The 72,089-nt window shown below is 38.4% G+C and overlaps 1 protein-coding gene across 7 annotated transcripts; it reads right to left on the bottom strand.

Annotated features, from left to right (window-relative positions):
* Nucleotides 1-21,914: 21,914 nt before the first annotated feature.
* Nucleotides 21,915-44,001, bottom strand: PNPLA4 (patatin like phospholipase domain containing 4). Of its 7 annotated transcripts, none has more exons than XM_044432509.1 (10): nt 43,749-43,998; nt 42,594-42,732; nt 40,142-40,452; nt 39,025-39,151; nt 33,070-33,254; nt 30,801-30,895; nt 30,462-30,597; nt 27,969-28,034; nt 24,550-24,702; nt 21,915-23,078 (listed from the first exon to the last, which is right to left on the bottom strand). In XM_044432509.1, exons 3-10 carry the CDS (start codon nt 40,298-40,300, stop codon nt 22,947-22,949), a joined length of 1,053 nt encoding a protein of 350 aa, XP_044288444.1. In that variant the 5' UTR covers nt 40,301-40,452; nt 42,594-42,732; nt 43,749-43,998; the 3' UTR covers nt 21,915-22,946. The 7 variants fall into 7 exon arrangements, with proteins under 7 accessions (XP_044288444.1, XP_044288453.1, XP_044288462.1 ...); XM_044432518.1 differs by having other exon boundaries at nt 42,606-42,732; XM_044432527.1 differs by having other exon boundaries at nt 43,799-43,998.
* Nucleotides 44,002-72,089: the final 28,088 nt, after the last annotated feature.

Below are 72,089 nucleotides of genomic sequence, written 5' to 3'. Positions count from 1 at the left end.
GGTCGTCCTAAACTTTCAGACAAAGTATTTTGCATGAAAATTTGTATATAGTCTTGCCTAACTTTAATATTTTTGCAACAAGTTTCTGATAATATAATGCTTTTATTACCATTATTTCCCCAAATACACCCCAACATTAATGGAATATCATCATGTAATCCCTCAAGGTTCTTCTCAGAAGTCATATTAACCCTTTGGAAAATTCTCCTCTATATTGGGAATCAAAAAATGTTATTTTCAATGCCTCCTGAAAAGCTTATTTGTCCAAGATTCTCCTGGCTTGTAAAACATGCCGAAATCACTGCAGAAGAGCCTAATGAACAATTGATGGCAAAAGAAGGGGACGGCAGAGAATGAAGTGGCTAGATGGGGTCACTGAAGCAGTCGGCATGAACTTAAGTGGACTCCGGGGGATGGTAGAGGACAGGAAGGCCTGGAGGAATGTCGTCCATGGGGTCGTGATGGGTCAGACACAACTTCGCGACTAGCAACAAGCAACGAAGCATGCCAATCAGTTTCACTGCTCCTGCTTAGCTCAGAGCTGTTATTGTAGCAAATGGAATTGTTTTTAAAACTGTCCTTTGAATTTGATTTTAATAATAATATCGATATGTAAACACAGTGAACATTTTATTATACTTAGGAGGATATAAACATAAAACAAATGCAATTTTAATTGTACAGCTGCGTTGCAATATTGAAATAAGTATAAATTTCTGAGTTTTGGGTGACATAATGTTTCAAAGTATATTTAAAAGTTATTCTCAGTTTCTGTTTATGAACATTGCATGTTCCTATTGCTATAACATTGTTTTCACATTTTAGTATTAACTGAATTAATTCTTATAAAGAATTAAGACCTCGTAGCTTTTAATGGAACTTTCATCTGAGTAAATGCAGATTGGATTAGACTCCTGCTCAGTTATGAAGGAATCTTGATTGTGTGTGGTGTGATGCAAAGTTAAGCAATTTCAAGTTCCATTGGTTCTAGTGGAAAGACTTGAGGAAAGCACTTAAAAGTTTTCAATTAAAAGCAATGTGACTTCAAAGTAAGTGTCTTTTCCTGGAAAAGTCCACTATTAGCTTTCTACTGCTCTTCTGTGTTGGAAAATCACCTTGTTTTTTCATATTTATTTCAAAATTCAGCATAGCATTCATGAACTGTGTTGAATTCACATCTATTCAATTTCTATTGTAAATAGAATGCCAACTTGTACAAAAAAAGATGATGACAAAAAGGTCGCCAAGGTGCAGATTGGTACATCAAAGCAGGGAACGTCAGCCATCAAAGAAGAAAAGAACCAATCAATGAGGCAACAGCCTGTCTTCTTTGACAATGTATCATCCAGCTGAACATGTTTATCTGTGTATATGCCATATAAATTAGTTTCACATACCGAGCTGTCAGTTCCTGGTTTTGTAGAAAAGCAAGCTTTTGCTTTCATATAACAATTCTTTGGTAGAAATTGTATCGGCTATTTTGTAGTTAGACAAACAGCATACAAACAGCATACCATGCTTTTGGGGTTTTGTTAGTTTTCTGCAGTGTACAGCATAACATAAGAAAACCCAGGCTAGATCAGACCAATGGTTTATCTATTCTAGCATTCTGTCCACACAGTGGAAAACCAGCTGCCCACAGGCAGGATACAACAGACTCATTCTGCTGAAGTTCCCCAGCAACTGGTGTGCATAGGCATACAACCTGTGATACTGGAATTAGCATATAGTCATCAAGATTACCGGCCATGAATAGTCTTCTCATCCATGGATTTGTGCAATGCCATTTTCAAGTCATCCAAATTGGTTACTACATCTCATGGAAGTGAATTCCACAGTTTAACTACACACAGTGTGAAGACGTACATCCATTTATCAGTCCTGAATCTCCCACCAATAAGCTTCATGGAATGACCCAGCATTCTAATAGTATGGGAAAGCAAGAAAAATGTCTCCTTCTGCATTTTAGCTACACCAAGCATAATTCTGAACACCTCTGTTATATCTCCTCTTATTTGTCTTTTTTCTAAGCTAAGCTTTAATACCCTTTCCTCATAGAAGAGGCGGTTTGAACTCTTGATCATTTTAGTTGCTCTTCTCTGCACTTTTCCAAGTCTACATTGCCCTTTTTCAGGTGTGGTGACCAGAACTGTGCACAATATTCTCAGCTGCATCATAGTTTTTCATAAGGGAAGAATGATTCTAGCAATTTTATTTTCAATGTCTTTCCTATGCATGTTTAATGTGGACTTTGGCTTTTTCACTGCAACAGTGCAATGGATATTTTCATTGAACTAACCCAAACTAAAAATCCATTTCTTGACCCATCACCGCTAGTTCAGAGACTTTTACTTGGAGTCCACTTTTTAGCCCCAGTGTGCATTATTTTACAACTAGCTTACACTGAACTGCTTTTGCAATTGTTGGTGCTTATTAGCCCAGCTTGAAGAATAGTTTGGAGTCAGAGCAACTTGGCTACTTCACTGCTCACTCATAATTTCAGAAATTTATGAATAGCTTAAAAGGTATTTGTCCTAATACAGAACCCTGTGCAACCCTACATCTTCCATTGGGAAAATGCTATTTATTCCTACTTTCTGCTTTCTTTTCTTTATACTGATCCATAAGAGGACCTCACCTCTTATTCCATGTTTGCTCAGCAGCCTTTGGTGAAGAACTTTCTCAAAGGCCTTTGGAAAACAATGGTTAATGAATCACCCTAGTTCAAATGTTTACTGGCACCATTGATAAACTCTAAAAGTTAGTGATATAGAACTTACCTCTTGGAAGCCACATTAATTCTTTTTCAGCAGGGCTTGTTCTTCTGTATGGTTACTGATTTTAACTTTAATAATGCTTTCAACCAGAACTGAAGGACTAATCGTAGGGACAGGTTATGTATTTTTGTAAGAACGCCAGCAATTTCATATCTGAGCTCTTTAAGAATTATAGGATGGATACTATATTGGTCTGGTTATTTATTTGTCAGTAAGGATAAAAACATCATCATTTTCACCATTTTTTGTCTTAATTCCTCAGACTACTGTAGAACTACTTCTTTTCCTAACTAGTATAGACTAAATTTCAAACTTTCAATGGCCATTTCCCAGCTGTTTCCAGCTTGTATTTTCTATCAAGCAAGAATCCCCAGGTAAAAAGAGTCAAGTTCACCAAATCCAGGCAGGCCCCATCTAACAGTATTCAAACTTAATGTTTTTCCATATCCTCCTTCAGAGCATCACTAAGCAACTATTGCACAAGCCTTTGAAAAAACAAGGCCTCAGGCATACTTGGATCCATTGTGACTTTGCAGAAGCCACACAGAGTAATTACAGTATAACAACAACTACATACAGGATATTCTTCACACCCACACTTTCATATTGCAACATAATATTCTTGGTTATGGCAAGCATATTTTTAAAAATATTTCTACTCATAAAACCAGGAAAAAAAATCAAAAGCTTTTGTAAATACCCTCTAGAATTAGACCTTTCATTGCTCCAGTCAAATAAATAACAGAACCAGAGGCATGCCATTAAACATATTGATAAAGTACCAAATGCAACAGTAATGAAAATCTGGAGCTTATGATAAAGAGAAATTCATCGAGCAATTTTGGGATTAGAAAGAGAATCTCTTTCAAAATGAAAATATTACCGTACTGCATGCATTTGTTCCTGTTTGTTTTTAAGATAATGTTATAATTATTTGTCAGTTAATTTGTGTTTTATACTCTTTATGTTTCCTTGAATGCCTGCTTATGGATCTGAATAAGATTATAGCCATAAATCTTGTAAGTGCATCACCATGACAATGGACTACAAAGGAAGCAAGGTTCAGGGAAAGCATCTCTGGAAAGAATGGACATATTAACCTGTCTTTAGCTAAGAAGAAACAAAGTTGTTCTGTGCATTCCATGTACGGATACTAGCAGAGTGCAATATATTTGTACTCTCTGTTCTGCATTTATTTTTTCCTCCCCATAGGCTTTTCTGCATTCTGTACATTTCCCTGGGGTGGCCTTAGGTCATAATATTCAGTTAGGGAAGCTACTGCTGCATAGTTTAGGTTTTTATTGAGACTGTAATATTAGTCCTACTTTGACAAGTAATGCCAGATGCTTTACTTACCATTATCTCTCTGGTACAGAAATAGAAAAATGAAAACTAATAGACTGCCAAGCATGACCTGAGGTAGCCTTTTAACATAAAAGTTCCAAATCTTTAAAGCTAACGGGTTCCTTCTCTCCTTAGAAATCAGAGACGTGTCATACCTTACAATGGAAGCTGAAAATAATCTACCCCTTTATAATAAAACATATATTTATAGTCTTATAACACTGTTCAGATTTTAAATCTGTGGAGGTTTATGTACAAAAAGTTATTACTGGCTGAAGATTATTCATCAGTTTGGACAGACAGAATGTTACCAATAAAGAACGTAAAGGTAAAAGACCAGGACAAATATGCAGATTTTACACTGAAATAACTACAATGATAAAACAGCAAGATTAATTATGAATTAAGCAATTAATCTTGTGAATTGTTTTATAAAATACAACTTAACATTGCACCATCAAGAGTAGTATTGCAACCTTTACAATGCTATACAGCATTTATAAGAGATTTTGAAAATATTGCTACAGTTGTACAACTAGGAAAAATAATAATAAAAAAATCAACTCTTAAAAGTATAAACCATTGCCTGAGCTTTTAAAACAGGAGTGATTATCTAGGGGAGCATGAGTTTTTTCTGTACTGATAGAGCTTCTGTGTTCTCCAGTGCAGATCGTAATATATATGGTCATTCCCACATAAAACAAAGGGCATGGTAATTTAATAATATATATGGTCCTTTCAATGTTACATGTAAAATAAATTAATATATAAATACTAAGGATCAATACTAAATCCTTGATTTAGTATTAAGTAGCTTTTATTTGATTGTGGTGGTGGAGTTTCTATATAGATTTCTCTTGTGTGGTATCAATGATTGCTCAAACAGGTTCATGAAAAGGGTTTCCAGTTGGGGAGTAATTCTGCCGCCTGTAGCTGCTTCTAATATTTGCAAGAAATACTTATTTATGAGTAGGGATGAGGGCAGGACTGGGGGAAGGGAAGAACTAATTCTGAGAAAGAGCAGAAAAAACTGGGGAGGTAAGATTAGGTATTGCTAATTCATTTAGATTCTCTTCAATAATTGCTGGTGCTTCATATTGTGTGATATTGGTAAACAGGGTTTTCAAATACAGAGTTACTAGCCATATTGATATAAAGGATAGTTTTACAGTACTTTATTTTAAAGGAAATCTTTGGAATCCTTTGTATGGGAAACTATCTTTAGGATACTGGTTTTCTTGTTTGTTTTTGTTTTTAACGAGTCACTATATGGCCAGAGGTTTGATGAAGATTCACCTCCTGAGAATACAATAAACTTTCTCATAAAGTTTTGCCAGAAGGTAGAACAAAACAAGCCAGAACTTGTCCTTACAGCAAAAATAACAAAACTGAGGCTGTTCTACTTTGGGTCCATCATGGGAAGGCAAGACTCACTGGAGAAGACAAACACTTTGTCTTCTTCTCCTGTCTTTGACTTTCCCTAGCATGAGATAGATTGAGTCTATCAAGGAAGCCACAGCCTTGACTTTACAAGAGCTGACCAGGGCTGTCAAAGACAGGACATTTTAGGTGGCATTCATGCATAGGATTGTCATTAATTAGAAATGGCATATCACAAAACCAAAATTCTTTCATCTCTCATCCATTTGGGAAGAGAATATATAGATTTTGAAACACATCCTTGCATGTATGGTCCTTCAGTGATATATATTTATTCATAGATAACCTAAAATCAGAAGCAGATGGTTTATAGTTTTACGGCCTATAATTCCTGAATTGAGTTGCACGTGGTTTGCACAAATAAACATTGCTTAAAGCTCCATGCAGTCAGGAACTCTGCCTTCTTATAAAAGAATTCCTGATTCTATGGAGGTTTATAACAATGTTCTTCTGAATGTGTTACATCTCCACTGCAAGCTTTGCCTATCAGCATGAAGAGGATGTAGGTGAAAGAAATGGAGCTGGAACATGCATTCCCACTGCCTCCATGCTCATATAGGGTCATAGCATTCATGAAAATCCCATGGCAGTGCAAAAGCTCTGCTCATTAGAAAGGGAAGCTCAGAAAAAGGCTCCAGGTAGAATAAAGCTTTGTTCTTGCTGTTGCCTCATCTCTTCTAAAAATGATTGCATCTTTTGCACAGAGGCAGCATTTTCCCCAGAAACAGTTTATTATTTCAGCCATTCATTGATATTCATCAAACCAGGATATTGTGGAAGTGGGAGAAACCAAATAATTATCTAAAGTTAATTCTGCTGTTTAAAAATATAGAAAAAGAAGGAGGACACGGTGAGTTTGCAACTGAGTCTTTTGTTGTGCTAAGGGTCAAAGCAGAAATGTCAGAGTAGCCATATTAGTTTATTCATGTTTCTCACATATAAAGTAGGGATGGGTGGATCAAATCTGGGTTAGCCTTAATAGTCTTCAAAATTAGTCATAATTGCATGATAGACTACCTATGTTGCAAATAAAGCTAATGACTGACAGACCAGACAAATGCATTCATAACACAACAGCCAAGTATGAACAGAGATACTGTTCTTTCCAAAGAGATTTTCAAAGTTTTCTTAAGCCCTGAGAAAAGTTAAATGCACCCGATATACTTCTTGAACCTAAGACCTTTACACCAGTGGCCAACTAACTGCTTGCCAAAGTCTCATTAACCATAAAACGTTATCTTTCACCTCCGATATGCCATGAACACAGAAGATGTGATTATTTTCTTTTATACAATTAAAAATAAACAGTTACAATTAAATAATTACCCTTTCCCAGTGAAGCACTGCTGTACTGCTTTAAATAATTCTGGCCAAAACTGTTATACCATGCCAGTATATATTTATAGGAGTGTGCCAATGACTTTCTCCTCCTCACTACAAGCCTGATTCATTAATTTATTGGATGAGAAATAAATATTTGATGTGCAATTAACTGGAGATTAGTATGGAACTTTCCCATAGAAACAGATGCTCAGTGCTTTCCATGGCTGAAAAGCATTTTACAATGCAGGAAAATATAATGATATTGTGTCACTTTGGGCAGGGAAAATTGTTCAAAACATTCAATTAGTGAATAAAATGGCTGCTCATTTAATACTTTGGGCATTGATTAATTGCTGCTATAGAGAAAAAACACCAGTTACCATGTGTTCACATAAAAAGCTGCCAAGTGCCAATCTACTGGAAATTACATTGCACTGGCAGGCAGCTTAGACCACTCAGTGGTTTACCCAGCTACTTTAAGGCCTAGTTCTTACAAAGCTTGAGTGTATGGTAGCTGCCAGAAGAATGAGTACAAGTACTGCATGAAGCACAATGATTCAGTGGGCACTAAATAATGGTGGTTGACAATGGTGGCAAGGTGTCATAGGGCAGAGCTGTATGGCCTACAGGACTTGCCCTGAATTCCCCAGTGCTGTAGTTTCAGTTCATAGCTCAGCTTGTTTACATGGAATGCATGGAGGAAGTCAACTTGTCCTTTGCTTCAGGCAGCAAAATATCTTGGGATAGCCCTGTCAAGTCATGGTGTTGTTTAGTCACAAAGCCATGCCTGTCCCATCACAGACCCATCACGGACAACATTCCTCCAGGCTCTCCTGTCCTCCACCATCCCTCAGAGTCTACTCAAGCCCACACCCATTGCCCCAGTCACTGCATCTAGGCATCTCATCCTCTGTTGTTCCCTTCTCCTTTTGCCGTCAATCATTCCTAGTATCAAGGTTACCTCTGGTGAGCTGTTCCTTCTCATTAGGTGACCAAAGTATTTGAGTTTCATCTTCAGTAACTGGCCTTCCAAAAAGCAGTCAGGGCTGATTTAATATCGATTGGTTTGATCTCTTTGCAGTCCAAAGGACTCTCAGGAGTCTTCCTCAGCACCACAATTCAAAGGCCTCAGTTCTTCGGTGCTCAACCTTCTTTACGGTCCAACTGTCAGGCCTACCTGATTACAATTTGGAGAATGACTGCAGCTTAGGGCTAGGGAATACGCATTAAATCCAAATTGTCCTTTGTTTTATCCCCAGCAACTACAGGCAGAACTAGAAAAGACTCCTGTTAGAAGCTCTGCAGAAAAGCCATCAGTTGGTGTGGACAATACTGGGCTAGGAGCTGGGCTAGGAGCTCAGTATTAGACCAATAGTCTGACTCAAGATAAGGTAGTCTTCAAAGTTTCTGTATCATTTGTATCCCTGCTGTGTGCAATACCAAAGATATAACATTTAGCAGAAGCTTTGTCTTGCTGCCATATTTGCTTAATATCTTGGTAATTCTATATCAATTACATTTAACTAACAGTCATTGATAATGCTCCAGGAATTTCCTTTACACTCCTAAGGGAAACTAACAGAGAGACCCTGAATTATGTTTTGAACAAGCAAAATTCTAACATCCTTCACTACTTTATCTTTTAAAACACATAGTCTTGATGACAAGTACCATTTGTCTGCTGATCCATATCACAGGACAGCAACGTATAGCATTTATAAACAATGTAAACGATTTCAGTGTGTATTTGCAAGAGCATAGTAGCCAAGACAGATGTTACGTTGACCACTATTTACTGGAGTCTGACAGTTAGTTTAGGCACCATCTGCCACCCGTTTGGGATGCTCACCGGAGAGTATTAAACTGCTGATGTATCATTATGCCAGGTGTCACAGTGGATCAGAGACCTCATTCTGGGTGTAATAAATGGAAATCTCCTTTTCATTCATGATTGCAGAAGACCTTGCTTTTAACCTGGTTAAACCTCATTAAATTGAGAAACCCAAGATTCTTTAAGATGAAACAATGGCAGAAGTTAAAGAACAGGTAATGTCTTGAATTATTATGTTTAAATTATCCATTATTATTCCAAGACTTTTGAGCTACAGAGACTTATTAAAACCAGACCAAACAAACCAAAAACTTATACCTATGTAGAAGTCTAAGGAGACACATTGGATTAGACAATGAAAACAGATTTAAAAATCCAAATTCTAACATCAATCACTACTTTATCTTTTACAACACATATACTTGATGAGAAGCACCATTTGTCTGCTGATCCAAAATCCAAACAGGTCACATAAGAAAAAGTTCTTTATACCTCAAACATGCCCTATTTCATCTAAGCAGCTCACTAAGTGAGAAGAGGACTTTTGGATCACTGCTGAAACAGGAAACTTCTTTCTGTCATGGAACAGTTATGGTAACACAACTGTGTAAGAGTTTCTTTTTTCTCTTATTTCCAAGAGAGCTACTTGTCTTTGTGGTACAGAATAAAGGCCACATTTCCATGTCAGTAGAGATAATTCCCTTTGGGTGAGGCAAAGTAGCAAATATGCCAGCACAGTATTCTTACATTCCCCATCTCTTGATGATGGAATGGGGACCCTTGAGGAATATCAGTTCAAAGTACTCCTAGCCACACATCGGTAATGCAGTAAATATAGGAGGCTGTGAAAAGAAATAGCTCAAATGTATGTGAGAGGCATATGAAGACACTCCTGCCCACATACCCACACCAGCAAGCTACAATAGATGCAAAATTCAAACACTGAACCATATACTCAGTGATATAGATTTACCAATTAAGTAAACAGCATTTTATCTCACTTATTTAGTGTTCCATTTTGTTGCGTAGTCTTATTCTGGATAGTGTTGTCACTCTCCTTCTGGAGAGACTGTTGGGGGAACAATGTCACTGGAAGGATAATGCATAATTACATAGTGGCTTTTCACAGAAGTGTTATGGGGAAACAGTTCCTGAGCATGTTAGGAACACTGCCGCTGTTTCTGCCCACTTCATAAAGTGTGATGAGAAGTGTGAGAGAAAAAATGCCTCTAATAGTCCAAATAATAAAATATGTTACCTATTAAAATTGAATTCAATTTTTGTTCTCCATGCTCAATAGAGAAAAAAATTCTTCTGTATGTATAGTCAGAAAATAGTTCTACAACTCACAGCGCAGGGAATGCTGGCAGTTATCACACTTCTTTTCCTTTTTAAACATGCATAGTATTGTGTCCTTTATTTAGTTTAAGTCAAAGAAGCAGTATACTGCTCTGATGTCTAATAATTGTATCAAGTTAGCTGTTTGTATGAGCATATACGTAGCCAAGAAAATAAGAGAAGCACTATTTGTAGTTGACTTTTTCTCAACATGTGGTGTAGAATCTGAATTATATTTCCCTCTGGCCAGTCTGTTTTTCCTATTCCATACTGACTTTCTTACAAAGACAGAAACTAGATATTCAGTTGGTACTCCTGAACAACTGAGAACCTATTTAGGGAACTGAATGTAAGAAAGAGTGATACTAATTTTCAAGACCTACAAAATGCAGTGGTTTAGAAAGGTCACAGATCAATACCAGCAGAACTAAATGATTTGGCTCTTTATAAGAGGTATGGCAGGAACAGGGTAAGAATCTCTATAGCATACCAAGTTCCTTCTTTCCTTCCCACTTTCTAATCAATGAATCTGATTTTCAATTTATGGACTGGTCACATGTTAGAGTCCTGAATTCCAGATTTTGGATATCAGATGAAATTTTATGGACCTTAGGGACCAACATAATGGTTTTGTTTTTTAAAACTCATGTAGACTGCTATCTTGCATATCCACATGGGAGTAACTCCCATTGATCTCAAGAGGCATGTTACCTGAGCAACAATGCACAATTTATTATATATGCTTAAAACTGTAGACTTGAGTTTTCCAAAGATAGAACATCTGTCCTCTAACTGCCATTTTAAATAAAATAATGGATATATTTTTCACCAGCTAGCTAACAGTGCAAAGAGAACTGATTTGCATGCAACCCTAATACAAATAAAAATAAATAATGTATAAACCATACAATATGAAAAATGTTTATCTGCAAATGTTAAAAATATATCCCTGCTCACAGCCTAGAACAAACACCACAAAAGCATCCCACAATAACTGGAATATACCTAATGCCAAAATTCCTGGAAACATTTGCCTGGTCATTTGAAAAGATTATGGCATCAGTGCCAGATGAGCATCCTTGGGGAGAGTATTCCATAAACTCAGGGTTATCACCAAAAAGGTCCTTTCCCAAACTGGTACTCCCTGAATTTCTTGCAGAGGAGGCACACCAAAAAGTGAAATAAAATACAAGTACTATGCAAACACTGAATTAATTCACAGAATACAGGTGCTAATAGAACCAAATATGAGATAGATTGAATTCATAAAGGAAGCCGTGCCTTGCACTCAGAAAAACCAAACTGAGGCAGGCATTTTAGAGGACTTTCATTCATAGGGTCACCATAAGTCAGAGTTGACTTGATGGCACATCACACACACATGATGTAGCCAAAACAGTCCCAGATGGGCACAGGTAGGAAGAACCTGGATGCTTGGGGATAAAGAAAATAAACAAACAAAAACATTAGGGAAAATGTACAAAGTAAAACAAATAAAAACAGTGTAGGAAAGAAATCGTAATAGGCATGTGGAAAATACAAATCAGCCAGCATGCTCAGTAGGCATGGAATACTGACTGCATGGTGGTGTGGAAAATAGCAGAAAACTGGGATAGGTGGAGGAATGTGTTGAATTATCCTGAAAAACAGCCTGTCTGCTGGCTTGCTGGAATCTTTAACACCAGCAGTGGTCCACACTGAAGGATGCCATTGTAGGTTTTACTTGCATTTTCATCTTATTGAGACATATTTTACAGCATGTAAAACATCACTATACTAAAAAAAAGGAAGACAAGGGCAATGTTGGACTATATATATATAGCATACAGCTAGACTACTAGTTTTAAGATGTTGGTTTCAAGAAAACCTTCATGATGTTATCATCCTATTTGCAGTCTCACAAATAACATTAACATATCTCTCATGAAATACAAGAACATAACATCTCTGTTTCCAAATTTTCACTGGAGTAACTCGGTTGTTCCCTATCCGAGGTGTTTGTGTTTTTCCTTTTCTGTCTAAGCAAATATTGAGATTGAGCCAGGACTAATTTCAATGGTCTTTCAAACATATTCTTGAACATTCAATGGACCATAACTCTCTAGCCAGTTTCTAAGCTGAGGGTCTTTTATGCCTGGCTTCAGTTGACTGACAATAGCTTAAGTACATCTGGCATGGAGGAGCATTATTTGCCAATTTTACTTTGGAGTTATATAGCCACAAACTGAGGAAGGTTAATTTTCTTCTTCAAAGCACTCATTAATATTCCAAAGGGCTCTTCCACAGATTTGACAAGACAAACATGACTGGTCACCTAAAAGGCTATATTAAATGGGCCTTCTAAAAGCTTGGTAAAGACATACCAAAATCCAGCAACATAAAATGGTGAGAGAAATTATCATTTGCACCAAAAACCTAGAAGGCTTAACTTGTCTTGGAATAGTATTTGTGTTTGAAATTAGGCTAGAAAGCTTTTGATTTGTCTTGTTCTTCTCATGCGTTTGTAGAATTAGACAAGTTGTTACTGATTTTGCCCAAAAGGAAGGGAGGGAGGGGGTGGGAGTTGTTTGTTTTTATGTTGAATGAGATTTAAATATGTTTGTACACAGGACTAGCACAATGACTCCCCTAGAGAAAGAAATTATGATGACAAGTGGAAATTGGACAACACAAAAGGCAAACACTTCACCTTCTAATTATTATTATAATTTCTGGTAAGAAGCAACAGAAATGCCTGACAAAAGTGGGCTCTATGAGATTGAAAATTAAGTACCAGTTCTGTGTAATTAACATCAAAAGCATACATGTTTCATTTTAAAAAATCCTGACCAACCTGTGTGTGACTCACAAGTTGTACAAGACTCAAAAAACATTTTGACTTCAGCTCACAGGCAACAGTATCACCCAACTCATGTCTTTGTTAGAAACATCGGAAGTTGCTTTATGTGAGACAGAGCTTGGTCCAACTAACCAGCATTGCTGAAAGACTGGGAGCTGTTCTCCAAGGTTCCAGGCAGGACTTCTTATACTGGCAACTAAAGTGAGGAACATCTGTGTGCAAAGCCCCTTCTCATTTGTCCTTCCCATTCACATTCAGAAAAGAAATCAAGGAAGAAGGAAGTTCTATATAGAGGATCAGCTTCTGTACTCATAGTATTAGGGATTTGGACAAATCCTGAAAGGAAGGAGGAGGCTGAGGTGCCGTAGATCCTTCTAATTTTCTCCAGACCTAAAGTGGGCCCTCTCACAGTGTTGTGACTGAATTGGGGGCAAAAGGAAAGGCAGTGTGTCTGCAGAAAGTATTTTCCTCTAAGCTCTCCATATAAGAAATACGCCAGGGAAGGAAAGGGAGAAGGGACTAGTCATTAGAGCTCTTCTTTTTATTTCCGAGTACAGAGATTTTCAGTAGAAATGTGTCTGTAAGTTCTTATGACCATCATAGACACCGACTCCACACATATGTAGAATTCCACCAAATCTTCTCAGGCTGAGTCAACCTTCCCCTTTTCCTCTGGCTGCATGCTGTAACAGAGGACACAGCACACCTACTAAATCTGGTGTCAATTGGAAATCCTAAGAAGGGAGCACTGATGCCAGCAGGCAGCCAGGGAGTGTGGTGGTAAGATGGTGAGTTGTACCACTTGAGTCTCCCGCTTTCCCACTGTTTATAAAGCCTAGAGATGAGCTAGAAAAGCTTTTCAACAAAGAGAAAAGAAGGACCTCTTTCTGCCTGAATAAGAATAGCAGGAGTACTTTTAGGGTTTTCATGTAAGTAATGTTTTATAGTTTCAACAAGCTCCAATATAAGTGTGTAACTCAGTCACACTACACACATAAAGAAGGCTGCAAATTTTCCACAACAGAAAGACTGAGTAAACAAACAAATTCATCATTATAGATTTGTTAATAAATCCATATAATAAAAGCATCTTGAAGCCCAGAAATTCCCACCTCTGACTTATAGCTTAATTTTCGCCAGAATCAGAGCAGTTGATTCACTAATTTCTGATCAGTGAATCAAGATTCACTCAATCAAGATTCACTCTGATCCAGGGAAAGATCTGCTTTTTGCTTCACAGGTAGATACTATTTATTCTCAGACCTTCATATTATTTTCCAGACTGACTAAAGTTCAATTGATTGAGTTCCAAAGTTGGGAAACAATTGACAAAAAAAAAAAAAAATCTGCACAGACCTGTCAAGAATCCTATTTTAATAAGACACGAACTTTGGTAATTAGTCAACTATATCAGTGGTTTTAAAACAAAAGTTTTTGATAAGTAAAGCATTCGTATAATTCTTAGGGCATAGATTATGTCACTTCCCTGAGAATAAGTTCCACAAAACAATGCGATTTCCTTCTGATTAAAGATCCATGGGACTGGTTTATTAAACTACATCATTGTAAAAGTATTCCACACTCTTCCTGAGCCTTTCCTTATAGAGCTGCTATTTTGTCTGGCAATAACTAATTTATAATTCTTCTGCTACCAAAGAGTAGCTCATATTCTATTTATATGCCTGTATGTTATTCCAAGTGAAATTCTAGAATACTTGCCTTGAAACAAGTTTTATTGAACCTAATGGGATAGGGGACACAGATGGCACAGTGGCTTAAACTGCTGAGCCACTGGGCTTGTTGATCAACAGGTCTGCAGTTCAAATCTGTGCATGGTGTGAGCAGCCACATGATCATGGAAACTGTCTGCAGACAAGTGCTGGCTCCCTCGGCTAAGAAATGGAGATAAGCACCACCTCTAGAGTTGGACATGACTGGACTTAATGTCGTAGGAGACCTCTACATTTTACCTAGGCACATTGTGCTGTTAGCATGCAAATAAAAACTGCCCAACCTGTAGAAAATATTCCCTTGAAGTTTATTTATATCAATGAACTTTGAATGCATATTAAATACATATGCATTTAATATTCATATCAATATGAGAGAGCCAGTGTGGTGTAGTGGTTAAGAGCATGGGACTGGGACTCAGACGATCTGGGTTCTAGTCGCCACTCAGCCATGGAGCCAACTGGGTGACTTTGGGCCAGTCACAGACTCTCAGCCCAACCTACCTCACAGGGTTGTTGTTGTGGGGATAAGATGGAAGAGGAGATGTAAGCTGCCTTGAGCCCTTTGTAGGAAAAAGGCAGGATATAAATTGAAAAAATAAATAAATATGCAAATAGTACAAAACTAGATCCACCAGAAAACTGTGTGTATTTTTCAAAAAATATTCTTTCTCTCCACACACACACACATTTCTTAGCAATCTTGTCTTTGCTTCAAAGTTTCTTTCTCCTTTTCAATGCTATCAGCAGTTCTACTAATCTTTCCTGTCCTGAAAACAAGAAAGAGCTCTACAAGTATAGACATGTCTCTCTTTCTTTCTCATCAGTGCTATTGTCAGAGAGGCTGTCTATGCAAATACCTTTAAAACAGAAGATAGCATTCCGAGGTTTCACACCTGTGCTATTTATCCTTATCTTTAAAGGTCTCTCCCAATAAGCTAAGAATTGCTCTCTGAAGAAAAAGCGTGCTATACCAAGATAGTACCTCCTCCATACACTCACTCACACATCTCCCAATTATGCTATATCCACTTTCATCAGAGTTTTGCCTTTAATTAATCCCATTCTTTCTCCCAATTCGAGGTTGTTTTGGTTTTTACAGCTAAAGAAAAATATCAGCAGTATTGTGCCAAGACTTTCCCACCTTTTCATGTCATACTCACTCAGTTTGATCAGGAAAAAATGCTTATGCAAAGAAATTCAGAGAAGACCATTTTGGAAAGAAATTTCATGGGCTGAGTTATTCAGAGTTCTTGTGCTTAAGGAGAATGTCTTCTCCTTCATTCTATTATTATCAGGCCAGCAACCTGTAGCTTCCTTGCTTTCTCAAAGTTAATGTCCTGGGTAGAACACCTTGAGGTGACTCCTTCCATGTGGCTTTTTCAGACCTGGAAGCACAGGCAGCCTGGGAAGCTGCAGTCCAATGAAGAGATCTGCAAACACATATGCACACAGAGCACTTCTGGCATCCTGAGAGTGATCAGGTGATTATGCGACCCAGATTAATTAAAACAATGTATGAAAAACCATGAGAATAAGGCAGATAAATGGGAGTCTCACTTTTCGGGGGGGGGGGGGAACTTTCATGAAATTGAGGGACAAATTTGGGGGCAGTTCCTGCCTGACCACTTTCTTGGAGCTGGACAAAATACTGTACCCTTACACCGGTACGGGATTTTTGGGGAAGTAGCAGGATACTATGCATCTGGATTAGGGACAAATTTTACTCATAATCATCCTTCAAAGATTTACTGTTCTGAAGACCCAGGAAAATGTGCTGAACGTGGCAACTAGAAATCTCTCAGAAGACATTTTATCAGAAAAGTTCTAATATATTTCTTTTCTTAACCCCTTAGAGATAACTGTCCACTTTACACAATTTCCTCCAAAATTTGTTCAGCTGTATTTTATGAAGATCTTTGCCCTGGAAGAGCGCTAGGCATTGGAGTACTGTGGAAGATGGAGAATGAGGGCAGGTTAACAAGGCATGCTGTGTGGCTACTTACATTGGCAAAGTAACACAAAACAAAAGCTCACTGGGGAAATGCTGAACCCTTCCTGACAAAAACTGAGAGAATTTCCCCTCTCCCATATTATGGTACAGAATTTTGAAAGGCCATTTGCTCAGGCCAGAGGTCAGTCCTGAGTATTTTAATAAAACTTACACTATAGTGAATACACTAAGATTACAGTTATAGACTATCATTTCTTATTCTGCTTTGATTCTTCTCTCTTTGAAAAATGCTATGAACTTCGAGGATTTCTTTCCCCTGCTCCCAACCTCATCACTGTTCTCTACTTGCAGACCTACAAGCTACACGGTGTTTGACCAAAATATTACTACCTGTCCTGGGGGTACGCCTTTCAAAATAGTTATTTTTGGCACATTTCTATAAGGAGAGAAGATTCCCTGCACCCAGGTTGGTTTTTCCAGGCAAACATCTTGTGAAAGCCTAATTTTGCAAGCAGATTTCAGTAGAAGAAATAAATTAGAAAGAATGTGTTTATTTTATGTGTTAATCCTGAAGTCACACAGATATATTTTCCCGATAGTTGGAAAAGATAAGGAGCAATGCAAATGAATAGTAAGAGATCCCTGTCATATTGGAGCAGTACAACCTGTTTCACTGCCGTAATAATATACGCAGGCAGAGTCACACTGTGCATGCACTCTACATAGGACGTTCCAATTGTCTGCCAGCCTCGAATGATTCCAAGACATTTCATCTGAGCTGCCACTAGAATTGTGGGTTGTCTCTTTGGATTTTGAACTGCCTCATCCTATAGGGCATGGCTTGTTTCACACTTGAAGCAGTGCTGCGCCACCATCCCACTGCAGAAGCATGTATGTGAACACAGAAATGTGGTTTTGAATGTTCCCGAATGTGTCAATGTTCAGGTTCATTCACAGGTACAGATAGTTTTACACTCGTGTTTCGGTCTGTTTGTCAGTCCATCCACAGCAAAAAGGATTCTGAGCAAAAAGGTTTTCCTGAGCAGAAGAAGAGGAAGAAAAGAAGAGATGCAGAGGACTCCTACCAATGCACCAGAGGCCTGGAGGGCTCTCTCTTTAGAAGCAAATGATTGTGCCTCATTTCCCACTGGGGATCATGCAGGTATTTGTAGTCCCCATGCTTTGTGCCTCATCTGCCACTGCAGGAGGACGTCTAAGTGCCCTTTCTGTTTTATGAGAGGCCTCTTCTGCCCTCTACCCACATTCGCTTCCCTGGTTTAGGCTATTTTTACTGTGGAAAAGACAAGATCATGGCCAGGAAGCCTGGGTTCAGCAGATGCAAGATGCCAGTTCAGGGAGCTCCTAGCCAAGTGAGGCTCTGCACTGCTTGAATTAGGATAATTTTGTTTGAGCGCCAAGGATTTGCTGAGTCTTCCTCCTCTTCCAAATAATTTTCCAGCTTGTACATGTTTAGAACAACTAGACTTTCCCCTACTGCCCAGCACACACTCTTCTTAAAATATTTTGTCCACAATGATAATGCCTCTATTTAGGAAAGATGGGTGGAAAATGGTACAGACTAAAGATTCTGATTCTCGAGGAACTATCTTCTTGGAGTAAGAGAGAAAAATGGAGAAAATGAAATATACTGCACATGCTGCAGACAAAAAAGCAAGGAAAATCGCTCGTGCTGAACTGAGCTGAGCTGCAGCTTTGCCTCCTCCCTCACCTCTAACAAGATGCGTACTTTATAAGGAACTTTATTTTATTCCCTGGAGACCTAGCTAGTTGTCTGTGCCTTTCTTTCTCCCACCTCTGTCTGTGTCTGCCACCATTTAAACATTTATCTTGCTTCTTTTTTTTTAAGAATGCATGCACTTAGCATAGTACTGTACAGCAGAGATGGGTGAGAATTTATTCAGTTCTTTTTCGTCAATGGTTTGTGAAAATGTGTTAATTTAATTATAAACTAAACAACAGTTACTTGATTTAAATAATGATGATGATGATGATGATGATGTAAATGGAAGCAATATTGGCAGATTCATCCATGCATTCTTCCTGTTTCTTCATTTAAAAAATCATGCCATACTCTCAAAATAAATTTTGCAATGCTTGTCTTGTATACAAAGCATGCACTTTGGCATTCAACACAGAAATGCTAAGTAATACACTATATTATTAAATTATAATAGCATCTAATTTCATGATATAAAAATCAGTATTCAGTAGAGGTAGGAAATATGCAGTCCTCCTGAAGTTGGGGAACTGCCATCAACTTCAACATAGCCAGTTTTGAGAGATGATGGAACCCAACATCTGGTGGGTCTAACATTCCCCATCGCTATGAGTAGCATCCAGCCCAGATCATCTTCTCCGGTGATGCTGGAAAAATCCACAACAGATACAAATGACTTCAAATGGCTATGAATTCAACATGAGAAACCCACAGACTACAAGTGTTTTCTGAGTTGAACAGCCTTTCGGACTAGTTTTTGCTGTGCGAGATTTTTACAAATTCAGTAATATGCGTATTACAGTAAGTGTGAATGAGGCCTAAAGCACTAAGAACACAGGAATGCAACAGATTCCATGGGCTGGTCTGAGAGCTTTGACATGGCTCTGAGACACCGTTCCTGGCAAGTGTGCCCAGTGTTTATGTTCTGTCCACCAGGACTGTAGCCCCATGAGCTTCATAAATGATATCTGTCTTCCACACCACATGCAGCACTCTTTGTTTGTGCCCCTGCACACAGCACAGAAGAGGGTTACCAGTTGCACAACCATCATTCCATGAGCATTCACAAACTTTCTATGGCTCACTTTCCAAAACAAGAACAAGCATGAAAGGAACTCCACAAATGCTATAGGGATGGAATTTCAACATATTTCTATAAGGTATATTAGTACAAGCAGACTTGCAAGAGTTTTTACATCGCTACAAAAATTGATTTCATTAATGAGTAGATGTCAGAATGAAGGATGCCTGGCAATCTCAAACCACAAGTTTAACCATTTCAATCTTCTTCTCCACTAGCTAGATGGGTAGAGTATGGTGATTTTTACAGGAAAAGTATTACACAAGCACTGATTGGCTTAACAATTTCATTGGGGAATGCTGGGATTGGTGGATCTCTTTGATGTTTAAACATGCAAAGGATTATTATTATTTATTTAATTTATTAAAACATTTTTATGCCGCCCCATTCGCCGAAGCCTAGGGGCGGCTTACAACAATAAATAAAACCACAAAAATTAAAATATACATATACATATATAAAGATACATATATCTTTAATACATTTACAATACAATCCTATACACACCTATTCAGAAGTAAGCCCCTTTATGTTATGTAGGAATTTCACCCAGTAAATGTATATTCCTATGATTGCAGCCTTAATTAGTGCAGTAGTCACTGGCTTCCCAACAGTTCTCTAGTTCCCATAGACATCTCTAGGAAACTTCTTGCTGAAGTAGACAGACTTTTGCCTGTAATTTCAGTGACAGACAATCGTATGCTTCCATCACGGAAGAACCTTAGAATATGAGGATTCTTCATGCTAGAAAAATGGGATCCAGGAAGTAACATATCAAGTATTGTTCCTAATGTATAAAATCACAATAGGGGTTAAAAAGAAACTCATAGCTGTCTATTATTTACTTTTTCATGTAAAAGTGAAAAGTCAAAAAGAAAAAAAAATCCTGATGAAAGCAGCCTTCAAAGAAAAGACAGTATCCAGTGTGATGCTAAATGATCAGAATGTTCCAGGCATAGAGGTTTCCATGCAGTCCCTCTTGAAACTAATACCCTAGTTTGGAAGAATATTGCTTCAGACTGTAGGTGTCATCTTGTCAGTAATAGAGGTCACTGAGAATGCATGCCCTCAATGATTTTCTTACATTGTTATCTACCTATTGAAAATCAGGTCAAATTCAAGCGTTGACTCCTGATAGCCCTATATTAAAAGAGCAAGCCGCTTAAAAAAAAGAATGCTTCACACTGAAATGTTTTTTGCACCTATTAAGTCCATTCTTTAGAAGCTGAAGAACCATCACCTATGCAACAGAAGTCTGGATAAACAAAGCACCATTAATGATGATTCAACACAGATTGCCTTCATTTTATACATGTCACAATTACCCTGTCCCCAAAGGTCTATTTGTAAGGTTTTTCCTTTATATCAAACCAAGTTCTACTGAGATCATCTTACATGGTTACAAGGAAGCATTATACAGGGGAAATGGCAGCTGTTGATAGCAATTTAATCACCACTTTGAAGTGTAACAAACTAGTGTTTTCAAATGAATGGAAGGGGCAGAGGGAAGGTATCACTTCTAGCAAAAAAGTGACCATCTCTAAACATAACAGAATTGTGTAAAATGTTGCATGGAGTTTCTTGGGCCATTTTTGCCAGTACCTCGATCGAAAAATACTGGTGTTGAATTTCTCACTAGAAACTTCAGATGCAGATCTTCTCTTAATGAACAATATTCCAATATGTATAGCTTTGCTATGTTTTATCTAACTTGCAAGGATTATATGAATAATTGCATGAAGACTCTTTTTGCAGTGTAACTAATATGCTTGCTTTCAGTGATAAAGCAGTACAAAAAAGCCAAATTGATACTATTCCTGATTGTAAGCTACTTTGATGGAACACTTTAGTCCTGAAAAGTGACATTAAAATATCTTAAAATAAGAACTAAATGTACAAAGACTTTTCTGCAGTGTTTTTACTGGGTACTAGGAAAGCACTCGATAAAACCATACAGAAGAATCCTGATGCTTTCACATACAGGCTTACAGCAAGATTCTTTTTGTGTGCTTCTTTTACCAAGCCACACCTGTAATGTAAAGAAGGATCTGAATGCTAAGGCTTGCACCCATGCACTGATTCTGGAATTAGTTTTAGAAATGACTGTGCTATCAGCATTCAGGTGGAGCAGAATGCAGAGTGGAGGAAACAGCAGTAAGGTTAAACAGAGGGAAGGCCTCTCATTCCTAGAATTAATTCCCATTTGTGAAGATAGGCTTATATACAAATAAATAAATAAACCCTTGACCATAGCAGTAACGTATAGAAGTAATAAATGTATGTGAAGAGCTTGGGGCATAGTCAGAACTTCATTTGCAACTTGTGCTATTTATGAAGAGAAAAACTGCTCTTCAACAGAAGTAGTTACATGAACAGTAAGATTTTCTGTATACTCAGCAGTGGCTGAGCACATGATTTTGTTCTGTGCTTAATTACTGTATGTTTCAATTATGATATCTGGGTCAGTCATTCAGGAGAAATAATAGGCAACTAAATGATGGAAAATATTCCAAAAGATCTGCAATAAAACAAGCATTTATTCAAAATATTGCCAATTCAATAAATTGATGTTTTCATATACAATCAAACCAGAATAAATCTTTTTCTTACATTGTACTGCCACCACAATTAGAAATGGAAACCTTAAACCCTGTGGGTTCCTAACAGTTTAAAAATCCTTTGGCCATCTCTGCAATTTGGGTATTTATGACCAATTCTCTCTTTTGGAGTTTTGTGGGAAAGGACTGCTTTAATATGCTTCATACATCATCAGGATTTGTTCTGGTCTGAATTTGGGATTGGATCCATCTCACTGTCGCCACCATTTTTTAATTCTACTCTCCCTCTCTGCAATGAATTTTGTATGACAGCAAACAAGTTTTAGCATTCTGAAACACTATACTATGCAAACAAAATGTTAAAAGTTATGCAACATATTTGAAGAACAAGATGTAGTAATGGGTAAACACATATGCATAACAATTAAAAGATACGCAATTAAGCTGTTCTGTCTCCCACAGTCTCTTTATAATTAGAATTTATGCTTGAGTGTACACTACTGTGGGGACAGGAACAGATTTTAAAACCAAAATGAATAAGTCAATTAATGGGCACACACAAATAGGATTACTTGAAAAAAATGTGAATATTTAGCTCTCTGAAGACAATGTATATTTTTGGACCACAATGTGAACATATATCTCAAATGCAATTAATGCTGGCAAGTCTTATTTCAGCATTCCTTGAACTATTGTTGCATAGTGTACTAAAATCATACAGTCCGCAAAAAGCCTTTGATTTTTGTTCATTTGATCTTCTCTTAAAAGCATATCCTCTTACTATAGGAGTACAATTCCAATGCACGTGAACCATTTACAAATTCCATCCAATGTGTCTACATATTAACAGTTGTTTGGTAGCAACAGATGCAATTCCTATGGCATTCGTTCTACATAAACAGAAATTCTGACAGCAATCCATTGGGCTCTGCAGAGTGTTTCTAGCTTTGTTCTGACTGCCATCAGACTTCATTAACTTTGGGCACATATACTCTATTCAAACCAGTTTTCCTTCAATAAAAAATTAATGGTGTGTTCATATCCATCTTGGTACAGTAATTCCATTTTTTCCTGGCTTGGTGGAAATAGAGCCTGTTGAAACCTTTTGAAGTTGGCTGTAGACAACTGCAACCAAGAAGCAAGACAGATGAAGTGCTCGTAATGTTTTTCTGTTTGGGTTAGCTTTACTTTGAGGTAATAAGCTCGTACAGGCCATGTTTACAAATACTTATTATCAGTGAATAAATATGATATACAACATCTTAAGCAAGAATGGAAAAGGAGATTGGATTTTACTGTTCTTCTCATCAATGGATTGTCACTTTAGATTCTACATCTGAAGCTTCAATGGCCCCTGGGTTACATCTTATTCAACAAGAACTCTTATGTACTATGATGCCTTTTCAGTTTACCTAAGTTGGCTAATCACTGAGGAATGTTTCCTTTAATCATATATTTTGGCACTGTCTAGAAGTCACGTCTTTTTGGGAGGAGGTTATAATACAGACAAAAGTGTGCATCTTTCATGTTCACTGATGCCCATGGTCTTATTGCACATTCAATGTAAATGGATTTTCCACACTCTTTTGATAGCTAGAAGACTACTAATATAACATTGGAAGGATACCTACTCACTTCTCATAAAGTAATGAATTGGGAAGCTAAGAACATTTTCAATATTTGAATAGGTGGTAAATGACACTGCTTTTAAATGGATACATACATTGATATTTGGTAAACCTTACTGACATTTATGTATAATTAATATAGTTAAATGTATGCTCTGTGTATGCACATTGGAATGCAGATATCTACTGGATTCTCTAAATATTGCAGTGTCCTCTGGTGCTAAAATGTACATCTAAATATGTATTTAAAGTGCAATCTTTTACATATTTTTTAGACAGAAAATAGTCCTAATCTTCCCAGCATTTCCTGGCTGGCCATGCTGGTGGGGACTTCAGAACTTATTTCTGTCTAAACATGCACAGACTTATACCTTCAATGTATTTTGAAAATAAATACATATTTAAATGTGGACATTTAGCTATATATTGCAATATGCATTTTCAAAAAGTAATGCTCACAGGTTAATGTGGAAATGCAATGCAACTGACTTATGGAACAAAACATAGATTTACCACTCCTCAGCCAAATAAAAAGCAAGTCCAAGTACAATGCATACCAAACTTAAGGGCTATTAAAGTTTCATGCAAAACTTCTCATTACCTCTATGGCTACTTTAAATATACAGTCCTCCATTTGCACTTAGCAGGTTGCTCGAAAGAAGACCTTAAACATGAACAACTTTTAAGCATTTTTATTTCATCATTTGTTCTTTTTAAATTGGTAGCTTACCCAGTCTTGAAGATGTATAACATTAAGAAAAGCATCAAACTTTCACAAAAGCACAGGCTTGATTTTTCTTAATGAAAATTGTTTAATTCTTGTATCTGAGTGATCTATTTATCCTTCATATTAGGAATAAGAGAGGCTTTTTAAAGAAAAGTTAAATGCCTAGAAACATATATTTGCCTCCCTATGTAGACTATTTTGCTGAAGCTATGGCACATGCCACTTCAGTTGCACAACTCACCATTATGTCTTGATTTGCAACTTTAGCATAGATATCCATGTGTCCTTTTTCTTGTGGGCAGATGTCAAATCGACCGCAAAATGGAGACACTGTTACAGTTCTGCCACATGGCAGGATAGGGAGGCCATTGGTTAAGCCACCATCAACCCATTTCTAAGAGGAGGAGGAGGAGGAGGAGGAGGAGGAAGGAAGGAGAAGAAAGAAAAAGAAGAACATGATAACGTGTTGTCAATATTGAAGCTGCTTTTTTGTCCAGCCTTTGTAAAGTTGCTATCCTAGTGAGCATATATGCTTAATAGTTTATTCAAAACTATCTTGGTGTGCAATTTCTTGTTATGATGCCTCAACATCCCCTTTTGGGATACTAATGAGAGACAGTCTTTTGCAACAATTTCAACAGTTTCTTTCTGTAAAGTATGTCATAAAACATTTAGTTCTCATTATTTATTAACTTACTGCATTGATATACTGACCAGTGGCCAAAGCTCTTTAGACAGTTCACAGAATACAACAAGACATCCTTAGTCTAGACTTCCCGGATTTCTTGACTGATCCTATCACCTTCTTTATTCTCTCAGCACTGAAGATGCCCCTCAAATTATATTGTCTGTAGAATGTTACAAGATATGTATGATTCATTGGAGTCTATCAGAGTGGGACAGAAGCTTTATGAGTTGGTTGCCAGCAGTCCATCTTGGGGTCAATAAAGCATAATGAGTTCAGTAAGATAACTGAATTCCTGGATGGGGAATTTGGACTGATGAACAGATCCAAACCAGAGCCTGAAGTTCAGAGGTGGTTCTATCTATATTGCTTTAAAAAAATTTTGAATCTGAACATCAATTAATATCCTCAATTGGTACACAAGATAAGCAACAGTGCACAATTTCAGTTAATAATGTGAAGACTAGCAAACTATCTTGCAATGCAAGTTAAAAAAAATATGTCAGATTGCTTCCAAACGTCAGAAAACATCCAAAGGCCCCCTGTTCTTGTTTAAGACCTGCTGCTTCTTGGCATCTATACAGTCAAAGGCAGTATTTCAAGAAAGGATTGTGAAAAGAGCTGATTAGGTTTAAACATCTAAATCCAGATGATGAGATGGTCTGTTTTTTATGGTACTAGAACCTGATTATCCTATAAAGCTGATTGGTGTGAGATTCAAGACAGTCAAAAGGAAGCACTTCTTCACACAGGAAGTCAAGCTATAGCATTCACCACCACAAGATGTAGTGATGTCCACCCAGTTCAGTGCCTGTAAAAGGGGATTAGACAAACTGACTGAGGATAAGGCTACTTAGTCATGAAGGTTTCAGATTCCCCCAGTTTCAGAAGCAGAATTTCCCCCTTGCTGAGGAACAGGAGCAGGAGGGTGCTAATGCCATTATATCCTATCTGTAGGTCTCCCATGGGCAGCTGGTTGGTTACTGGTGAACAGGATGCCGAACTAGATGGCCCCTTGGTCTGATCCAGCGGGATTTGTCTTGTGTTGCTCAGTTCTTAAAATCTGTCACCAGCTGTGACTGGAATGTGAAAACACATCCTCTATCCTGACACTGGCCGCAGTGTGAACAGCATGCTGGACTAGATAGACCCTTAGTCTGATTTGACATGGTTCTTCTTTTGGTTTTATGGGACCAAAGCCTGGACTATTGTGGCAGAACCAAAGAGGTAAATGAGCCAGACACTGAGGATGTATCTAGCATCCCCAACAACAAATGAGCTTTGGTGCTTGGAACCCTCCACCACTCCTCAACTGTGGTTGAAGCAGCAAACATAGTTAAGCTCAGTGGGACAGCATTTTTCCTTCCAAGAAAACATTTACCACACTTTCTTCCCTTATTGTCAAGCATATTTCTTAACAATTCAGAGCCTGTTGCAAACATTGCGAACATTATTTCTAGTAATTCACATATATATTACAAGTAAAAGTGATATTGCAAAATAGTGTGTCACTAAAATCCTCCTAAAATGCATCACATCAAATATGAAGGCTAAACTTAATGGCATATACATCGACAAGTTAATTCCAATATCTAAATTTATGTAACTATAGGCTCATGCATTTCAGAGTACCATGCATTGCTGCAGGAACCACAGGAAGCATAATCAGATGGGGGAATGAGTAAGTTTGTACTCTTCTTCTAGGCCGTGAAGTTGCATAAGGACCCAGAACTGCCTGTGCTTATTGTAAAAGAAGTCCAGTTCATAGGAGTTTTTTGTACTGAAAAGCTGTATCTGTTGGTTAGTGTAGAGCTGGAAAGAGATCTCTTGAAGCCAAAGAGAAATCCCACCAAAGGCAAAGAGGGAAAAACAGTGACGTCCTAATCCTAACCCTTCATACAACAAACAAACAAGCATCTGTAAAGAGTGCTGCCTTGAACCATGTATGTAATCTCACATGGTTCTTTGTGCCATATTAGATACAAAGGGGTCAATGCCCCAATTTGAGCATATCCAAAAACCAGGTTCTTCTTAAATCCTGTGTTAAGTATTAGGCTACCTCACCTGACTCAATTGTTCCCAGCTGGCTTCGGAATGCAGAGGCATTCCAGCCCAGAGTTGTTAAGATGGACATCAAAACCTGGGCTACTGGTTGTCTCTCTTCAACAAAGTTTAACTCTGGGAATGAATTCTCTCTTGTTAGAAGAGGCGAACCAAAGGTCCATTCTTGGACATTACCCTAAATAACCCAGGGTTTTTTAGTGTATCTACTACTGGCAGTGGGCATAAATCAAGCCATGTGAACCAGTAGGCTGGATCATTCACAGCAATCCAGGGTTAAAAAAAATATCTGAACCATCATTGTGTGTGAATCAGACCAATGGCACTTGCTCTACCCAGAGTAAAACATATGGTCTTAGCCTTAGAGCATGGCTGCTTTCAATTAGGGTGATCCTATGTAGCAGAGGACAAAGTTCCTGTATCTTTAATAGCTGCACAGAAGGATGTTTGGCAGATATAGCTTTTATTACTTCTGCAGCATCACAATATGACAAATTTATCCTACTGCAATTTTCTTTTCTATATGTTCCAGTTCCCATGTTATATCTGTGGTTTGGCAGTAAAGAAGGAAATACTCTTTTTTCCATGACTAATATCCCATTGAAGCATGCAGAAATATCAATAATATCACATGGGTCATGCAGATGATGACCAGCATCAGGTACCACTAGAAGCAAGATGCTCGTAGGATGTTAACCACAGGATCCAGGAACCTGATATGATTGCTGCCGGTGTTACAACAGCAACTCTTGAAGCACAACCATAAGGAACTGGGTTTTAGAGGCCACCATCTTGCCTTCAAGTTGTAGAGATTGTTTCTGCTGTATCTGATCAGCATGACTAGGATTGTAACTTTCACTGTATACATGAAACTGTTAACATCTATAATATATACAAAGTTCAGCCACACAGACCTGTCCTTTATAATCCACAGCACTGAATCCAGCATACAGAGGAATGAAACTGCTTGCAAGCAGGGCCTGAGCAAAAAGGAAAAAAACAAATAACATAAATATTTTGAAGTATTAAAAGTGCCTTTTTGCCTAGATTAATCCTTATTAAATATCAAATCATAATACTATTGCAATCCATGTTTTAGTTTATATTCCTTATTTATTTCCAGTGGCCAAAAATAGGAAGAGCCACATGTAGTACTAAACCATGATTTACTATAACAGAGGCAAGCTTAGGCTTATGTGTTTCCTTTTCCTCTCCTTCTCTGATGAGCTCATGAAGAGATGACAGGCTTCTGCTTCTTTTTAAAATTAACAACCAACTATCATTACATCCGAATCTTAAAATGTGGTTAAGCTTAACTATGGTTTCTTAGAACAAGAAACATAAGAAACGGGATTATTTCAGCAATATATATGTAAGATTAATCACAGTATATTGGGTTCAAGTAACAGGTCAAGCTGCAGTTCAACTAAGATAGAAGTGTGTTTCCGTACTTCTTCTTGCAGCTAGGGATATATGACCCTTGGAAACTTGTTCCACTTAAGCCAAACAGCCAAAAGTGGCTCAGTGAGGTATAGGTATGCATTCAGCTTCTGGAAATTACATAAAATACCTGCACAAGGAGGTATTGGAGCCAAGAACTGTCTGTCTCTAGCAAAAGCTGCACAAGTAAGGGCCAACTCAAATTGCTGTTCTTGTTGTAGCATACAATATGAGGAATATGAAAGCATCTTCCTCTTACTGCATATGCACATGCTTCAGTGTGACTATCTTGAATTTTCTGACAGTTAATTTCAGATTTATGCAAAATTTGGGTCTCTACAAATTGAAAAAATGAGTTTGTACAGTGGTGTCTCACCAGAATTATGCCTGGACTAAGTAAGTTTAATTTGTTTTAGTTATGTATAGTATTTACCCAGCTCTATTACAAGATTTCAGAGCAGCTTATATAAATCAATAAAAACCTATAATAAACAGTAGTCCCTCCTCACAAGCAAACTTATAACATAAGGTACAAGACACAAAAGCAAAAGGAGATAGGAAAGGAGGAAGAAAAAGAACTCAGGCACCAATCCTTCAAGTTACATAGTGGATCTTAAAATTTCCAGCTTGGATAGAAACAGTTCTGGGAAATGAACTGAATGTACTTGAAAACACTAGTACACTTTGTAATGCTTTAAAGATGTTCTCTTGAATGTTTCCCTGATTCTCTTTGTTCTGGACCACAGCACACTTTCTATGAACAAAAAGTAACCAGGTTACTTGTAGCAAACACATACTACAGCTTATTATCTAAAGCAATAGATTTTGGTGGAGAACTATGCTTTTAAATTTATATCTTCAAGAACTAAGAAAGCAACACCACTTCAATGTTCAAAATCTCATCAATGGAGTGAATAAAATTTAAAAGGAGAATTAAAATACTAGATGAGGATTTGAGGGACACTGAACTTCACCTCTCAGCCCTGGCCTAGCCTTCTCCCAGAATCTCACAGCAATGCAATGCTATAACAAAGTACCTGATCTCTACTCACCATCAGTATTTCCTCTGCTAACTACTACTGTCAGGATTTACATAAATGCTGGGGAAACAAAGAAGCTATCACTCTATGCAAATCATTAGGAACTTGCTTGAGATTATAAATATAGTCCTCCAACTAGCTCTATTCATACACAACATGCTGCTTTAGTTTACATTTCCATCTGCAAAAAGTATTTGTGCAGTCAGCTCTGGATGACCATTATGATGTGGATGAAGCTCTGCAGTGGTTTGCTGTGCAGAAGTCTATTTCTGTACAAAAGACCAGGCTGACATTCTCTTCCAACTCTTCTCTTCATTTCATTCAAAACAGAAGGGGGGGGGGCTTTGGCATGGCGACAGAGCATGTGCTTCGCATGCAGAAAATCTTTGGATCAATCTTTTCAATCTCTCCTTAAGACTAAGAAGGGCTCCTGTGGAGAAACCCTGGAGAACCACTGCCAGGTGACATCAGTAATGCTGGGCTGGATGCACCAATGGTCTCACTCAACATAAGGTGACTTTCTGTGTTCCTGTCTTTTCAAGTTCTGTCTTGGATTCCACCTATCATTGTGGTTGAGATAAAAACTGTTACTTACCTAATGCATAATTCTAAGCATGTTTAGACATAAAGAAGCCCTTAAACTCCTAGCATGGAGCACTCTCTCTCTCTCTCCCAGACACATGCACAGATCATCAATGGGTTATTAGCTTTTTTCATGAACAAACAAAGGCCAGTTGCTAAAACTTGTGGAAATATTAGGTCACATCACTCTTACTTTAAGCATGTCAGCAATACTTCTAAAAGCCATGAAGTTACTCAAATGAATAAAATGAAGAATTCTCAGGCCATTGTTAATAAAATCCAAGCACACAAGCCCTGGAGACAGTCATGCATTTCATCTATAAAAGCAATACGCAACTCTCCTACCTTTACAAGATCCTCCCTGGAGGCAAAATTTGAAAGCAAATGATTTTTTCCATTTTTAGTGCTAGTGACTGATACAAAGAGGCGATTTTCTGCTATCTCATGAGCATTAGAAGGGAGAATCAAATCAATGCATCCCCTACAGGAAAGAAAAAAAATAGAATGATAAACATTAGTCAGGCTTAATAATTAAATACCTTCTAAATAATTTAGGAAGAAAATAATGCTCTGTTTCCCCACACTTGCTACAAGAACAAGCCATCTACACAGAATCTCTTCAATAGCATTCCATAAGGTTCTGTATGAAACCAATTTGAAAAGTATATTTGTGAAAATGCCTACCTAAGTTTTGTCATGAAGTCATAGCCTGGTGTCAATGCACCAAAATATAGTTTCCTAGTCTCTTCCGCAAATTCGTAGGTGATTTTTGTACATTCCTGAAAAATGTTTTTTCCATAATTACTGCTTTATACTTATGTATGAAAATACAGATTTATCAGAGTTCGATAAACACTTAATATGAATACGTTAAATAGGTTTAAGTGGTCTTTGAGCCTGCCTGAAAAAAGAGGAATCTTCAAAACTATATAAATGTGCATCACATCCCTTTACAGTGATGACACATCTCTTTATTATGCACACAAATGTGTTCCCGTTCATGAAGGATAAGGGGAAGCCCTATGCATCAGGATGGCTACCTGCAAAACAACTTCTGCTGTGCTATCATTACGGATAAACAAAACAGAATTCAGGCTCATCTTAACCATAGCTTAAAAAAGAGCAAGATTCCCACAGTGGCTGATGCCACAGTAAGCCATAGTTCAGGGATAGGTAAAACAGCATCTCCCATGTACAATCCACATAACTGGCCATTCGTCATGCCAGCTGGAGCTTAGGGGAGTTATGCTCAAAAACATCTGAAGGCCCCAGGTTGCCTACTCCTGCCACAGCTTATCATGACAGGAACCATCTTAACCTCCAAGCAAGTTTGTGCCTTCCTGCTCCTCCAGGTTAAGACGACATGACAAACTTCAGTTAACCAAAACTGAACGCAGAAGTTCCTGCAATCCTCTTCACAGCTGTGTCAGAAAACGCGAGAGGAGATGAGAAAGGCCCTAATGGAGGCTCAGTTCTTTCCCATCATGAGAAACCATGGTTAATTGCAGTGTCCAAATGCGGGTAATACCTCATCTATCTAGTTCTTATAAACTCTACAAAACTTAGTTCTCATCCTTCTCTTGTTCACCAAATAAATACACCAACTAGAAATAGCCAGCCAATTTTTAGCATTATCTTTGAATCTCATACATTTAGGACTTCCATTATAGGAGTATTCTTAAAAGATACTAATGTTATTTTCATTTAACAAAACATCTCTAATTTTACTGAAATATACTGTAATTAAATTCTACCTAATGCAAACAGCAAACAAACAGAAACCATCTTCACAAGAAAACAAAAATCTTTGACTCTAGCGAAATAATCAGGCAGATTTAAAGCTCTGAAAACTGTAGTTGACCACTTTCAGTTATTTTTAATGCTAGAAACTAGATGCAATCTGCTAAGATGAATGGTGATAAAAATGCAAACATGAGTTTAAACAGCTGCAGAGAACATATGGGCTTTACCCATGGTAGTGGAAATTTAAGAGAAAATTCTTTAAACAGTGGTGATCTCACCAGTGCTTTGACTAAGTCAACTGGCAGTAGTGATGAGGGGAAAATATGGTACAGGGAAACAAGGGTTATAAGACTTTATTTATTCTTATTATTTGGTCAAATGACAAGATCAATAGATAAATTCTGATCAGATATAATATTTTGCTGTTCAGGTTCAGTGAAAAACAATAGCAGTATTGAAGCAACTGAAAGGGAAAGGGAAAAACCCTACATTATTACATAACATTTTAAAGAAAGAAGCATTTGTCTTGAACTGTGTAGTCATAGAAATATTTTGCCAGGGAAAACACCTCACCATTCACTGCTGGTTTCCACAGATATGCAAGACAATGCAGTAATAGCATTCATGCCACCAGGTTTTTCCCACAGATTATTTGGTTTCTTAGTTTTATCAGATACAAATCGATGAAGTTGATAATAACAAATTGCATGATACTCTTTTCATTTCTTAGTGACAGAATGCTGCCAATTTCCTATTATACTTGCTATGACTAGCAGCCTATCTTAGCTTTGGGTTGACATATAATGCTTTTATAGTAAATATTTTAAAAGACTGGATTGACAGAATTTATTATATACCTATCCTCAAATTCTCCTTCTTAACCACATAACAAATCTTCAAAAACACATACTCCTAGGTACATGCTATTAAAAGTGCTTGAATAAAATTATAGAAGCCATTGTATCAATGTCAAGAAAAAACTTTTCACCAACATTGTCCATTTCGTTCTGTATGCTCTTTTAATATACCAGATAAGCAACAGAAATAGCATAAACACAAAGAATGCTTTCTAAAACTCCATGGTTACAATCAAACGTTTTGTTTGGAATATGTTACCAAAAGGTCCTGTTGTTACAGTTTGAGTTGATAAAACTTAAAATGAGTAGGCTTAAAGTATCTTTTCAAAAGTAGATTTTCTTTTTCCAATTACCTCTATATTTTCTGGCACTGTTAAAAGAACAGTGGCAATCAAAGATCCTGCAGAAGCTCCTGCAAAAGCCTTCACAACCTTCAATACCTTCTTACCATGTCTGTACAGAGCAGATGCTGCCCCCAAGTGGTATATCCCCAGAAACCCACAGGCTGCAAATGACAAGTTGAGATGTTTCATTTTTGCTGTGGAAAGAAGTTTAGCATGGATTATTTAAGATCCCTGGCCCCTTCAAACACCTCAGTCTGATTCTTAACTTAAACCTAGAATAATCAGCACACAGTCAACTTTTAATGTGACAAGCCACCTCAGATTCCTAAAACAAATTCAATTATTAAGTCTGACATTCTTCAAAATATAAATCAACAAAATGTTGCATAATTTGAGTTTTGCTAACCAAAATTTTAGTTTCTTCTATACAAAAGTACTATCAAAGTGAATTTTAATCCAATGTAAAATTAAATCTCTCACAATCTAGCCTCTTCTTCAAATAGACATTGTTCTAAAAATACCCAGTACTTTCAGTAATTTCCCAAGGCTTTTAGAAGTGATGACACTCATTAAAATGCTTACACTTCCAAGCTACTACCAAAATGTTGCCTTGCAGTGTAATCCTATGCATGTCTATTCAGAAGTACGTTCTGTGGCGTTCAATGGAACTTAGTACTAAACAGGAGGCAACATGCTTCCATGGAATTGAGCCCCACTGAACTCATCATGTCCAATGGATATGATTGTACTATAGACCTGTAATCCAATACCATTTCATAGGCCTAAGCACCAATGGAAACATTAGGACCTACTTGTGTGGATTGTGCTGAAAGTCTCTGGAAAGCTTACTGTATTTACATATTTCATTTTATTCAGAAACGCTACCTAGGAATCTGGGGCAACATTATTTTGAATATTTATTTAAATTTAGTGGGGGAAGGCACACATTACAGTCTGCATCAGAAAAGACAACATTAATCAGACCATGGCAAATAAAGTCTGAAAACAGAGATTGTGCAAATCAAGGGAGGGCAGTCCCACACCTCAAGTAATATTTACAACACAATATCCATGAGCCATCATTACATTACACTTCTTCCCATCCCTGCATGAGGCAGCCAATTACGTGGTATGGAAACTCACATGTAATGACATTATATTGTGCATTACACATTCATACCTATTACCAGGATAAGAGAAGGTCTGTAGTTTCCAGGTGGTCAAAGTGTGTACTTTCCACCTCAAGTTAGACTACATAAAACACAATAGTTCAGCAAAAATATGTAAGAAGAATACAGTATGAGATGGATGGTTACAAAAAGATTTAAATAAAATAAACCCAAATAACAGAACGGGCATTGATTTAGTCAGAAATATATATGAAACCTCCTGTTAAGTCTGTAAAAAGTACCAGAAACATCTTTCAACACATTCTTTCAGATTATTTCTATATTTGCATTATGTTCTCTGTTAATTTTGCATACAGAACTTTAAAAATGTGTTAAATAGAACAGTGGGTTAATATTACTGTTCTAATTCATTTGAGTTTAATTTACCAGCAAGGAAACACAAAGAAACTGGAATTAAGACAAAAGAGATAAACTGCAACAGGGGAGGGGGATGAAATAGCATATGGTTCTCCCTCCTATACTATTAGCTCTGAAAATGTCTTCAAAAGACACGTAAATCTAATTAAGTATATCATTATATTTCCTGTAGCTAAGCCTGCTGCTTGCTTTACCAAATCCACTAGAATAATACGCCTTTTAAAAATGTATAATTTTCCTCATGTAATCCACTTATTTCACTGTCTTCTTTTTCTGTAGGTTTTAACTTCAAAAATAGCATAAAATAAATGCAAAACTAATAATATTGGATGCTATTATGTTTTCAAGATTAATAGTCGAGACACAGTAAACAAGATTATTTTAGGCTTGTTGAACTCCATCACAACTCTCCAGTATCAGGGGGCAGCAAAAAGCACTCATTGAGTCCCCCTGTGGGATGAAATGTTATAGATCCATGACATGCGGACTTCAAGTTGTATGTCCTGTCCCATCCATTGTCCACGGTGGCTTTAGTGACGCATCCACTGTTGGTTGAGGAACTGCAATTCGTTAGGCATACTAAGAAAATGAGAATACTAAGTTTGGCTTAAATCATTCTCCCTACCTATGTCTGTCTGGAACCGTAGAGGCCAGAAGATTAGCAGACAGCAGCTAGCTCATGCATTCATTCATTCCCATGCCACATTTCTACCAAAAACTGGCACTCAAGGCAGCCATTTCACTGATTTAGCAGCTATCTATCTATTCAGATTTAACAGAAGCATATTACGTCAACGCAAAAATCTACCCACCAAATTATAAATTACCAATTCCTTTTGAGAAAGGAGACAGACTGCAGACCAAATTAACTATGTAACAAGCAAGTAAAGCAATATGTAAGAGATAAGTAATTGAAGAATATGAATCTTTTATGTAGTCAGGGTGCTGTAGGGAACTGGGAATGAAACAAGTCTGAAGAGAGTCCCAGAAAGCCCCATCTTTTAAAAAGAAAGACAGCAGAAATACTACAGGAAAGAATTAAAACTTCATGTATTCAACACTTAAGACTGTAGTCTATTATTCAATAAAAAGATAAATGGAATTACTTATAAGCAAGTTAAATAATCAGATCCTAGTTAGTAAGTTACATAAAGGCAATGTTTTTACTTCGAAAACTGTTCTATCAACAAAGTTCAATTCATACATGGCATTTTTAGATTCACAGTCCTAGACTGGCATACTGCTAAAGCCATTGCTAAGATGAATGAATGTGCTACCATGTCAGAACACCACGAACCAAAACCAAGAACCAAAACATCTGAACAGGTTATAGCACTAGGCTGAAATCAAGGAGGTTAAATTTCAGCAAGAATAGTCAATTTAGGTTCAAAAAGAGGCCCTGAGCAAAGGCCCAGAGAATGGGGCAGATCTGCCTTAGTGGCAGTATGCATACAAAGGATCTAGTGTCTTAGTGGCACACAGGATGAATGCGAGCAAGCAATGTGATGCTGCTGCTAACAAAGCAAGTGCTATTTTAGGGTGTATTAACAGCAACATTGAGAAATAATGAGAAGTAGTAGGTCTACTCTGCACTAGACATGTAGGCTACTGTGTCTATTTACTCGGCATACTTAGAGCTGGGAGCAAGAATGAAAATGAAGTCCTAGCAGCTATAGTAGAAAAAGGTAAGGGATACAAGAACAATGGGATATAGGAGAGCTGTCTTTGACTATCTAAAGGTCTGTAATGCAGAAGATGGAGTACATACCAGACCCTGTGGGCAGAAATTGCAGGGAAGTGAATTTTGCTTAAACCTATGACATAATTCGTAACAGTAAAAGGAAGGAAGAAGAGTATCTGAGGATTTTACTTCACTAGCTGAAACGGAGTAACAGTAAAAGCTGTTTGAAAATGGCTATCATTTACAAAAAGTGGTCTAGAAAGAAAGAAAGGAAAGGAAAGGGGGGAAATGGGATGAAAGGGCACAGCAAGCCAAAACATCTCTTCATCTTGGCTCAGGCCTGCAGTGAGCTACTCATGGTTGCCCACCATGCTGCCTTGGAACTGGTGGGTTAACTGGAATTGATTATGGTTCAGACATGCTCACCAAGAGCAGCAAGCTATTTTTGTTACCTTTGCCAAACAGCTTGCTCACTGTTGCCCACAACTCATAGTGGGGAAAGTTGTGCTAGTCTGACAAGATGCCAAACAAATCCTATGCTGGGTTCACACAAGATGATAACCCATTGCATATAAGGTGAGTGTAGGCTATCATTGAACCATGGGTTGTTGTTTGAACATGGGTTATCATGTTGCTTGTACCCGGTCACACTAACAAACCCTGGTTTGTTAGCTGCAAACAAACAATGAATATCATGGGTTCTCTTCAAGGCTTGGTCACGTTTATCAAACCATAACTTGTTAATGTGGCCCAGGTCAAACACCACATTTAAACAATCCATAGTTCAAACTCACACTCAACTGATACTCAAGACCTAAGTATGGGTATTGTGTTGCCCGGAAACAGTCCATGAGTTTTCAGAGTGGCTTGTTGGAGAAATGCAAGCATCCTGAAGAAAGTGGTATGGAGTTGGATAACAGAACAACCAACCATAACTCACTACCCATGGTGGGTTGCTGTGTCATGTCAAGGAGGTCATTACCTCAGGAGTCAATGACCCTGAGAGAATTTAAATTGGGGCTGGATAGTGAACTGTCCTGAACAGTTTTTTATTCAATTACATTGTACACTGTAAATTAATCAGAGGCTGCATTAGATGCTCATGCTTCTTTCTCTAAGTCTATTCTGGTTACTTCAATTTATAGCTGCATTATGGTGATGCAGTTATTGGCAGGTAGCGCCAGAAGGAAGTCCACCACAGTAGAAAAAGGAGAGTGGCTAGAAGTTGGCCATATATAGCAGAACTAGATAATATTTGGCTTCTTTCTGATCCATAATTATTTTTTCTATATACTTTTCATAACTTACAGAAATGTGCATCTGTGCCATGCTATCTAGGTTTTACTAACTTTAACTTAATTCTATTCATATTTACTTGCACCTGACCATGTTCAATTGATCTAGTTCCAGATAAGTTTGCATGTTAGTACACCATTGCTTACATCAATAGAAATAGAACCCTGAGCATGTGCTTACTCAATTACATTTTAAGTATTAAATTTGTATTTCTGTGTTGAGCAGTTTCGTCCTTGGGTCAGGAACAGAATTTCAGCCCAACTATAAACTTTAACTCAATGAGTATGCTAAGGAATATTCCTGCATAGCATTAGGAATACAGCTTCTGCAAAGCTTAGGAATACAGTTTTTAGAATTATTAATCACTATGCTACAGTGTTGCTTGAAATTTGGCTACTATTTGTATGCATTCTTAATAATCAAACAAAACTTTAATGAGTGAATTGCTATGCATCTCCAAAAGCCTCAGTATTGACAGACATCTAAGTGTTATGTAGCATTATTTGGGTTATGTCTTTGAAAACTGGAAATGTAACTGAGTATTCAAAAGAAGAAGTACAAGATAATAAACATTTACCAAATATTGGATGGTCTCTGTAATACTGACATTTTATCTTTAGCAAATACATTAGCATACATATTCCCAGTTAGTTTATACTTGTTGACAAAGGTCTAAGTACTGGCTACATTCACATCAAATTGAATGTGATGTCTCTAGCTTATATTATGCTTGTACACAACCAGCTTCCCACCCCTGCAGCCATATCCTCTGTATCTACAGCCACAAAGAAGAGTCCAGAAGCTTTCACTTGCCTTTGACTAATCGCAGTTTGTTGTGGCATCCAAGCCTGGACAATCTACGGTTAATATTAATGATGATTACTGAAACGTGGTCAACTTCTACCCTAGTTTTTGACACTGTCTTGTTTTCACTAACCACAGTTAAGAATAAACTCTCCTGGTTGGAAGAGAACATGCATATATCTTTTTATTTAAACGGCATTTTAATTGTTAGCTTATTTATTGATTTTATATCTTTGGTCAGGGTGTTTCCAATTATATTGTTTTTATATGATTATATGTTTTATTTATTGTTGTAAGCTGCCCCGAGGCTTCGGCGAATGGGGCGGCATAGAAGTTTACTAACTAACTAACTAACTAACTAACTAAATAAATAAATATTGAAAAATGTAGTTGCCTGATCTATTTAGCTCTCCATTTAAGGAGAGATCTGTGTGTGTGTGTGTGTGTGTGTGTGTGTGTGTGTGTGTGTGTGTGTGTGTAAGTAGCTTAAGATGCAGTCCTATGCACGTTTAGACAGTACAACTGGGTAAAACCTGTTGGGAATTATGGGCCATCTTTCTGTCTAACCAGACATAGGATTCCCCACTTACTGTTTAAAGGCAACTGGCGTTCTAAGAGAATAACGCTCCTGAATACCTTCCATCTCATGCTGTCTTCCACCATGAGGTTCCTTGAATGCTTTGTCATCGACAATACTGCCTCCTTTGCCATTGGCACATGTTGCCATATCCATTATCAGCCTTTCATTCTGAACTTGAGAGATCTGCACATGCAATTAGAAAGTTAGCGTCTTTGAATTACAAAAGCAAAATAATAAAAACCACAAAGAATGCCACGTTTTTTGCTTTCAGTGTTATTAAAAAAATCTGAAGTGCAAGGAAATTGTCAGCTTTCTTTCACTGCTAAGTAAGGAAACACTCTTCACCCAATAATTGCAAGATATATGTCCTTGTGGTTTTTTACAGTGTGCTCGTACTAGAAAACAAGGATTTAATCTGAAGAAACAATGTTTCCAAGATTGTAACATGTTGCATTAGTTGCACAAACAGTTCGTTAGTTCTAGTTTCTGCTCAGTATGATACAGATGTGGCACATGCTTTCATCCAGCAAAGCCAGTTCCAGGCATGGGCATTGAGTGGAAAGAAATTCAATTAATGTCAATGGGCACTTTTTCCAAGCAAGTAGAACCAAGCTCATAGGCTGAAAGTATTGTCACTATTGTCACACAATAAAAAACTCTATTTCAATGTTAAATAAAATTATCCAAATCTTTGGCTGTCTTCCTACTGCTTTCCCCTTCTCTGCTAGTCTTAGTCTACAATCCTACATATACTCATTTGTATACTTAGGATGACTGTGTTTGTTTCCTGCCAGCAAGAATCAACTGCTTTATATTCTTCTACTACTCCATAGTTCTAGATCTCCAAGGCACCAAACCTACTCATTTTTTCACAACAAATGTTCTTATTGTTCATCCTCTACAAAATTACATTTTCACATATATGACAAGATTCAAATAAATGAAAGGGAGATTCCTTGGATAGTACCTTAAAAAATACATATACTCAGGCCTCATTTATGCAAATTGATGCATCAGTACTAAACCTTAAGAGTAAATCAATAAACTGAACATGGCCCTTGGAATTGGTGGAACTGTACTTGCTCCCATTCTAAATTAAATGAGTATTCCATTTCATCTGAAGAAAAGTTTGTAAGCACAACTATAGCAGTTCAGAAGTAGATGAATACTCACCCTGTCTGTGGAAAAAACACGGAAAGCTTGTAAAATACAACAATGATCAGAATCTTTCCCAAACTTCTGGATTTTAAGGAACAGAGTACTGTGTAGTCCAGTGTGCCTGAAATAAATCCATTGCCTTGGGAATCGATATATATATTTGTTGGCCCACATTCCTCTAAGTTTAGATAATATCAGGACAAGCTTAAAGAAGATACATCTTGCTGTCCCCCAACAAAAAGGATAAGGCACGTAAAGAACTGCCTGGCAATTTTAGTGTAGAAAACACATTGCTGTAGGCATATTTGTTTCCATCTTGAGGTTACCTGGTGAAAAGCACATACAAGCAACAATAAATAGTTGTCAGGACACTGCAGACTAATGAACTAACTGTGCAGGAGGATCAACGTATTTAAAGCCAAAGACTCCAATTAAGCAAAACAGCAGTTTCAAGATCAGGGACTCAAACGTGCTTGGGAAGACAAAGCATAACACTGATGAATAGTTTTTTAACACTTCCTGCACTATTTCTTACAGGCCCAAAATTGCACTTAAGCCAATGAAAAACAAGGACATTTATTTTAAATCAAATGGTTTCAGTGTGGTTTCTGATATGGTTGTGGAGCAGAAACAGCCTGAGTCACTCTAGTGGGGTGAGTGCTACCTTGTTAGTTTCCCAGGAGCTCTCAACAACCTCCAACATCATCTGCTATGGCATCCTGCTAAGGCTGTCTGGCCAGGGTGAGTAGGACCTAAAGGCATGGTATTACAGGGGCTCCAGTCAATCCTGGAGGAAAGCATCCAGGTGCTGGAGTTGGGAGACTCCTGTTCTATTACAAGACCTGTGGCTTATGGGATGTCATCTTGTCCCTTATGCTTTTGAACAACAAGGCCAGAACACCTTTTATCATTTTTAGCATTTGCCACCTGCCTCCCATATCTGGAGGATATAAACTACACTACTGCAGTGCACTTGGGGCCACTCTGGAAGACAGCTGGAAGCTTCGCCTGCTGCAGAGTGCAGCTGTTTACTTGCTTTGTGGTAAGAAGATTGGCTGCATAACCCCAGGACTGTGGCTGACATGATTGCCAGGCCCACCTCAAAGTTCTGGTACCTGTACAGGTGAGAGCCTATGTGGCATGATGGTTATACTGTTGGCCTGGGTACCAAGGAGACTGAGTTCTGTTATTAATATTATTATTAGATTACATTTCTATACCACCCATACTGGGAGCTCTCTGAGCAACACTTTAGCTCACCCATCCAAATTTCAAGCAGGCCCAACCCTGCTTAGCTTCCAAGTTTAGGCAGGATCAGGTGCTTCAGGCTATACTTCTAGACTGCACTTCTACTTCACTGGGTGTCTTTGGACCAGCCACTCACTCTCAGCCTAACCTACTTTACAGGCTTCTTGTTGTGAAGACAAAATGGAGTGGAAGACTATGTAAGTTTGCTTGGGTTCTTCATAAGAGGGGAAAAGGCAGATATAATTATAGTGCAATAATAATAAATAGCTCGGGAGCAGCTTCTTTGAAGAACTGCCTGCATCTTAATGAGCCTGTCTGTCTATAAATATGAGCCATTGAGATCCTCTAGCCCACCAGCTAAGATCTATCAGGATGGCAGGCTAAAGAGACAGGCCATTTTCAGTAGTGGATCCATCACTGTTGAAGTCCTTGCTACAAGAAAGCAATTTGCTCCCTCCTTCCTTCAACCCCATTGCTGTTGTATTGTTTCATTAAGAGCAGAATGTACTGTTGTGAATTTAATGACTTTAGTTTAAATCCATCCTGTATGAACCATTTTTAAAAGGGAGGTATATGAAGTCTGACAGAACCAAAGATACACACAGATGGAACTGCTATCAACATACAACTACAATATCATTATAATGAGGTAGCTTGCTTTTAAGATTTTCAAACCTGATAGGAGACAATACTGAGCCCATTATTGAATTTCACAAGAATGTGCTTCTACACATTTCTAGGTCCACTCTATCGTCTGACATATTCATATATTTTATTTATCACATTTCTATTCTTCCCTTACTTCAAGGAGGACAAGGCACCATACACAATGTTTTATTAGTGTATTCTCAGGTAGATTAAGCTGAAAAAAGTAAACCTAGAAAGTTTCTCAGTTGAACAGCCCATAAATATTAAGAGAGACATGCAGTGCAATCCAGTGCATGACTACTCAGATGTAAATCTTATTTATTTCAGTGGGATTTACTCTCATTTCAGTTTGCATAGGATTATAGCCTAATTAACCTAATGATATACTCCCAAAGCTATCAGCCATAATACAGCTTACATCAAAGTAAATTGTTCACGATCAGGACGTTCCACTTTAAAAATCTTAAGTACTGCCGGAAGGACACAAACAAGAGAGCTGAAAAATGTACATTGCAGCATTTTAAGAACAGCACACAGAGGTTTAAAGAATATTGCATTAACTTTTCATTACCTATTACATTACCATTTCATTTTATCTGCTGTTCAATAGGAAGGCATTCAACATGCAAACTTTTTGGAGAAAATGCACAGAGGGGAAAACTGTCAATCAAAGTGATGCCTGTCACACCGCTTTTGAAGGCACAGGAGGCCTAGAAGAAGAAAATAGCAATGCTATCATAACCACAAGTTGCAGCGTTATTGTGTGATAATATGTTTAGAAAAAGTGGAAGTTTGATCATCCTACTGCCTATTATTTATCTGGATTCAATAGGCAAAGTATAAGGAGAGAGAGAGAGAGAGATCTGATAGCAAGAAGCCTCAGCCTTGTACAGGGCAAGCGCCCATTAGTGTCAGTCACAATTGGTTATTAAGGCATTACTAACAAGGACCAGGACTGAGCCAGCATTCCAGAGATTTAAGGCATCATAATTTCCCACTTATTTAGCTAAACCACCCAGCACTTTTATCCAGTGCTAACAAATCTAATGAGCTTGGTCAAGGAACTGAACTTAAATCATTCCCACCACATTGATCTAGCATGCTGAAAACTGGCAGAGTGCAAGCAGAAACCGGTCTGGCCAGTCTCCCTTCTCTGTCTCTTTTGAAGTTCCCCGTCTGGAACTCAGGCATCCCTTCTAGCCTGCTTGAGTGCCTAAAAAAAGCCATCGGAGAAAAGTGTGTGTCTCTGAATTTTAAAATGCCCATTATGAAGTCAGTGCTATGGCTCTTCATGATTTGTAAGAAGGACCTCCGGCTTAAACTTTTCCCGTCTGCTCTGAAGTCAGATCTGAGTTAAGAACTCAACAACTATGACAGTTGTTGTTGTTGTTATAAAGAGTTACTTTTGTCTTGATTTTCAATCTGGTGCATTGCTGCCCTCTTGATGAATGAAAATATAACTGCTTAGGTCTGCGATGGTCACAGACCATTATGAACCAGCGGCTCCGCAGAGGTTCCCTGGAAGAGGGTCTGGGGCCCCAGGGGGCAGCCCATGCGTGGTCGCAGAAGACCCTAGATCCGGCGCCTACGGATGTCCTAATGGCAGGCTTTCGGCAGGGCTGATGAAATGATTCAACAGAAGGGAGGCCAGGAGGGCCGCTGCTCGGCCAGGGAGACGGCATAAAGGGCAACCAGACCCATGCACAGTAGCCCCACCTTTCCCTACCCTGGCTTCCAGCAGTCGCTTGGGAAAGACCTCGCGAGCCAGCGACCCACCCTGCCCTGAGGGCCCACTCAGGCTCGCTCCGCCACGATCCTTCGGATCGACTCTAATTGAAGCCGCCCAGCCCCGTTGCAGCCCGCTGTCACTCAAGGCGGAAAGAGGGCTGTCTGGAGCTTGGGCGCCGTCATGTGCACCGCAGCGGAGGGGGAGACGACGGGGCGGCCTTTGCTCGACTCCCCCTGCCTGCCTCCTTTGGTCTTGGCCCTGCCGCCTCCTCTCCTAACACAGAGCCGAGGCCGTTTCCCCAGTTATCACGTTTACTTAGGAAGCGCAGCAGCTTCCTCGTGTTCGGCTGGTTTCCTGCTCTCCCTTAAAGGGACAGGGCATACAGACGGACTGGCATTCGCGTCGCCTTTGCGTGTCGTGCGCTTCACGCATTGTTTACACTACGCTTTGCCTCTGCAATTTTGTTGTAGCATGCCAAGGGGGCTTTCCACGTTTTGATCATCGCAGGAAGCAGGGGAGAAGGCAAACTGTAAAGGCAATACTAACTAAGCAAACAACCTTGTGAGGTGCGGTGGCTAGATGATGGAATTGAGGGTGGTTTTACATGCTTCTTCACCATAAGCATGCATGTTAAGGTGGACGGCAGAAAGATTTTGCATTAGAGAGGGAGCATGAAAGCAACCTCCCCCCCTAAAAAAAAGAAGTGTGGATACTGTTAAAGATTTTGTTGATGCTGCTTTTAAAAAATGGGCCTCTGAAATGGTGATGCTTTCAGTACTTTGCTTTTAGTTTTCTACAAACCTGTAGGGGCCAAAGCCTGGGAAAAGGCCAACCTGCAGCAAGAAACAGGTGCTGTAAGTCTGGTTTGGTCAAGCAGGTCTGCTGTGCTTTCTTCTGCAAGGTGTAAGGGTGTGATCCTGTGCAAGGTTAGCTAGAAATAAATTCTAAACTCCCAGTATTCTCCTGGGATTTCCTGGTTCATGCTGCTGTTGTTGCATCACATTTGTATCCTGCCTTTCCCCTCTTCTCTGCCTAACTGTGCAGAGGATTGTGCCCTAAATGATTTCTCATTCTGGAGTGTTCTCATTGCTTGTTGTAAAGTCATCTCTGACTTACGGCAATCCTTTGAATGAATGTCCTCCAAAATGCCCTGAATTTTACAGTCCTTCTCTTGTAACTCAGGCTGTGGTTCCTTTATGGGCATTATTCATTCTTCAGTGGCAGGGCGGATTTTCAAACATTCAGAGTATCATTAGGAGGATACACAGATGCATCTTCTGTAGCGCACATGCACGTAAATGAACATGTGTGTGTGTCAAATGCCGGTGCACTGCTTCCATCCATTCATATTGTAAATGCTGCTGATTTTGCTGCTGAAGTTATCACATAGTAAGTGCACTATATGGCAGTTGTTCTGCAGAAACTGGGGTTAAACATTGGATTAAGCATACTTAATTTAGTATTTTTAGTTTTTAAAACAGCCCAGATCAGTTTGCTAACACTGTGTTCAGGGTAAATGAAAAGTCTGTGAGCTAATGGTATGGAAAAATGCAGTCATCATTGGCCTTATTTGTTGCAGAAGAATCATACTAGTACACAAGGATTCCCATTAACAAGTATCTTCATAACCTATTAAAACTCTTACTGCCGCTCATCAAGCCTTAGAAGAGAGGCATTTCAACCTTTCAGAAAGGAGAAGTAGCTGTACAGAGGTCAGAAAACCACAAAACAAACAATTGTAAATGGGGGGGGGGATTTTGTTTCACGTGCTCCCCAAGTGAACCACTCATATCTAACCATGCCAGATATGAGCTGCTAGTCCCGCAGGCCTGATGTATCCAAGGCACAGGCCCAAGAAAAGCCCTTAGCTACATGAGATTTCCACGTATGCTCAGTCAACTTTAAATATATCAGTGTTTTTTTTTTGTCAAAAATAAATAAATAAAGGTGCCGGAACTCATGTCTTGAAGTAACACTTTTACACTAAAAAAGATTTTCTATTCACCAACTTTTTTTGAAATAAAGAACTTATTTACCTTTTGCACATAGCCAGTCACTCTACACACACATAAACATAATGATCGCCGCCGGCAGTAAGCACTCAGCGCGCAACCACACACACCAATCCCAAGCGGAGCAGCGCCCTCACAATCAGCGTGGACACACACACAAGCAGCCCGCAGGCAATTCAAAATCACTCCATTGGAAAAATCCGTCAAAAAAAGGTGCCGAAACGCTGTACTGGTGCATTCTACGACAAAAAAAGCCCTGAAATATATTGACCACATTTGTTGGGACTTACGAAAACAGCATGCATGTAAATATTGTCCAAGGCAGCATTCAACTGGCTCATGAAGCACTACATGCAAATGGGCCACTGTGCAAGTAGTAGGTGCATTTGGACATGACATTGTAAATGTACAATGCTTACCTGTCGTATATTTCAGGCCATCTGCTGGCTGGGACATGCTTCCCATTTAGAGAACATCTAGGTTTCAGTCCCTCTTGTATTTGAACTACTGAAATGTTGAACTCATAAATATTCCATCTTTTGAATATTTGGAAATGTGTATCTCTAGCTAGCTTCACTACTTCAACATGACCTTGATCAAAGCCTTGGAAGCAGTATCTATTTCCAAAGATTTCCAAAACAAGCAAACAAAAAACATCAATGCTTTTAATATGAAAACAAACAACATGCACCACAACAGAATTCTGGAAACTCTTGAAAAGACAGTAACTGCTGCTGGAGCTTTTTTATTAATGCTGCAAGCCAGCTCTGGATCCCCAAGAAGACCAGAGGTGAAGAGAATGGTACCACACTGATAATATTTGTGCTAGGGAAAGAAAGGGAGTTTATATTGACACAGCAAGCCTTTGAAGAAGAAACAAGACTTCAGTTCTCTTTATATAAAGCAAACACAGAAACTATGTACGCTTCCTTATATTGGAAATGCAAAAGATAGTTTTAAAAAGCCCCAGGTGATATAGGAAATCATGCCGTTATACAATCAGTGCAAGGAAACTGACACCAATATACATTCCTTCAAGTTAATATGGAATGGATCTTCCTTTCCTTTCTTCCTGTTTCTCATTCATAATTTTTAAGAGAATTCTAGTTGTTTACCCTGGTCTTGCCCTGATTATTATCAGACTGGGTTGCAGGTGCAATTGTAGGTTTTTGCCTTATGCTTTTTTTTTTTTTTTGCATGTTTGTTTGGAAGGTTTGTCACTTTTATTACCACATCATATTTTATCACATTAATTTTATTGTTGTAATCAGCATTATCTTTGATTTTTCTGGATTCACTTTTAGTTCCATTTTTTTCCAGTTGCAATGTATGACTGTGAAAGTTGGACCGTAAGGAGTGCCGAAGAATTAAGGCCTTTCAGTTGTGGTGCTGGAGGAGACTTTTGCGAGTCCCTTGGACCACAAGGCAATCAAACCAGTCAGTCCTAGAGGAGATCAACCCTGATTGCTCTTTAGAAGGCCAGATCCTGAAGATGAAACTCAAATACTTTGGCCACCTAATGAGAAGGAAGGACTCCCTGAAGAAGAGTCTAATACTGGGAACAATTGAGGGCAAAAGAAGAAGGGGACGGCAGAGGATGAGGTGGCTAGATGGAGTCACTGAGGCAGTCGTTGTGAGCTTAGGTGGTCTCCAGGGGATGGTGGAGGACAGGAATGCCTGGAGGAGTGTTGTCCATGGGGTCGGATACGACTTCGCGACTAATAACAACAACTTGACCAAGATGGAAGTCATTCAGAAGAATGGTGCCTTCTGAACAGCCAAGCCAGTCATTCCAGCTGAGAATTGAAGCTGATGTACAGCATGCTCCATTGTAACAAAAATAATTGGGATTTCAGATGGAGTAAAAGGCAAAAGAGTTATATTATTTGAAGAGTACAACAGCCTCCTCTTCTTCCAGGATCTCATGCCTATATTTCCCCACATCATTGGTGCCAACATGGACTCCACCCCTGCACTATCTACAAGATGGCATGCGATTGCCACCAACCAGGCAGATGATTTACTGTACAAGTGCAAGCTCTTCACAAATGCAGCTATCTTTGTGTCTGTAATGATCAAATGTCCTTGTACCAGAGACACATCCTCAGTGCAAGTGGATAGCTGTTCACCTTCTAAGGACTGAGCCCCTTCCAAGGGATCATCTCCCTCTTCCTCAGAATGATACTCTTCTTTCCTGAGACACCCATTTTCCATGACAGCAGAGGAGCTGTCACCCAGGAGTTGGAACCCTGCTATTGGCTCTTGAGGATCTTGTTAGTCGATATATCTGTCTCTTTGCTTTTCCAGGTCAGCAATGAACTTGTTCCCTGAGAACCAGGAGCTCATTACATAACTTCTGTATCATACATGTGGTACTCAGTATAGTACACTGGATAGTTCACACAGCCCTGCTGGCTTTCTAGCTTCATAACTGGACTTATTTGGTATTATTTTGGGTGTTTCCCTGGAAAACTAACTTTTTACTGGTAAAAGGTAGTGATTTTACTTTTAAATATTAATTTAAGCTACTACAAGGATGGAAGGTATAGTTCTCCACCATAGCCTTGTTGATGAACTTTCATACTGGCTTACTTGCTTTCTAACTTGAATGTGAGCTGCTGATTTAAGCTGCAGCTGAACTCTTCAAATTGATAAACATGTTTATTGCCTGCCCACTCACCTCCCACTGGTGGAGAGCACAATAGTGAATGGATAATTAAAGGTAGCAACAGACAATGGATAGGAGATTTTTGAAGAAACATGGTTTGGAATGCTGGCATTCTTGTGTGTACTTTAAAACCAAGTGATAACTCTCAAACCTGAACCTTGTCTGTTCCTGAGCTTTCATTTGTGAACTTCTCTATAGCCTAAAAAACTCCACTGTGCCCAAAAGTCTAAAGTGGTCATATTAATCATGATCTGCAATTCCACGGAGCATAGGTGCCAACAGGGGTTTTGTTCCATGTTATTTTTCATGCTGAGGAATGATTTAAGAGCAAGCAATGAGAAAATCCCATTGAATAGCGTTTCTGTGTGCAGAACTTTCTTTTCAAAGCAGACCTCTCCCACCTTGCTTACATACATCAGGGCATCTCATTCACAGTGATTTTCTCCGCATGGGGTAAAAACACCAGTTTTGCTGTGTGTGTGGCTGTTATTTTAAGATTATTTGCTTAGAGTTCGCATTAATGATTTAGCATTCCACATGTGTTTGAAGACATTGCTACTTTTTAGAGCTATGTAGCTTAAGTGGGCTGCCTCCATATTCCGCTATACTTTATTTCAAACTATGCCAGTGTTTTCACAACTTGCCAACCTGACAGTGGAATAATGAAACAGCTTTTCTACTCAGGAGCTCATGAAACCTCAAAGGTGAAACCTGAGCTAAAAATACTTCTTTCCCTGTAAACATGCATTAAAATGTCAAAGGCCTTCCAGTATAATCTGCCATTTTATAGAAGTTTTTAAGTGCGGGAAATGATGCACAGCTAGTTTTGGCAGAGATTTGCACTATGTACACGAGGCCTGAATAAAGCTTAATGCTATTATATTTGGCTGCTCAAATGCAATGGCAATTAGATTTTCTTCTTGGTTTTTTAAAATTTCCAACTATAGAAACTAGGAATCAAATAGCAGTTCTGTAAAATATACCATATATGCAAGCACTGAATTGGTACATTTTGAATTACAGGCAAGTATGAACATAATAAAATGATTAGAAGAAATTATCAATAAATCAATAAAGTACATCACTTCCTCATTTTCTAAATTTCATAACGGTTAGTATATAAAATTACTACCAGATTAAGCTCCAATCCTATGCACACATTCTTAGCAGTAAACCCTACTCCACAGGTTTGTGAGATACTTCTAAATAAATATATGATGGAGCAGCACAAAGCAATTTTATACATGCTGCCTTATTGCAATATGGTTTGACTGAGTATACATAGGATAAGCCAGTAGGAATTCTGAAATAATTTGATATTATCAGGTTGCAAGCACTGTTCAGTGGAAGGTCTTCCCTCTAATTCCAGATGGTCAGTAGGATACTGTGATTCTATCTCATAAGTAAAGTCACTGGATGCAATGCATTAGAAGTCAAACACAGAGACCAATTAACATAGTTTCATCATTAAGGCACTACCTGATTCTATCTCCCCCCTCCCCCCAGACATAGAGTGAATAGTGGTTTACATTAATTTTCAATTAAATTTCAAAAAAATAATTGTACTAGAGAGAGACATGGCAAAAACATCAAATATATGTGCAGAGACAACAAAATACAGAATTTCATACAATATGAATAGAAATAGATTAACTTAAACTATGAACAAAAATTTAGCTTAACTCTGAATCTCCAATGCAGTTTATAGCAATTTTGTCTAATTCTCTTTTCCTGATCTTTTTTGCTGCCAAAGCTAACAAAGCAACTTTATGTGTTACATAACCATTAATATCACTTCAAGGAAAAAGTAACTACGAAGTTTCTATGAAGGCATTTCTGTATCCATATGATAGGCATAGTATTCTACAAGACTTATGGTGTAGTTTGTCATAGTAATAAATATGTGTGTGGATATCCAGTAAAGAGCTGGTTGATCACAGTTTGAACAGAATGTTGTTCTCATCTAGTGTGATTCTTTATAACCTTCCAAATTTAAAACCATTTTAAAAGCTACAGTATCCTATTCAAACTAGGTCACAAGACTCATTAAGCTGTTCACAATAATCCAATGTAATATAAAACTAATTAAATGCCCTGTGATAAAGAACCTGTGATAACCTAAAGCCAAAGCTGATAGAAGGCATTCCATGCCACTAAGGCCACCTGGGCTCCAAGTGACAAAGATAACTCAAGAAGCATCCTCAAGCTATGAGGTACCCTGAGATATTGTCAAGTTGCTCCATCAAGGGTAGTGAATTCCCTCTATCCTGTCAGAACAACAACTGCCCACTAACAGCATCTAGTCTTGTCTGGATTGAGCTTCTGTTTATTAGTCCATCCTGATTTAGCACATCCAAAGCCTTACCTGCTGAAGATGTGTTGAGTACTCCTGCAGTCACTCATGGTGTATTCCAGCTTCTTCTGATATCTTGCAAAATTATGTAAGATAAAATGTTTCCAAATGGGGAGCATGTGCACTTTTTCTCAAGTAAAACAAAAGGAAGGCCTACCTACGTGCTACTCAACAGTAGTTTAACACTGTTGTCTAGGCAGGGAACACATCTTTCCTATCAAGGTATATGGAATGGGGCTACACTGATGTGTAGTGTGCTCCTAGGGGAAAACAAAGTCTCCGTCATGTGCTCTAGTGTCTGCTCCGATTTTCTGTAGTAATTCTACTTCTCAATCACCTAAGCCTTTCAGCATGAAATTATCAGTTTTGGCAGCTTAAGCAAAAGGTGGCCCATACAGATGACGTTTTAGTATTTCTCCAGGGTGGGGTCTATCTTTTGTTTTCCATATTGTTGCTGTTTTCCACTGCAATGACTGCAGTGCTGCTGTATAAGCTTCTGTTTCTACAAGTATTCCTTCTTACAGATGTACTGCCGGCTAGATACAGGATTATGATTATATTATTCTTGCATTAGCGTTGGTGAGGTTGTGATGTGGCACCTGCCATGTAGTAGGACTATTATGCTTCTTTGTTCCTCAGCAGTGAAGGCTAATAGTCCCAATGTAAGAGGGATGGGGTATCCAGTTCAGGTTTCAGTCTGAACCTTTGAGGAATCTTTCCATGGTACTGAAGGCATTTTGAGTGTAGGCTTCAATGCCATGAATAGTGCCTTTGAAGTTCGGACGAAAACCTAGAGTGGATACACCATCCAGTGACACAGGTCCCATTAACTTCCACTGTTTGTCCCCATACTTGCACTATTGTATTTACCCACTTGTTCATTCTCTTCTTTGCTCTCCCTTTTCCCCCTATCGTGTGTACCTCTCTCAGCATAGGTCAAACCTATATTGTTCTTGACATTTTTGGAGATGGCTTTACTGTTTTCTTTGTCATCTCTCAACCGTTATTCATTGTTTGCTCTCACAGTTTGCCTGTCAAAGTTTATAGCATTACCTTATACCAGAAATATATTTTCTTGTAGTTCAATATTTACTGACATTCTTTTCAAGCACGTTTCTTTCAGGTTCCAAATGCTCTTCTAACACTGCTAACTATAATAAATTCCTAGTACATTTTTTAAAAATTGGTCAAAACAGGTAGGAGCTGCATCAAAATACTGCAATACAGAGAGCTCCTTTGGAAAATCCCAGTCAACTATGCCCTTTTTGAGAATACTCCATTCCATTTTCCCCTTCCCAGCAAACAATAAAGATTCTGTATTCATTCAGCCTTCTTTTCTCTTTCTTTCCTTTCTCTTTTCTGGGGCTTTGGGATATCCAAAACCTGTTGATGCCTTCTTTTGTATAGAACCATTTGTACTATCATAACAACTGGTAACTAATTCTATATTAACTGTTGTTAATTATATAGAAACATAGAAACAGAGCAAGTCAGAAGGGGTCTCCCGGTCCATCTAGTCTGACCTCCGACACCAGCCAGCTCTGCTCACAACATGCCGACCATGTGCATGTCCAGCCTATCTTTGAACACCCTCACTGATTGGGCCTCAACAACCTCTCATGGAAGCCCATTCCACACCCTCGGGGTCCTAACTGTCAGGAAGTGCTTCCTGGCATCTAAATGGAACCTTGGTTCCCTGAACTTTGCTCCGTTGGAACGTGTCCTGCCTTCCTCTGCAGGGGGGAACAGGTCTCTACCGATCTCCATGTGACATCCCCTCACATACCTGTATGTCGCCAACATATCCCCTCTGAGTCTCCTCTTCTCCAGGCTGAAGAGACCCAGTTCCCTCAGTCTCGCCTCATACCCCATCCCCTGCAAACCAGCCACCAACCTTGTGGCCTTCCGCTGCACTGACTCTAACCTGGCTGTATCCTTTCTGTAATGAGGGGCCCAAAACTGAGCACAATACTCCAGTTGCAGGCGTACCAGAGTCATATAGAGTGGTAGTAATACCTCTCTTGATCTAGAAGCCACACTTCTGGCTATGCAACCAAGGGTGGTGTTCGCCCTCTTGACCACCGCATCACACTGCTGACTCATGTTTAGCCTGCAGTCAACCAGCACCCCGAGGTCCCTTTCACAAGTGCTGCTCTCCAGCCACTTGTCACCTAACCTGTACTTAAGACACCTATTCCTATGCCACAAGTGCAAGACGTTGCACTTATCCACATTGAACGCCATCCTGTTGTCTCCTGCCCACTTCCATAGTCTGTCCCGATCCTTTTGAATATGGAGTACCTGCTCCTCAGTTGTGGCCACTGCCTCAGTTTTAGTATCGTCTGCGAATTTGATCAGCAGACTGTTCACCCCTTCTTCCATGTCGTTAATGAAAAGATTAAACAGGATTGGCCCCAGGACAGAGCCCTGGGGGACCCCGCTTGTCACTGGCCACCATCCCAATGATTCCTCGTATAGGCTATTATTACCTGTTACGCAGTTAACTATAACAGATATTAGTATGATCAGTATATAGGATTGGACAATATGGTGATAGTCAAGTTGTACATGATGCATTTGATCTGTGATTGACACTCCTGGCAACATGTTTGAAATGTAAAAGCATCTGTAGGAGGCCCCAGCTTGGTTCAGAACAGCAGCTCTTTGGAATCGGGTACCATCTGTTTTTCCTAATACCATTTTCCTGATCAAAATTCCCCTGCAAAGCCTCTTCTCATCCAAGGCAAAAAGACAGGCACTATACAACCGCCTGTGTTTGCCTTCTAGTGAGCTTGATATGGGAGAGAAGATTCAAATAAAACAGGGAGGGGGCTGTGTGGAAAGACAGTTAATGTCTTACCCTGTGCCAGCACTGCTATTCCAATCCATCTCAGCTTCTGCCCTGCTGCTCACTGTCTTTTAAGCTTTTAAAATATTCAGGAACAGCTGATTACAGATACATGGTTTGTCCCTGAACTTGCTTTGATCTGTTTAATTTGACCAAAGCTAGTCTATATATAGCTATATATCTAGATCTAGATAATATTAAACAACGCATGTCAGACAAGTCAATTTGTCATGTTTGTTTGGAGGCAAAGCTAGGTTTTGTTTTGTTTCCAGGGCTCTTGCAGAAGCTTTGGATTTTAGTTGTGCACCCTTTTAAAACAGTAGGTCATGGGTTTTTAAGATGTGTTACCATCACTACTATGTACAACATTCAGAGTTGGGGATATTGTTTTTGTCATGCAGCTGACTGCACTAAGTCATCCATACAACCTGATGGGCTATGCGTGCCTTTTATGAACCAATAATGCATTAATTCCTTTCTTTCCCCATCATTCCCTTCTAAAAGATTGCATCATAGATCACATGGTGCTTTATGGGTTCTGGAGAATAGGACGCTTCCCTCTTAGTCAGTTGAATGCACCTGAGAAACAAAACAAAGCAAAAGGAGTAGGAGGAATCCACCAATTGTAGGAATACTCTAGTGGCTAGTAAGATTAGCTATAGTAGCACAAGAGCAAAGCATCCTGTGGGACTTTAAACATTAACACTTTTTGTAGCATGAGCTTTCATGAACTAATAAATTTCATTAGGTACATGAATTTTTATGGAGGGGGAGAGGGGGATTATGCAGCAAATAGGCAGGAGGGACAGCTGTAAACAATAAGGTCAGAAAGAAATTCTATGCAGAAAGAACTGATAGTGACAATCATGGTATACCAGTAGCCATCTACAGTCCAGTTATGGGCAATAACAAACTTCCTGGCATTAGGTGGTCCAATTAATATGTGCAGTGTGACAGAAATCCATTATCTCAGGTCAAGCCTCTGAATTCTTGAGTTACAATTCCTATTGAAGAGTTGCGTTCCAACCATTGTTTGCTCTAATCTTCCTTTAAGGTTCCTTTGCTCTGTAGTGGCTACTTTAACTTCTGTAATAGAGTGTCCTGGGGGACTGAAGTGTTTTCCCACTGGTGTGTGAATATTGCTGCTTCTAATGTCAGATTTCTGTGTATTTGCCTTATGCAGAAAGCAGAAGGGATTGTTGGAAGCAGATAGCAGACACTGTAAGATGAACAAATGAATGATCCCCTAATGTTGTGGGTAATGTCATTAGATACTGCATGTAATCTTCTCACTGCTGTAGCTGAAAGCTGCAACGTGTTTCAGGAGTTTGTGCAAAGCAGTCAGAATTTCCACCGTAGGGCTGAGTAAATGGTGGCAGAAGCCAACAGCCAAGTCCATGTCTACTCAAATGTAAGTTCCATTTAATTCAATGGTCTTTGTGAAGTTTGCTCTGGTGCTTGTTCACACAGAAGAGTGATGCATCATTTGGGAACTTATATCTAGTGTCACTGCCTCCCTTGAAAAAATGGCATTTTAAAGTTACAAGAATATTTTTTTTGTGGTATTCACTCTTTAACCTACTCCTGTATCATTGCATCTTACACAAATTTGGTAGTAAATCTCTAAATGGGTTCCACACACATGTGCACATATGGAAAAGTTCAAAGAAGAAAGTATACTGTGGAAGTATATACTGGTATGGTAGCTAAATATCCAGAATATTATAGTGTGGGAAGAAACCACGTGGAACTTCTAAAAAGCCTCATAGAACATGTTTAGGAAACACTGAAGCAATGCTTCAACTGTTCCTCACTGGAAGGGTGGCCATGTGCCCTACTTTACAGAAGACATCCTTCTCTTTGAAGGATTATCAGACAGCATTCCTCTAGTTGGAGCTTTCTTCTCTCTGAAGACTATGTGGTCCAAATCTGGTTGAAAGAGAACCATAAGAAACGAAAGTCGTGACTTTGAAGTTTTCCTTCAAGGAAAAGTATCTGGACAAGCAGGGCATGGCAGACTGAGCAGGCAAACAGGATAACTTGACCATGATCTTCTCCACTGTATTCCTATTTAAATTATATTATTACAACATGTGCATGGATGCACATGCACACACGTGGACCTATATAATAGCATATACACATGTTATGCAAACCTGTCCTTTTTAATGTGGCATTTTCTCCTTTTGGAGAAATGTAGCTATGACTGGTCACCTTACTCCTCAGCCTATAGATCTGCCAGAACGATCTTTCTCTTCATGGATTCAGAGTATGTGTTTGAGCATGTTGCAAGAATAATTTGTAATTCTGTTACTTTGAGCACAGTGGATAATGCTAGTGCTTTATGAATTTATTGTTTATATTACAAGTAGAAAAAGTTCTGGGAAATTTCAAACAAACAGCTACAGAAATTTCAATTTTCAGTCATCACATCACATGAAATAAAATAACTTTGGTACAGAGAATAAAAAAGCAACACTGAGACATTTTATTTTGTGCAGGAGTGTGTGTGTGTGTGTGTGTGTGTGTGTGTGTGTATTTCCGCAGCACAGGCACCTGTCCACGCTGTGGCAAAATATATTAATATGCTAGATAGTTGACAATATATTGTCTTTGAAGGATGCGTCCAAATCTGCTCCCTGAAAGAAAACCAGGTCATTTGACCTAAACTTGTAGAGCTGGCCTTGCAGTGAAAACTAGAATGAAAACCACAAGGAAGAGCTTTATCTTCCTTGTACTGCTGCCATTCATGCACCAGCACGAGTCAAGTAGTTGAAACCAAGTTTCCAAATTAATTGTTTACTGTGACTCAATATGAGAGTTCAAATAATAACTTTAAAATTAGCACAGTGAATTAAAATAACAACATCCTCCTAGGTATTCAGCGAGGTGCCATGCTAATTACCAGTTACTCACAAGTCTGATGTCAAGGCCTGTTGGCTTTGTAAATGAAAAAAAGCAACAACAACAACCAATTTAAACATTTCCCATGGTACCAAGGGAAGTGTAGATTAAAAGGCTACAGTTGCTGCTGCCAAACATGTTGTTATTTAACAGACAAATTGAAACCCTGGGGAAAGCTACTGTCTTTTTTTAGATGCTGATTAGATGTAAGTATATATAAGTGTCGATTTGCTCTGCTAGTGTCTACAGGCAATGAGGATGAACACAATTTAGCGAAAGTCTGAAAATCCATTGCAGTAAGTGAAGGAGGAACAGGACGATAAGGTAGCAAGGGTGACCACCTGAGTGCTCATGTAATGGGAATGATCAGTATTAGGGCTGGGATCAAGTTGCTTTATGTAGTTTTTAGTTTACTTTTAATAATCCACTTAAATCTTCCCATCCTGATGAATGTTGGTCCTGATCGAAATTGGGGCCACATGAAAATACAGAAAGCTAAATAAAATAATCAGTTTCAGTTACACACTATGCAATTAATGTAACATGAAGTTCAACCCTTTGAAGTGTTATAATCCACATAGTTTCCATTAATGAAAGGTGGTCCTTGGTAAATGGTTCACCATATTGTTCATTCTGTGTCTCAAGTAGTGGAGCTCTGAGAAATATCATTATAAGGACTTCCTGTTCAGAACAAACAAAAAAATATGCCTACAGGTTATTTCACTCTAGATTATGTTTATGAAAACAAAAGAGAATACAGGCTCATTTAATCCTAATAACATGGTTGCCACACTTCCAAACACAACTTCTTCAAAAGCCTATCAATGCTAATTATAAACCAGCAGCTTTTTTTTACCATTTGACGGATTTGTACTTCTTTCCCTCTCTTTTCATTGTTGGCTGTTCAATGCAGTTATGTTTTTCCTCATGGTGTTCCTCAGCTTCTCTATGCCCATGCAATAGATAATGACATGACTGAAGATAATGTGGAGCAAATAAAGATGATGAAGTAGAATGCAGTGTGTTATACTAACTGCCGCCTATGCTTTCATCAACACTTGAGTAAAATGGAAGTTTTCAGACTAACACTAAAAAATAGTCGTATTTTCAGTGACATAGATCCTGGATTCTTGCTGCAGGGGGCACTGCACTACAATAAAAGAGACCATTGAAAAAAAACGAATAGTGGTATCCCCAAATTATGCAATACACATTTCTAGCACAGAAACAGCAGGCTTCGACTGGCAGTCCTGCATTTCGCAACTGTGTACTTCTAGCAGCAGTGAAAAAACAAACCCCCTTTCCTTTTCATTCCACTGTGTGATACATTTAACAAAGAAGAATTAAGCCTGTTGACAGGTTAACCAGTTTTTCTGAGGGGGAAAAACAGCTCAGGTGGTAGAAGACGAGACTGAAGAGAAAACTATGAGTCTTATTTTAGTGCGTCAGCATAGTTCACAGTGTCGAAGCTTGTTTTGGCTGCAAATTATGAATACATATATTTTTAATACCTAGGATTTCCAACATCCCCCAGTCATTCAGGAGTTTCTTCTGACTAAACATGCATATAAAAGTTGACAATAAGGTTAAGGAAAGTCAAAGTCAAAATACATGAAACATCTTGGCAGACCAAGTAGATCCTAGATGAAAGCAAGTCAAAACTTCCCTTGAGTGCAAAAAATGTGAAATTGAGGGTGTTTCAGTTTGGGCACATCAATGGAAGACAAGTCTCACTAAACACAGTGCTAGGGAAAGTCAAAAGGCAAAGGAAGAAAGGGAAGATTAACTGTGGGGAATTGATTCTGTAAAGGGACCCATAGCCTTTACAGGACATGAGCAGGGTTGTCAAGAATAGGATATTTTGTAGGACTTTATTCATAGCATAATCATAGGTCAGTAACAACCTGATGGTATGTATTGAAAAACAAACATGCATATAACAGCACCCTTAATATATTATCGTCATATTTTAGCAGAGAAAAGCATTCCAGAATTTTCTGCCTCAATTTCCCTAATAATATGGGTAGCCTTGATGTGGAACAGTGTGGGGGCATGTGCTGTTCCATCTCAGGTGGTCAAATACCTTGGTTCAGCCATTAAAACAATGAGCAACATTTATAGGGAGGAAATTATTCAAGGGAGTGTTGCATGTTTCTTGACACATTGGGTTGACTGCTGGCCTTTTAAATTCTGCATTTATAAAAGACTATGAAACATCAAAATCACTTTTCCACATATTACTCATTAGGCTCTCCAGTTGTACATTAGCAGTTCATCTTAAATAAGTTTATTTAGAAGTTTCTAATGTATTCAAAAATTTTACTTCCTAGCAAGTTCATTGGGAACTACAAAAGTGGAGTAATTTTTTTTAATCAGAATAAAGTATTGTTTAAAAGTAGGAAATAATATTTGCTTTCCATGTTCCCTAAGATTTGGTTTAGGTCTTGGAGAAATGTTCAACATGGCCACATAAGAGGAAGCCAAAAAGCATCCCAGCATTGAAAATATATACATAAAATTATGTATAAAATTTTATGGACAATCTGTTCTTTAACTTAAGTTTGTTTTTCTAAGCCTTAATTTTTCTAAATTCACCATGACCCAACACAGAGTTAAACACTGTATCTATAGAGTGCTACAGGCATAAACATACTTAATTCTGTGTTGTAATGTGGTGCTTGTTCTCAGTTACTATGGAGCAACATTAAATAATGGGAAAACGTGTGATTGTTCTTTCTGTGTTCCTCATGCAAAGATTGAATCCCAGCAATCATTTAATTGCTTCTAATGTTCCATCTGCCTGAAAGTCCGCTTATGCTCTAAAAGGCATGCATGCCCTAGATAAACACTGATGGGTTAAATAGTATATCTTGAAGAAATAGTATTATAAGTGAAATCTTGCTGCCAAAATATAAAAGGACTAGATAATAAGCATTGTGCACTGAGTGAAATGATAGGCAAGTCTGTAGGTCCTAAATAATGTTCATTGCTCAGTTTTCCTTACATCATTAATTTGCTACTTTCTGACAAAACTTAGGTTTCTTGTTGTTGCTTCTGGGCAAGTGCATTTATAATTAGCAACTTTTTCCTAGATTTATCTTTGTTCTTCCTCTGCAAACTAAAGGGTCATTAATATTCAATGAATCTTACTTATTTGTGTTGCATTCAGTGTGTTTTATGAGAGGTCCTCAATTAATAAGTGTGTAATAGGGGCAGTGATAAAGAATTATCTTGAAATGTCATTCACAACTTGAGCAGATTTGCCTATTTCTTTGCATATATTTTACAGAGAAAAATATCTATTTAGTCCAACTATCTGACTTTGGAATAACACATTTAATATTCATGCATCCTTTATAGGGTACATTTAAAAGTTTCTTGCACTATTTTCTTTTAAAAATAAGGTTTGATATTAGTTATAGACTCACGGGTGCACTGATAGCCATCATTGTACAGCTTAAGCAAAAACTGAAGCTCCAGGGAACCAATTATCTTGTAACTTCTAGTCAAAACACCCATCAGTTCCATAACCAGCACCCCCTTTCCTCACTCTTATTTTCAGTGCGGAAAGAAGACAAGGAATATCTAGTGGTTCTTGTAAGATGGATTGCTATTCCCCATGGTCTTCTAGTTAGAAAAGAACATCTACTTTCCTCACTCCCCTGCAATGCAACTTTAGAAGGGAAAGAAGTGTGATAGTTCAGAAATACAACTTAGCTCCCAGGAGAGGCATCTTCCCATTTACTCAGTGCTCTTGAGGGTCTGTCTACTCCAGACTGAGGACAAAGGCTGACTGAAGAAATGGAAGTATAGAAGAAACAGCAACTTGAGCTGCAAGGTCCTGAGGAAAGGGGCTGATGCCAAAGGAAAGTGAGGCAAAGAGAGAAGTCCAATAATAAGAAAGAAAACAAGTCACAAAAAGTACATTAGATACAATTTCCAAGAAAGGCATAGATAAGAACAGGAGCTTAAAGAAAAGGCAGTGAGGCTGTGTTCAATGAAGCAAGGAACAAAGAATCCCCCTACCCCCAGAAGAAAAAGTTAAATGGTTAAATATCATCTACTGATTGATGTGACTAGCTTGATTGTTACCTACTGTGACAGGAGTAAAACACACTTCCAGGATATGATGAAAAAGGAAAGAATCCTAAAAATGATGTTCATATAAAAAGATGAAAGGATGATAGTGTTTCTGATACAATAGAAGTTTGGGGCAAGTAATACAGGGTCATGTCAAAAGTAATTTCTCTAGATTTGTTTGTTGTTACCAGGTTTCATGAGTCAAGTCAGCTGGGGATCATATGGCAGATCTTCCTTCATCCTTGGAACATGTGTCAGCTTACATGCATCTAGTATCTTAGCTGAAGTGATGCGCACCACAACTCCTCAGAGGGACTCATGATCTGTTTTAGTGGAGACACATGAATACCACTTTACACAAAGTGTGACTCACAAATGCTCCTCATTTTTGCATGTTTGATACATATAAGACCAAATTTCTTTGTTTCCCAGAATCAGTCTGGAGATTCTTGAGGAAAGTTTGATCCATTCTATGAAAGAAACTCAATTTCACAGAAGAATTTCCTTCAGAAATGAAACCAAATGTTGCCTCTAATGGCCTGAATGGCATCCAGAAAGAATAAGTTATAGCAGAATCATTCTGATTAACTTACAGAGACCAAGGTCAAGAGCAAGGAAAGTAGCTTTCCAAAATTTTCTATCTGAAAAACTTATCCAAAAAGTTATTTCAAATACATTTTCGTTACAGCCGTCTCAAGGGATGCCAAAATCTCATGGAGGTGAACAGCTGCCTGAGACAATGGAATTTGGAATCTGGTCCACCTTTTGAAAACACCACCATAGGAGGTCCATTCTCTAGCTAGTGAGAAAGACTTTTGGATAACTTATCAGCTATATATGCTAAACATGGAATGTTTGTAAATTATATTGCTAATTAGCTCCATTAATGTAGTAATATGAATGATATTGACAAGTTAAATTGCCAGCATCACCACCAATACTGGTAATATCTTCCTTTCTGGTTCAATTAGAAAATGGTTGTATTGTGGAAGATGCCCAAGGTTTGGATTTGGAAAAGGCTTTCCCCTCTAGCTTAATCTGTTCGAGTCAGACAAATGCCTTTCTTTCCTGTTTTTGAATACTATTTGTTACCCTGGATCTGAGTGCCAAGGGTGAAAACTGTAGAAACATCATTTTTATTTCAATCCATAAAATGCAGATTGCTGCAAATATCATGCAGCTTGTAACTTGGCCAGTTTCACACAGATCACTGTGCATACCCATTGTAAATTACTCTATGACAGTTTATTTTCTTCAATGAATAGCCATTCATAGGTTTGAATGGTAGAATGCAAGCTGATTCCTGAAGCTAAGAAGTCACCATAGACAATCCTGTCGGGTTTAAGGCCAATTTCAGTAAACTACAAAGCACAGAAGCAATGGACACTGTGTCTTTCATAGCATCCAGCATTAGCAATGCTAATTCTGCTATTTGATACTCTGTTCAGCTTATTCTGGGTTGAATGGTGTTATGTTTACACACTTTTCCATATTATGTTTTCTTTGCCACCATGTTCCATTTTGCCATGGGAGTTCAGAGCTGTTGTGCTCAGCTATAAATATCTGACCCCACAGTCTCTCATTTGTCTGTTTTCTCCTGCTGAGCTATTGCCTTGTCTTATAAAAGTCAGTCAGATTGAGAGAGGTCTGTGAATGATAGCCTGACAGGCCTGCTAACCTCCTTGAGCTCCACAGTACTTTCCCTCAGCAGGTAACATCCTGGAAAAGCAATAAGCGTGACAGGTTCAAAACAGAAAGGGCGGCCCTTGTTTTCACTCGAAAGGAGCAGTGAACCATTTTTTTAAAATAGGCGTTTCTTTTGTTTTTGTCATTTTAACATAGATGGATATCAGTAAACATACCCAATGCCCATGATACCTTTACTGGGTGACTTTAGGTTAATCTGGTTGTAATGATAACCTTCTATGGATTGCAGAAATAATAAGCCATCTATTTTCTACAGCATTTTTCAGCTCTTCACTCTTCAGACTTTATGCTCCTCAAACCTTATGCTCTTCAAACCTTATTTAGGCTATCACACTGGTGTACATTTCCATCCACCATGTTATCACTCTGTAAGAGAAGTTTGACTTAAAGAAAGTGCTGGGCCTAACCACATTGATCAAACTAGTCCAGGTATCATAATCTACCCGCAAGTCCTCACTGTCTTTTACATTAAATGTAAGTAAATGATATTTGAAATGTATTAATTACTGGTTGCCATAATTACTGGTGGTGGACAATGCTGCACAAGCAACATAGTACAAAATGTTGACTAACAAAGCTAAGTAATATTTTGTCTCTCAGTGTCAGCACTATAAATATACATTTATGACTATCAACATTAATAACTTGTATTGCTAAGTATCTGTGCCAATGTTTTAAACTTTCTCAGTTTAGTTAAGAAAGTTTTCACTTTCTCAGATGATTGTTAGAAATTTAAAATATCTAGCAACAAAAAAATTGTATGTATCTGTGGTATAAAGCAAATCTGCCTTTAAACGTAGCTTTTCCCTCCATGACAGTAGATGCAAAAATAAAAAAGAAATTGGAAGCTCAGGAGCTTAATCTCAGCACAGGGGCTACAGACCAGGGCAACAACAAAAGGGAATGAACTTAGTATGAAAGCAGAGAACATTGGTCATTGGACAGTATAAAAATATTATTATCAACAACAACAACATCAATATCATATATGACCAGTCAAGAGATGGGGGCACAATTTATATCTTGGCTGAAGGCCACTATTGCCAGATTCAGGGATTTTGCATGTTCTTCACCATGTAAAACAATACAAGTCTCATTTCAAGATGTTCTGTGACTTAGTTACACCTGTCCTGTAACAGTAGCGGGAAGAGGGATAAGTGCTTGCACAGGAAGGTAAAGATACTGTTATAGCTACACAACAGTAGCTTGTATTTTTAAGCATATAAAACTTTGCAGAAGGCTAAAATGTTGTGCCTAATGATTGCAAGAACTCATGGAAAGTACCTTTTAAATTGTATAATACCATTAGTGGGTATTTTCTGTTCCACAGTTCATCTGTGTCATTTATCCAACAATGTTCTCTTTAATCCTTCTCAGAATGAATGCAAGCTCTACCGGGGTCAGCCAAGTTGAGGAAATTGGCTGCTCCTAACATTGAGTACAAACATTCTCACCTACAATGAAAATGATTGTATTTGGTGCACTTCATGAAGAAAAATACATGACTCAGATTTGCCTTGGATTTCTCAGTAAACTGCAGACGATTTTTGTGAGGGATGAAGAAAGCAAGGACTGCTCTTTGGGCTAAAAATAGTAAAATTTTCCACTAAGAGAACATCAGTATTCAAACCACTTTTACCATGCCCAGCTGTGATTTTTGGCATCAACAGAAAACATGCACAAATGTTCATTTATGAATTCATGATTTATCACAAATACCTATTCACAAAACTCAATATTTGAGTTATAACCACAATTCCTATGTACTGCTAATATCTGGCAAAGAAAAAGGAGCAGCCTAAAAGGTACTTTGCAAAATTAGTGCTGAAACTCAGTACATAAAAGCACTGAAGCAAGCAGAATATGTTGAGCAAGAGCTGATTGCACTGTACTCAACTGATGCCATAGTGAGAAGCATTAGGAAGAATATCTATGAATGTGTATTATACATGTGCCAGAGAACTGTGGTTAATTGCCTTTCCTTAGCATATGGCCACTATGTGGTATGCTGTAATTTCTAGCTATGACTGATATTGAAGAATCACCTATAACAATCAGAATGAAGCAAATCTGTTAATTACATCTTTTTATAACTTGAATTTTTCATCTAATAAAGAAAGAAAAGAAAACATAAGCCTTTGGCAATTACCTAATTGAGTCATTCAACACTGGGGAAATCTTGATTAGTGATTATTTTGATAGCACCTATCAGCATATCTTTCTATGCAGAAAGAATAGACAACAAAAATGAATGTATACTTCTATGTAACAAAAAATCCATATCCATTATGATAACTTCTACAGGTCCTTTAGAAATTTGACAGTGAGGTTCTAGATCTAGTCACATCAGTGGTACATGAATACCATTCAATTTGGTATGTAAATAGCCCCTATTATAATTAGAGGAAACCTTTGACCAAAAGTCACTCCCCAAGAATAGACATTGTCTTTTTCTATTTTGCCCACTTCTTTCACCTTGGCATGCATATACACTAATTTTTAAAACAATAGAAATGTTCAAGGTTGCTTTATGTTCATCTGGCAACAGCTCATCTGTGATTCATGAATTTACTTTTTGAGTTTCCTATATATCATGCAAAGAAGGAAGTCAGACTTATAATGTATAATAATGAGATGTATAATCCCTTTTCCACATGAAATATTTATTTATTTATTTAAAACATTTCTATGCCGCCCCCATCGCAACAAAGCCTCAGGGCGGCTCACAAAGAATACATAAAAACATACATAAATAACAATTCAAAAGAAAAAAAAACATTTAAAAACCCCTGGTGCATTCTCGGCTAATTTTAAAATCCTAATTGATTCAATAATTTAGCAATTAAAATAAGTTTTAAATAAAAAGGTCTATAACTATACAATAAAATATGTATAGTTCACTTTTCATTCCCTATTCACATTTATTCACAGATTCTTTGGACAATGTTGTGACTCGCTAGTTTTGCTTCTATGTCTATCTAGCACTTTTGGCACGTTATTTTAGAGCATGGAAAAACGTTTCATTGAATTGTGGAAGTGAAAGTAAAGATTATATCCCTAATGCATCCATACTATTCCACTGATCCACAGTGCTAGCCAGAAGTTGTGTAGTATGAAAACAGAAAAGGAAACCCTGTTCATATAGTGCTCTGATCTAACTTCCAAGAGGAGAAAATCAATTTGATGAGTCAATGGCTGGGTTCACATGTCACAGCAAGCAATCTATGTGTTTTCCATTGTGCATGGCTTTTTGCCTGAATGTGCCTGAAGGATGATCAAGTGGTTCCTACGCTAGCACTGTTTCCTCTCTCCTCACTCAGTCCTCCTGATACTGGCATGTCTCCCATCAGCCACTGCACTCACACTGTCTCACACTGTTTGGCTGTAGCAGGTCCTGCAATTCCAAAGTATTGCATGGTAGCTGCAAACCAGAACCATTGAAATCACAATGCCAGGGCTGAATGACTAGAGAAAAGACGCTGAAGTCTGGTTTCTAAAAACCTAACTGCCATGCTGAAATCCTGCAAAAAGTTTCAGACAGTGTAACAGACCATGTTGCAGAGTAAGCCACTGTGGTTTGTTGTGTTGGATAAACCATCCCAACTGCTTGACCATAAAATCAGGTTCCCTTAGATATAAAGCAATGGAATGCTGTAATCTAGTGGTAATATGATTTCCTAAAGTGATTTCCAGAGTTGAGTTTAGTATATTATACTTCAAGCTTCTGGTCTGGAACACATTTTTGAAGGGGTAGAAATGGGAAACAGGAAAGTGCTACCTTCTCTGTAAAGGTACCCTTAATTATTTTGTCCAACTTTAGGCTTATTCTTTTGTGTTATGTGATATGGAGACTGTATACAACAACACATGATAGAAATAAGTAAATGTGAATGCTCAGTAGTGATAATTTAAAAAGCAAAACAAGGCATAAATGACCATTTATAATGCAAGAAAAATGTGTCTGCCATAACACTAAGATTCAACAGTGTGACAGTGACTGATGGTACACTGTCAATTCAATTGCTATAATGAATATATAATCTGTTTTAGAGTACGTTGACTCTTTTCCAGATGAATAAACTGTAATACAAGAGGAGACTGTTAATCTCTCAAGAGTGTTGATGGTCTTGCAGGACTGGGATGCCAAATTCTAGTCAAAATAGTATTTTGGTGTGTTTATGTGTAGAAAAGGAGGCATCTTTCAGCCAAAAAGTCATGATTTCTAAACAAAGTAATAAATGCCATCTGTCCAGCTTTGGCTGCCACATTTTAGTTAACCTTGTTAAGCAGGTTGGTTGGGAAAATGCCGGTTTAATATATCACAGGCAGTGACCTGACCAAATGACCTATGCTGATCAGATGAAGACTCTCAATTTCTAGAGTTATTAGAAATAATTAAAGGCTCTATAGGTTGGCCATGTTGTTGTCAAGCTCTTGTATTTCTGAGTGCCAGGAAATTGCATGAACTGCAGCTGGAAGTGCAAATGCCCACACAGCAGAAAGATGTAGGGTGCATGTGTGGATAGAAGATGAGAAGCAAAAGTCAAGAACTGAGCTAAGACTGTGAATGTAAAGACTTTTCAAACCATTAGGCAGCCCACCTAATAAGGCAATATGAGAACAGAAAAACATTGTATACATGTGCTTGCATATGTATTGCTACCCTGCCTTTCTACCAAGAAACAAATGGCATTCAAGGCAGCTATGTGTATACATCAAGGGGTCAGCTAGGATTTGGATATTTCCAGTTCTTTCTTTGTAAGAAAAAAGGTGCCGGAACTCATAAAATTATTTACCTTTCATACGTAGTCAATCACGGTACACACACCCACACGCATCAGTCGTGTAACAAAACATAATGGTCACCGCCTGTAGTGAGCACTCAGCACGCGACCACATGACCAGTCACAAGCTGAGCAGCACCACAAGCTGAGCAGCACCATCGCAACCAGCGCGGATGAAATACTCATGCATCGGATTCAACACACAAGCAGCCCACACTCACCATTTTAATGATTTTGCTGCCGACCTGCTACGCTCCACAGGGCGATCAAATCCACATGGACCAAACATCAAATTTTCAAAAGTTACTTTTAAAACTTGGAAAATCTGTCAAAAAAAGGTGCCGGAACTCCGTTCCTGTGTGTTCTATGATAAAAACAGCACTGGATAGTTCTGTGTAGGGGCCAAAGAGCTGATGTGAACAGGATCAGAAAAGTGGAAGCCAGATGGGCACGGGACAGCACAAACAAGATTTTGAGTTTATATGGTCACAAGGAGAGGACAGAGAACTGATCAAGGCCCATCAAGCAGCTTTTAGCTGCAATTCATGGCAGTAGCAGAACTTCTTTCCTTGAACAAAAAAAGAAATATCATCAGTGGTAGAAGCCCTTTTGGTGTCCACCAAAGAACTCTTGTATGTGCATGAGAACACAGGGAATGAGGTCACTGTAGCCTAATCCTAGACCTGATGGAAGTGTAGCATATCTGTACTGATATCACCTAAGTGTCCCCTAGAACTCTCTCCATCCCTGTTTCTTCTGATTCCTAGCTCCTTTTTCTTTCTCAAGCAACTTCAATGGAACTTTAAATCTATTCTTGCTGCATGCTAGTTAAACTTCCCCGTCTAAACTATTGGACAGTCAAACGACCTAGCAGCCAGGTGGAGCCAAATAATTCCTTTAGTTCAGGCTTCTTGTGTACAAAAGGGCAAGCATGGTATGCACTGTAAGTCATGTTTAATTTTGTTGGAAGCCTGGTTTGATTTGCACTCTTGCTCTAAACTTCTGACTGCTTAGACGGGGAACTGTGTATGACTCAGTAAAGATTGCCAAACCCACTTCTTACATTTCATCTGCTTTATACAACCAGTTCCAACAGGCAAGATGCAAGCTTAAAAGGTACCAATGGGCAGAACCTGGGGAATGCGGGAAACCTGGGCATAGAAATGCTTGCTCCTATGTTGATACTGCCTCTGCTGCCAGGGTGATTATGCTTACAGCACAGGAAATTTACTAGCCAAAGAAGTCATGGGGTTAATTGCATAAATGGATCTGCAGAGCTGAAGGGCCGCGCACTCTGGCCTCACCTTCTAACTAGGGTGACTATACTGAGAGAATGCATCCTGTCTGCCAGGATGAACTGTAAAGCAAAGGGGAGGCCAACCTGACACCGTACATCAGCCAGAAAAGGAACAGCTGCGGGAGATTTGCTTCACCCTTCTTTGTCAGAAACAACCCTTACCAGAGCATAATAACGATGAGCAAACACTTTTTTCTTCCTTCTTCTCAGTCCCTTTCGTCTTGCATGATTTCTCCAGATAGCAATACCACAGAGAGAAACTGCCTTATTATTAATAATTTTTAATCGTTAAATAAATGGTGTATTTGCCTCTTGTTAGCACAGCAGTCAGGAACGAGGGTAGTTTGTTTGCCTAATTCTTCTTCTAGGGCTTTAACAAGAATTATCTTCCTAAAGGTGCTATTCACAATTGAAAGGAATGTTGGGGAATGCTCCATTGTTAGGACCCCACGAAAGGGATGAAGAATTAACCTGTCCTTTACCACATCTGTGGTACTGTACATTATGCCTAACTTAACAAAAAAAAAGATGTACATTAACTACATTGACATCATTATTAATGTTAAGTTTTATTTGACTGGAAGCTCCTATAAAAGTCAAGGAAAGGGCTAAGATGTCCTCTTCTATTTCTGCCTTCAGAGAGATAATGGAAGATGGGTTTTTGCCTAACTCTGTATCCAAGCACAAAAAACATAAAAAGCTGACCAATTCGTACCATCCTATTTTAAAAAATTACAGTGATTTAGGAAATAAATAAGGAGCACAACTTGTTCAGAATGTTTGAAGGCTCTCTCAGTAAATATCAGACAGCAAGAGACAGAATAAATTTTCAGGCTAGTTTATAATCTTTGACAATCACAGTGTATAAGCCAACATAATTGGGTGTGTAAAAAGACAAAGCAAATGCTACTTCTGGTTGGTGGTAAAGCTGTTGTTGGCAATTTGTGGGGAAACACAATATTGTTTACTTACAAATAAAGGATGTGGGAAACCATTCCTAACCGATAGCACAAAGAATTTATTTAGGAAATTATACACATGTTGCTGAAAGGAGGTGAGCCAACATGCACAGTGCAATACGTACTATCAAGCTATCAGAAGTAATGCTCTAGTTTCAACCCCAAACCATACATAAAAGGTACATAGGATCTATGCCCATAGCAGTACATGACATAAAGACTCAAAAAAATAAAAATAAAAAAAGGAAACAACTGTAATCTAAATCACTGCTCAGTCCTTTTTTTCTACTTTATCTAAATATTTATTAACTTACATGTTCACTTCCTTTACACAGCAATGAGAGTGTCTTATATACTACACTCAAATTTGTCTGGCTTTTTCGTGCTGTGAGGAGAACAGAAGAATTGCCAGTTAACATATCCATTCCCTCTCCCCACCTCAATTCCTTTTGCCATCATTCTAACACTGAAAGTTTCTAAAGGAAATGATGTCCGTCGAAGAAGCTGGCAAAAGGCATTTATTCTATTGAACAGTCGGCACTGTCACTGTCTTGTCACATTCACCCTCTAATCCTTCATGAAGGTTTCTTTTTTGGCAGCTTGAATGAACGAGTTCATAGTCCTCCTTGTTTCTATATTCTTGTTTTGTTTTACGGAGAAGACATTCAGTTCCCACACATTGAAGAATTCACTATACATGTTCCAAAGAGCACTCTTAGCAGTACATCAAGGGCCAAGACCAGATCTTTAGAAATACATGATGGACACCAGAAAGACTCAGAAATGGTGTCCAGGTGCAGAAATAAATATTATTCATTTTATGCAGAAACACCACCAGACTGGCAGAATTTCAGCGAGCAACTTTAATGAGCCACATCCTAACACAAAGTAGCAAGCAGTTGGTTTAAACAAATTAAACACATAACATGTCATAAACTAGTAACAGAATGACAACTCTGCAATATCTTGATTCCGTTTGGCATAATATTTAAAAGCATGACAATTGTAAGCACTTGCTTTACTCATAATACATCAATCAGTACTATGAGGGCTAAGCTAGACACTATGTTAAATATATAACATGCAGCTGGTTCTTGCCATTTTTAAACTTCAACTAAGTACATGCAAAACTTCCCATGGAGCCATTCCTTCCCTTAAATTCACATCCCTGCACCCTATGTGGTTGCTAAAAAAAAGAAAAGAACCCTTTATTGGTGCCAGTTGAGAATCCTCCCCACTTAATAGCCCCTGAAGGGGGATAGGATAAAGAAAAACTGGGTGGTCCTGATCTTGACTGGGTCCTTGCACACTTGCTTCAAGAAGTACTGCTATGGACCAGCTGTATGCTATGTATTTAAGAAAGTATCTACTTTCGTTCTGGATTTAAACTTTTACAACAAAGTCTTTACAAGAAATCCCCATTTTCACTGCAGAATGGTGCTGATCTTTCAGACTACATCTCTCCCAAGTTCAGAGCTTCTGGTTAAGAAAGTGGTGTGAAAACCATATGCAGTTTGTGCATTTGCATTTCACTGCATATATACATGAGGGAGTACTCTAAAGGTAGTGAGGGCTGAAGGCACTTTCCACCCAACCAACTTTATGGTATTCCATTCACTCCCCTGAGCTTTCAGATGCAGTAAATTTCTACTTAATATGCTCAATAAAACCCGTGTTCTCCTAATAACAGTCTTCTCCTGGCCCTTTGATCACCATACTAGTTTTTCTGGAGTCACCCTGATTTAGCTGCTAGCTTTCCATGACATACCAGCTGATGCACATGTATAAAATAAAGGTGGGTTATAAAGTAAAGGTGGGAGCACCACATGAATTTCTGCACATGGTCTATATCCTATACAGAAGCCATATCAGAACATTGTGATGTTCTGGTGTTTTTAGGATAAATAAGGAATAATGAAAGGGTAGTAATATGTCACAGCAGCAGTGGTGTAGTTTTAGTGCTATTTAGTGAATATCTGCCTGCCATTTTTTGGTGGATGGGGTGAAATAGAACTCATTTGTTTTGTTATCTAAAAGCAAGTATACAACAGGTTTCTGTGGGTATATTGAAATTTATTCAGTCCAAGGTGCCCAACGCTTTGAACTTAAAAAAAAAGTTATGTGAGGGCATAGCAAAGAAGAAAACTTGGTTAGCTCATTACTTGTATCCTAAACTACTTTTGGGAATCAGCTTTGAAACCATTTGGGTTGAAGCTGAAATTTTTAAACTGAAATGTTGAAATGAGGTGGCACAGAAGTGGAATTAAATGAATGAATGGAAAATACCTCCTATATTTATCTACCAGCACTTATCAAGAGATAGTGTTTAAAGGGAGATCCAGGCTAATGTTCAACAGTTCAACAGCACTGGAGCCTGAGGGGACATGCATGCTAACAAAAGCCTGACAGCAATGCTAGAAAGCATGTATATGTACCAGCTGCCTCTTCCATTCCAATTCATCCAGGGGCTCTAGCAATGTCTGGGAAATAACTCATAGCTTGTGCTTTTTGTACACATCAGTGTCCTCATTCTACAAGAAATGGCTATTTTGGAGTGAGGGTGCCAAAGGTTTTCAGTATTTTAAAACTGTTATATTTTAAAATTAAGCCAAAATAGTTTTTTTTCTGTTTGTTTAGTACATGTAAGGAAAAGTAAGCTTCACAGTGTCTTCTGTCAACTTCTGTTTATTCAATTCATTGGGGGGCAGGGAGGAAAGGGTATTTGG

The sequence above is a fragment of the Varanus komodoensis genome, unplaced genomic scaffold (genome assembly GCF_004798865.1).
Source record: "Varanus komodoensis strain SLA01 unplaced genomic scaffold, ASM479886v1 scaffold1, whole genome shotgun sequence".
NCBI lineage: Eukaryota > Metazoa > Chordata > Lepidosauria > Squamata > Varanidae > Varanus > Varanus komodoensis.
The sequence above is the reverse complement of the archived record's forward strand: the minus strand, read 5'-3'. Positions and strand labels throughout refer to the sequence as shown.

What these genes read in the sequence shown, in the direction of transcription:
- PNPLA4 (XM_044432509.1), bottom strand. Translation starts at nt 40,300, where the DNA reads ATGTGGGCCAACAAATATATATATCGATTCCCAAGGCAATGGATTTAT. An exon ending in CAGTGCCAGAAAATATAGAG is followed by an intron (nt 30,896 to 33,069) that starts GTAATTGGAAAA and finishes AACATTTTTCAG; the next exon opens with GAATGTACAAAAATCACCTA. An exon ending in TTGCAAATCAAGACATAATG is followed by an intron (nt 23,079 to 24,549) that starts GTGAGTTGTGCA and finishes TCTTGGTTGCAG; the next exon opens with TTGTCTACAGCCAACTTCAA.